Source organism: Lycium barbarum, chromosome 9, assembly GCF_019175385.1.
Source record: "Lycium barbarum isolate Lr01 chromosome 9, ASM1917538v2, whole genome shotgun sequence".
Lineage (NCBI taxonomy): Eukaryota > Viridiplantae > Streptophyta > Magnoliopsida > Solanales > Solanaceae > Lycium > Lycium barbarum.
The window spans coordinates 119097355-119152024 of record NC_083345.1 but is presented as its reverse complement, the minus strand read 5'-3'; the positions used below and the strand labels follow the sequence as shown (position 1 = coordinate 119152024).

Below are 54670 nucleotides of genomic sequence, written 5' to 3'. Positions count from 1 at the left end.
CTTTTCAAAATCCAAATTAATCACGAGGGTATTTCACCTATTTAATCTGTCAAGAAATTTTGCTACTTAAGACTTGTTAGGGAGCACTTGCGGGTATTGGACACCCGGTGAAAAACCAAAAAACCAAAATTAAATCATTTAGTGATAGCAACTTCTGAATGCAACTTTGAAACTGTTCAAGTCACACTACAAGAAAGTATAAAAATCGTAACAAAAATATTTAAATTTGGCAACAACTTAGTTTTCTTGTTAGCAAATAATTTTTTTGTTGCCTAAGAATTTAATTTTGTTGTCATAATATTGATTATTGTTGCAAAAAGTACTTTTGGCAACAAAAAAAAAATTGTTGCACTTTGTTGCAATAACAGCCGTTGGGAAAAGTTCATGCAACAAAATATATTTTTTTGTTGCCAAAAATACTTTTTACAACAATAATCAATCTATGACAACAAAAAAAAAAATTGTTGCCAAATATCGTTTTTCTTGTAGTGTCAGATTTATGTTTCTAAAAATTAAAATAAAACTCTATGTAAAATTAAAACAATATATAGAGAACTTTACAATCCAAATAGCGAATGTAACTTATATATTGTGAGAAGAAATGTGAATTTCATCCCGAACATACTAATAAGTCAATAATGATAAAACGTTTTTCTTGTTTTTCTTGGCAAAAAGGATATATATTTATATAATAACACTACAGTCATTACATGCTGATTTCCTTTGGAACTTAGTCCCAAGGAGATCTTCAACGAAAATATCAATACAAGAAGACGAGGGTATCATAAAACAAAATATTGCCTATATTATCGCTGCAGACACCTGAAGAACTGTTCATAATCCAATGACCAAAAAGCCCGCAACTTCCGGAATGAGGCTAACGCTAGAAACATGACGGCTAGTAGTCAGTAATCATTAGACATGGCAGCTTCATCATCCTCCGATGACATGGCATCTTCATCATCCTCCGCTGACGTGTCATCTTCATCCTCCTCAGATGACGTGTAATCTTCATCATCCTCAGATGACATGTCATCTTCATCATCATCTTCCCCGTAAGCCGTAAATGAAAATTCAAGACCTGCGAGAGAGTCATGAGGGTGCTTCACATCTTTAATCTGTCCAGAAATTCTACTGCTCAAGACTTCGTTGAGGCTAACATATATGCACAGCCGCAGGTCAAGTGATACAAGATGAGGACAACCATCAAGAATAGCTTCGAGGCCTTTATTTGTCATACTGTTTCCAATGAGTTGAAGGTGGTGCAAGGCAGGCAGGTTTTTAGCAATAGCTAGGGCCTCTTCATTTCTTGCATCTTCATTATCAAAGTAATCATATAATGAGTTATTCAATTCAAACGACTTCAACAATGGGCAAGAGCGTCCAAGAGATTCAATGCCTTCTGTTGTGATAATAGTGTGTGTCAGACTCAGCTCTTCTAGCAATGGGAGCTTTTGAACTGCTTCAACCAAGCCGTCACATAGCATACTGTGGCAACATGCAATACTAAGTCTTTTCAATTTTCCTGATCTGGTGAACAAAAGTAGAACTGAATCAATAGATGTGCCTGGTGACTGAAACAATATAACCAAACACAATCAGGCCTAGTACAGAGGACTAGCCAAGGTCTATAGTAGTAGGATAAAACCATTTGCTACTTGAGAAAAGAAAAACAAAAAAAATAGAAGATAAAACAACATGCTATCTGTTCAGACAGATTTAGCGAAAGAGTAAAGAGCTACCATAATAACGGATTCAGAAAGAGAACATAAAGACCCAACATATATACATCTTCCTCTCTTCTTATTGCCCACTGGGAAGATAGGAACTTTCTCACAGAGTAACTACTATCTCACAGAGTAACTACTATCTTCTTTCATTGTTTGCTCAAGTACTTCCCATGAGTTTTGATTCATAATTAAACTAAAATATATAATAGCTTGTGCAATGCTTGGACTCTTGCATTAAGAAACTTAAGAAATTCAAAGTGCTTTACAACTAAAAGACTATTGTACCATGAACAGTATTCACACAAGACTTGGTATAAGAGATGTACAAGACCATGGGCGGCAGGAAAGATACTTCACATATTCCAGGGTATGGTAGAAGGAAGTTAGGACTAAGCAACTGGACATCAAAAGTACCCCGAAATGCATAATCCATGCTCACTTAAGCTTATTTGTGGAGGAATATCAACATTCAAAGAAAAGAACATAGACTTCTTTCTGGTGTATAGGAAATTATATGTTCATGGGACACACACATTAGACTTCCCCACTAGCACATGTTTTTTATTTTAAAGACCAAATCTTCTTTTCTTATTTACTATTCACTTCAACTTTATTTTTGTCTTTTACTCGCTGCCCTTTGCTAACTTTTCCTAATAGTTTTTTTTTCCCCTTTTATCCAGCATAATGTGCCGTCCCGCCTTCCTCCGCCCCTCATCGTTCGCAGCCAGCACCACACGCGGGTCAAAGTCAGCATGCCAAAGGGTCCACAGGAGTGGGACGCCAACTAGCCAGACAAGAGTGGGGGACAAGCCGCCCATCTGTCTGCACAATAATGGGAGGCCAGCTTGCCAGACAAGAGTGGGAGACCAGCCGCACACCTTTCTGCTCGTGGGCCACTCTCCAGCTAAGGCAAGCACTGAATCTGCCAGCCTGTGGTCCATGACAGCAAGCTGTTCAACAAAGGCAGCCACATGCATAGGGCCCACTGGCCAGCTTAGAGATTCTTTTCCAGCTATAAATATTGTAAGCCTTCAGGGCAGTAGGCATTCAATTCACTTTCACCTTACATACTTGTAAAGGACAGATATAGGAGATATATCAAAAACGGGCATTTGCCTCCCAAATCCGTGTGCCTCTTACTTTCAGTTCTTGTGTGTGTTTGCCTTTGTATTATTCACTGTTTCCGCCAGTGACTTAGAGTTTGGGCTGAAGCCTTGAGCGGTAGTTAAGACCTTCATCGCTGCCCCACGCTGCCTTAGATTTTAGGCCCGTGACAAGTGGTATCAGAGCAAGTTTACTATCATGACAAACACCAACGAAGAAACTGTTCACGACGAGCACCACGATGGAGACAAATCTCCCACCAAGAAGACAACCAAACAGAAGAAACAACGGGACCGAAGCCAAGTCCGAGGTCCACCCGCTGTTCCATCTGAAGGGCTGACCTTCCAACTACCTCCTACTACGGGTGAAGCAAGTGAAAGTTCGGTGTCGAACACGCTGGTGGAGAAAATCATCCACACAGAGGCTAGTCTATTCGCCTTAAACCAGCGAGTTGACACCTTACAAGGGAATCTAAATTCTCTTGAGACAATAGCTCTTGACGGACTAGAACAAGTCCAAAACGAGCAGAAAATTGAGAGCATGGAGCACAAGGAGGCGCTGACCGGCCTTGAGCTCAGGCTCATGGAGGCGCTGGCCAGTTTGCAAGCCAAGGTGGAGACATTGGAAACGCAACTGGGAGCGGCCCAACTCATGAACGGTGCTGGTCCAGTCCACATTCGAGAAACCCGCATAGAGGTCCCTAAACCCAAATATTTCAAAGGCGATAGGAACGCTCAAGATGTGGAAGACTTCATTTGGCAAATGGAGGCATACTTTGAGCACGTCAACATTAATGACGAAGCTATTCGGATCCGGACAGCAGCCATGTACTTGAGCGACACCGCCTCAATGTGGTGGCGTAGAAAGAAGGCGGACATGGAGAAAGGATTGTGTTCCATTGAAAATTGGGAGCAGTTCAAAACGGAGTTAAAACGACAGTTTTACCCCCTAAATGTTGTGCACGAGGCCCGTCGAAAGTTGAGGGAGCTCAAGCAAACGACATCCATCCGTGAGTACATGAAGGAGTTCACGAAACTCTCTCTTCAAATTCCAAGCTTGAACAACGACGATTTGTTGTTCTACTTCTTGGATGGCCTTCAAAACTGGGCCAAACAAGAATTGTATAGGCGTCAAGTTGATAGTCTTGACAATGCCATTGTGGTGGCGGAGTCTTTGAATGATTTTCGCACCGACAATACCAAGGCAAAGGATAACCGAGGGAAGCAGGCGGCTACCAAGGTCGATCAAGGCAACGGGGACAAAAATAAATCTGTCCCCAACAAGGGTCGTGATTCCAAAGGAGACAGGGATCGCAACCGGGGTTCCAGTTCCAATTTTCGTAAAAACTACGAAGAAAAGAAGCAGAACTCCACCACAAACGATGGCTGTTATTTGTGTGGACAATCCGGCCATCTCTACAGAAATTGCCCTTCGTTGGGCAAGCTAGGAGCAATACTTGCTGCCAACAAACAAGCATATGCGCAAACCGGGGCTCAGACCGGTGAACAAGGCGAACAGACGGAGGCTGCAGAGCAAGCAAAGCCTAAAATTGCAGGCTTGTTCAATCATATGACCCTTGCTGCCATCACAGCTAAGCCACCTCAAATCCGACCAAGGGAGTCACTGTTCGTAGAGGCGACCTTAAAAGGAAAACCAGTCTGCATCATGGTGGATACAGGTGCGACTCACAACTTCATTACAGAGGACAAGGCAAAGGAGCTAAGCCTTTCCTTTGTTTCCAGTGATTCGCTGCTAAAGACAGTCAACTGCCTCCCCACTGACGTAAATGGATTTGCCCCAAAAGTCCATCTCGTCTTAGGCACTTAGCAAGGATTCACCGATTTCACTGTGGCCCCTATGGATGTATTTGATATAGTATTGGGTCTGGATTTCTGGTACGAGATCAACGCGTTTATTTCGCCGCGCCTCAACCAACTATTGATTAGAGATCCAAGCTGTTCTTGTGACGTGCCGTTGATTCGTGTACATCAAACGGGCGTGCGCTTGTCCGCGATGCAGTTGGTAAAAGGGTTCAAGAAGGGAGAACCAACCTTTCTAGCGACTCTTGTGGCAGTTGCGGACGAAGCCAGTTCTAAAGAGGGGGAAGCATTACCCCCATGTGTGCAGCGAGTCCTTGAGGAGAACAGGGACGTGATGCCCGATGAACTGCCAAAGAGGTTACCCCCACGTAGGGAGGTGGACCACCAAATCGAGTTGGTTCCGGGAGCCAAGCCGCCAGCCATGTCCCCTTATCGCATGGCACCACCAGAGCTTGAAGAGCTAAGGAAGCAACTCAAGGAGTTGCTTGAATCTGGGCACATTCGCCCATCAAAGGCACCATTTGGAGCACCTGTTTTGTTCCAAAAGAAGAAGGAGGGAACGCTGAGGCTTTGCATTGACTATCGTGCCCTTAACAAGGTCACGGAGAAAAACAAGTATCCCATTCCCTTGATTGCAGATTTGTTCGATCGGCTAGGGCAAGCCAAGGTATTCACCAAGATGGACCTGCGAAAAGGATACTATCAAGTGCGGATTGCCGAAGGGGACGAGTCAAAGACGACTTGTGTGACCAGATATGGGGCGTTCGAGTGGTTAGTCATGCCATTCGGCCTAACCAATGCCCCTGCTACATTTTGCACTCTCATGAACAAGCTTTTTCATCCATTCTTGGACCAGTTTGTTGTAATCTACCTTGATGACATCGTAGTATACAGCAACAGCTTGGAAGAGCACCTGGAACATCTCCGCACGGTCTTCCAAGTGTTGAGGGAGAATGACCTTTGCGTCAAGCAGGAGAAATGCACTTTTGCCCAACCACAAGTGCAGTTCCTTGGCCATACAATCAGCCAAGGAGAAATCAGAATGGATAGCGACAAGGTCAGTGCCATTCAAGATTGGGAGGCTCCAACCAAAGTAACTGAACTTCGGTCCTTTCTTGGCCTTGCCAACTACTACAGGCGGTTTATCCTTGGATACTCGGCCATTGCAGCACCACTGACCGACATGCTGAAGAAAGGTCACGAGTGGAAATGGACCTCTTCGTGTCAAGAGGCGTTTGACGGCCTCAAAGAGGCAATTGTGAAGGAGCCTGTCTTGGCTCTACCTGACTTCACCAAGGTGTTTGAAGTCCATACTGATGCCTCAGATTTTGCTATTGGTGGCGTCCTTATGCAAGAAGGCCACCCGATAGCCTTTGAAAGCCGAAAGTTGAACGATGCAGAGCGGAGATATACTGTCCAAGAGAAGGAGATGACGGCCGTAGTCCACTGTCTAAGGACCTGGCGTCATTACTTGCTGGGGGCACATTTCATTGTCAAAACAGATAATGTGGCGACAAGTTATTTCCAGTCTCAGAAAAAGCTGTCACCCAAGCAAGCTCGGTGGCAAGATTTTCTGGCAGAATTCGACTACACCTTGGAATATAAGCCAGGGAAGGCTAATGTCGTGGCCGATGCGCTGAGTCGCAAAGCGGTGCTGGCAGCTATGATTAGCACGGCCAGCAGTGATATTATTGATGCCATCAAGCAAGGGATGCAACATGATCCAGTGGCACAACAACTTCTTGCCTTGGCCAGTCAAGGCAAAACAAAGAAATTCTGGGTAGATGACGGTGTCCTCTACACTACTGGCAGGCGCATTTATGTGCCAAGATGGGGTAATCTCAGGCGTACCCTGATCAAGGAGGGGCATGACACGGCCTGGGCAGGCCATCCAGGACAAAAGAGAACCATGGCGTTGCTAGAGTCATCATACTACTGGCCGCACATGAGAGATGACATTGAAGTCTACGTCCGCACATGTCTGGTGTGCCAACAAGACAAGGTAGAGAACAAGGCACCTGGAGGCCTACTTGAGCCATTGCCCGTAGCTGAGAGACCATGGGACAGCGTCACCATGGACTTCATCACATGCTTGCCCAATTCTGAAGGCTTCGGCACCATTATGGTGGTGGTTGATCGGTTCTCAAAATATGCAACTTTCAGCCCCACCACGGCTAGTTGCAAAGCCAAGGAAGCTGCAAGGTTGTTCTTGAAAGACGTTGTCAAGCATTGGGGTGTGCCGAGGCATATCATTAGTGACCGCGACCCACGATTCACAGGGGCGTTTTGGAAGGAGTTATTCAGTTTGCTGGGGTCTGAATTACATTTCTCAACCAGTTTTCATCCACAAACTGACGGCCAAACGGAAAGAGTCAACGCGCTACTGGAGTTATATTTGCGGCACTTTGTTAGTGCCAATCAGAAAGATTGGGCCAAATTGCTTGACACCGCCCAATTTTCATACAACCTGCAACGGAGCGAGGCAACAGGGAGGAGCCCATTTGAGTTGGCTACTGGGCAGCAGCCCAACACACCGCAGTCACTGCCTGTTCGAGCGGAATTGCGGAACCCAGGGGCGTTTCATATGGCCAAGGCCTGGGAGGAACAAATTGATATGGCTAGGTCATATCTTGACAAGGCTTCTCGGAAAATGAAGAAGTTTGCAGATCGCAAGCGTCGTCCAACAAATTACAGAATTGGCGACAAAGTCATGGTCAAACTCAATCCGAGACAGTTCAAGTCATTAAGGAAACTGAGTCAGTGTTTGATTCGACGATACGAGGGTCCCTTTGAAATCGTTGCCAAGGTGGGCAAGATTTCTTACCGGTTGGACATGCCTCACCATCTGAGAATATACCCCGTCTTCCATGCGAGTCAGCTAAAACCATACTTCGAAGATAAGGAAGACGAGGGTCGAGCTCAAGCCAGCCGTACCAGGATCTTTGAGACTCCCGCTGCTAAGGACAAAGAAATCGAGGCTATCATTGACCATCAATTAGTCCGGGGCAAAGGTTGGGGCAATTCACATGCCCAATTTCTGGTCCATTGGAAGGGACAACCGCCTGAGGAGGCTACATGGGAAGCATATGAGGACTTATGGCAATTCAAGGATAAGGTCCATGAATTCTTACAATTGTGTGGCGCCGCGGTCGTCGCCAAAACAGTTGAGGGAGAATGTGCCGTCCCGCCTTCCTCCGCCCCTCATCGTTCGCAGCCAGCACCACACGCGGGTCAAAGTCAGCATGCCAAAGGGTCCACAGGAGTGGGACGCCAACTAGCCAGACAAGAGTGGGGGACAAGCCGCCCATCTGTCTGCACAATAATGGGAGGCCAGCTTGCCAGACAAGAGTGGGAGACCAGCCGCACACCTTTCTGCTCGTGGGCCACTCTCCAGCTAAGGCAAGCACTGAATCTGCCAGCCTGTGGTCCATGACAGCAAGCTGTTCAACAAAGGCAGCCACATGCATAGGGCCCACTGGCCAGCTTAGGGATTCTTTTCCAGCTATAAATATTGTAAGCCTTCAGGGCAGTAGGCATTCAATTCACTTTCACCTTACATACTTGTAAAGGACAGATATAGGAGATATATCAAAAACGGGCATTTGCCTCCCAAATCCGTGTGCCTCTTACTTTCAGTTCTTGTGTGTGTTTGCCGTTGTATTATTCACTGTTTCCGCCAGTGACTTAGAGTTTGGGCTGAAGCCTTGAGCGGTAGTTAAGACCTTCATCGCTGCCCCACGCTGCCTTAGATTTTAGGCCCGTGACAAGTGGTATCAGAGCAAGTTTACTATCATGACAAACACCAACGAAGAAACTGTTCACGACGAGCACCACGATGGAGACAAATCTCCCACCAAGAAGACAACCAAACAGAAGAAACAACGGGACCGAAGCCAAGTCCGAGGTCCACCCGCTGTTCCATCTGAAGGGCTGACCTTCCAACTACCCCCTACTACGGGTGAAGCAAGTGAAAGTTCGGTGTCGAACACGCTGGTGGAGAAAATCATCCACACAGAGGCTAGTCTATTCGCCTTAAACCAGCGAGTTGACACCTTACAAGGGAATCTAAATTCTCTTGAGACAATAGCTCTTGACGGACTAGAACAAGTCCAAAACGAGCAGAAAATTGAGAGCATGGAGCACAAGGAGGAGCTGACCGGCCTTGAGCTCAGGCTCATGGAGGCGCTGGCCAGTTTGCAAGCCAAGGTGGAGACATTGGAAACGCAACTGGGAGCGGCCCAACTCATGAACGGTGCTGGTCCAGTCCACATTCGAGAAACCCGCATAGAGGTCCCTAAACCCAAATATTTCAAAGGCGATAGGAACGCTCAAGATGTGGAAGACTTCATTTGGCAAATGGAGGCATACTTTGAGCACGTCAACATTAATGACGAAGCTATTCGGATCCGGACAGCAGCCATGTACTTGAGCGACACCGCCTCAATGTGGTGGCGTAGAAAGAAGACGGACATGGAGAAAGGATTGTGTTCCATTGAAAATTGGGAGCAGTTCAAAACGGAGTTAAAACGACAGGTTTACCCCCTAAATGTTGTGCACGAGGCCCGTCGAAAGTTGAGGGAGCTCAAGCAAACGACATCCATCCGTGAGTACGTGAAGGAGTTCACGAAACTCTCTCTTCAAATTCCAAGCTTGAACAACGACGATTTGTTGTTCTACTTCTTGGATGGCCTTCAAAACTGGGCCAAACAAGAATTGTATAGGCGTCAAGTTGATAGTCTTGACAATGCCATTGTGGTGGCGGAGTCTTTGAATGATTTTCGCACCGACAATACCAAGGCAAAGGATAACCGAGGGAAGCAGGCGGCTACCAAGGTCGATCAAGGCAACGGGGACAAAAATAAATCTGTCCCCAACAAGGGTCGTGATTCCAAAGGAGACAGGGATCGCAACCGGGGTTCCAGTTCCAATTTTCGTAAAAACTACGAAGAAAAGAAGCAGAACTCCACCACAAACGATGGCTGTTATTTGTGTGGACAATCCGGCCATCTCTACAGAAATTGCCCTTCGTTGGGCAAGCTAGGAGCAATACTTGCTGCCAACAAACAAGCATATGCGCAAACCGGGGCTCAGACCGGTGAACAAGGCGAACAGACGGAGGCTGCAGAGCAAGCAAAGCCTAAAATTGCAGGCTTGTTCAATCATATGACCCTTGCTGCCATCACAGCTAAGCCACCTCAAATCCGACCAAGGGAGTCACTGTTCGTAGAGGCGACCTTAAAAGGAAAACCAGTCCGCATCATGGTGGATACAGGTGCGACTCACAACTTCATTACAGAGGACAAGGCAAAGGAGCTAAGCCTTTCCTTTGTTTCCAGTGATTCGCTGCTAAAGACAGTCAACTGCCTCCCCACTGACGTAAATGGATTTGCCCCAAAAGTCCATCTCGTCTTAGGCACTTAGCAAGGATTCACCGATTTCACTGTGGCCCCTATGGATGTATTTGATATAGTATTGGGTCTGGATTTCTGGTACGAGATCAACGCGTTTATTTCGCCGCGCCTCAACCAACTATTGATTAGAGATCCAAGCTGTTCTTGTGACGTGCCGTTGATTCGTGTACATCAAACGGGCGTGCGCTTGTCCGCGATGCAGTTGGTAAAAGGGTTCAAGAAGGGAGAACCAACCTTTCTAGCGACTCTTGTGGCAGTTGCGGACGAAGCCAGTTCTAAAGAGGGGGAAGCATTACCCCCATGTGTGCAGCGAGTCCTTGAGGAGAACAGGGACGTGATGCCCGATGAACTGCCAAAGAGGTTACCCCCACGTAGGGAGGTGGACCACCAAATCGAGTTGGTTCCGGGAGCCAAGCCGCCAGCCATGTCCCCTTATCGCATGGCACCACCAGAGCTTGAAGAGCTAAGGAAGCAACTCAAGGAGTTGCTTGAATCTGGGCACATTCGCCCATCAAAGGCACCATTTGGAGCACCTGTTTTGTTCCAAAAGAAGAAGGAGGGAACGCTGAGGCTTTGCATTGACTATCGTGCCCTTAACAAGGTCACGGAGAAAAACAAGTATCCCATTCCCTTGATTGCAGATTTGTTCGATCGGCTAGGGCAAGCCAAGGTATTCACCAAGATGGACCTGCGAAAAGGATACTATCAAGTGCGGATTGCCGAAGGGGACGAGTCAAAGACGACTTGTGTGACCAGATATGGGGCGTTCGAGTGGTTAGTCATGCCATTCGGCCTAACCAATGCCCCTGCTACATTTTGCACTCTCATGAACAAGCTTTTTCATCCATTCTTGGACCAGTTTGTTGTAATCTACCTTGATGACATCGTAGTATACAGCAACAGCTTGGAAGAGCACCTGGAACATCTCCGCACGGTCTTCCAAGTGTTGAGGGAGAATGACCTTTGCGTCAAGCAGGAGAAATGCACTTTTGCCCAACCACAAGTGCAGTTCCTTGGCCATACAATCAGCCAAGGAGAAATCAGAATGGATAGCGACAAGGTCAGTGCCATTCAAGATTGGGAGGCTCCAACCAAAGTAACTGAACTTCGGTCCTTTCTTGGCCTTGCCAACTACTACAGGCGGTTTATCCTTGGATACTCGGCCATTGCAGCACCACTGACCGACATGCTGAAGAAAGGTCACGAGTGGAAATGGACCTCTTCGTGTCAAGAGGCGTTTGACGGCCTCAAAGAGGCAATTGTGAAGGAGCCTGTCTTGGCTCTACCTGACTTCACCAAGGTGTTTGAAGTCCATACTGATGCCTCAGATTTTGCTATTGGTGGCGTCCTTATGCAAGAAGGCCACCCGATAGCCTTTGAAAGCCGAAAGTTGAACGATGCAGAGCGGAGATATACTGTCCAAGAGAAGGAGATGACGGCCGTAGTCCACTGTCTAAGGACCTGGCGTCATTACTTGCTGGGGGCACATTTCATTGTCAAAACAGATAATGTGGCGACAAGTTATTTCCAGTCTCAGAAAAAGCTGTCACCCAAGCAAGCTCGGTGGCAAGATTTTCTGGCAGAATTCGACTACACCTTGGAATATAAGCCAGGGAAGGCTAATGTCGTGGCCGATGCGCTGAGTCGCAAAGCGGTGCTGGCAGCTATGATTAGCACGGCCAGCAGTGATATTATTGATGCCATCAAGCAAGGGATGCAACATGATCCAGTGGCACAACAACTTCTTGCCTTGGCCAGTCAAGGCAAAACAAAGAAATTCTGGGTAGATGACGGTGTCCTCTACACTACTGGCAGGCGCATTTATATGCCAAGATGGGGTAATCTCAGGCGTACCCTGATCAAGGAGGGGCATGACACGGCCTGGGCAGGCCATCCAGGACAAAAGAGAACCATGGCGTTGCTAGAGTCATCATACTACTGGCCGCACATGAGAGATGACATTGAAGTCTACGTCCGCACATGTCTGGTGTGCCAACAAGACAAGGTAGAGAACAAGGCACCTGGAGGCCTACTTGAGCCATTGCCCGTAGCTGAGAGACCATGGGACAGCGTCACCATGGACTTCATCACATGCTTGCCCAATTCTGAAGGCTTCGGCACCATTATGGTGGTGGTTGATCGGTTCTCAAAATATGCAACTTTCAGCCCCACCACGGCTAGTTGCAAAGCCAAGGAAGCTGCAAGGTTGTTCTTGAAAGACGTTGTCAAGCATTGGGGTGTGCCGAGGCATATCATTAGTGACCGCGACCCACGATTCACAGGGGCGTTTTGGAAGGAGTTATTCAGTTTGCTGGGGTCTGAATTACATTTCTCAACCAGTTTTCATCCACAAACTGACGGCCAAACGGAAAGAGTCAACGCGCTACTGGAGTTATATTTGCGGCACTTTGTTAGTGCCAATCAGAAAGATTGGGCCAAATTGCTTGACACCGCCCAATTTTCATACAACCTGCAACGGAGCGAGGCAACAGGGAGGAGCCCATTTGAGTTGGCTACTGGGCAGCAGCCCAACACACCGCAGTCACTGCCTGTTCGAGCGGAATTGCGGAACCCAGGGGCGTTTCATATGGCCAAGGCCTGGGAGGAACAAATTGATATGGCTAGGTCATATCTTGACAAGGCTTCTCGGAAAATGAAGAAGTTTGCAGATCGCAAGCGTCGTCCAACAAATTACAGAATTGGCGACAAAATCATGGTCAAACTCAATCCGAGACAGTTCAAGTCATTAAGGAAACTGAGTCAGAGTTTGATTCGACGATACGAGGGTCCCTTTGAAATCGTTGCCAAGGTGGGCAAGATTTCTTACCGGTTGGACATGCCTCACCATCTGAGAATATACCCCGTCTTCCATGCGAGTCAGCTAAAACCATACTTCGAAGATAAGGAAGACGAGGGTCGAGCTCAAGCCAGCCGTACCAGGATCTTTGAGACTCCCGCTGCTAAGGACAAAGCAATCGAGGCTATCATTGACCATCAATTAGTCCGGGGCAAAGGTTGGGGCAATTCACATGCCCAATTTCTGGTCCATTGGAAGGAACAACCGCCTGAGGAGGCTACATGGGAAGCATATGAGGACTTATGGCAATTCAAGGATAAGGTCCATGAATTCTTACAATTGTGTGGCGCCGCGGTCGTCGCCAAAACAGTTGAGGGAGAATGTGCCGTCCCGCCTTCCTCCGCCCCTCATCGTTCGCAGCCAGCACCACACGCGGGTCAAAGTCAGCATGCCAAAGGGTCCACAGGAGTGGGACGCCAACTAGCCAGACAAGAGTGGGGGACAAGCCGCCCATCTGTCTGCACAATAATGGGAGGCCAGCTTGCCAGACAAGAGTGGGAGACCAGCCGCACACCTTTCTGCTCGTGGGCCACTCTCCAGCTAAGGCAAGCACTGAATCTGCCAGCCTGTGGTTCATGACAGCAAGCTGTTCAACAAAGGCAGCCACATGCATAGGGCCCACTGGCCAGCTTAGGGATTCTTTTCCAGCTATAAATATTGTAAGCCTTCAGGGCAGTAGGCATTCAATTCACTTTCACCTTACATACTTGTAAAGGACAGATATAGGAGATATATCAAAAACGGGCATTTGCCTCCCAAATCCGTGTGCCTCTTACTTTCAGTTCTTGTGTGTGTTTGCCTTTGTATTATTCACTGTTTCCGCCAGTGACTTAGAGTTTGGGCTGAAGCCTTGAGCGGTAGTTAAAACCTTCATCGCTGCCCCACGCTGCCTTAGATTTTAGGCCCGTGACAATAATATTTATTGTAATATTTCTCATTGGTTTTTTTTTTCATTATCATGCTCAAATATGATTGTCTTTTTTCTTACAAGAAATTTTGCACTTATATTTTGTGATTGGTAGTTCAGGGACCACCCACGACCTTAAAATCCTGGGTCCACCCTGATCCTAGTTTTGAATCTCAACTTGGACAAAACTCACACAAGAAGGAAGTCCAGAATTTAAACATATGACTATGTGTCTTAAAGTTCTGGCAGGTGGCCATAAGACTACGTGTCTTAAAGTTCTGGCAGGTGGCTATTGATATCAACTAGTTGACCTTGGCTGCGATCAACAAAATGAAGGCACATTTTCTCTAAGTCGGAACTTATATCAGATAGGTCCTCATCATTTGATATGTTAATGACTCGCCACATTGAGGTTCGTTGCATATTCGCTTCCACGTAGTGCACACTTTCTGTGCTGTCTCCGGTATCTCTATAGCCCCGAGCTTGTGTAGTATATTCGCCTATATACTTTCCAGCAACTCTAATCATGGAGGCTTTTTCACCATTGATGCCCTTACTTTTCCCTTCCTATTCATTGTTTTCTACGGTTTGAGCTGCTTAATGGGGTAGGCGATAAAGTGGCACGACACGATGTGTACACCTCACCGAGGTGTTAGCACCACATCAGATTGAGTGTCCACTTTAGACAACCTTAACGGTGGAAAGATATATTTGAACCATTTAAATTAACATTAGGGGTATTTTTGGACCGATGAATAACGAAGGGTAAATTTGATCATTTTCGTATAATACAGGGACAAATTTGACCCTTTTCCCTTATATTTTTCTATTAGTGAATTTGTCGCGCTTCGCGCGATCATAAAAGTAAATAAATGAATTTGTAGTACGTATTAATATATTTTTTTCAGTTAGGTCCAACGCTCCATATATTACCAATTTCACAAAAAAATAATTTGAAGGACAAACAGAATTAAGAAAAGACACGTATACTTAATAACTTTACATATACAACCACTTAGTAACACTACATTTTTCAATAAAAGTAATAAGTATTAATAATAATTGAAAATAAAACATACGATATGATAGAACGTTTTTTTCATTATACTCAGAAAATTATAAAAAAATTCCTTCTGTAAATTAATTAATCTTTAAATCATCATATAAATTTCTATGAATAGGGACTTTTAGCATTTCAAGTTTAGATATATTTCAGTCATGTCTTTGATTTTCTGTAAATGGAAAGAAGAGAAAATGCTTTTCACCAAACTTCATTTTTCTTATATTATAAATAGGTTGTTAACTTGAACTTATTTTTTGTTTAAATTTGATATTTTAACTACTTAATGGGAATAACAAAGGGAGGGATAGCATGACACCAATTTCAGCTACTAATTTTCAAACATGTAATCAAGTTGAGATTACATGGTTGAATCCTCATAATAATATCATAATAAGAAAACCTCAAGTGCAACTGGCCTCTAATCCAACTACTCAAGGGAATATTTAGTCTCCTTCATATCTTTATATGTTATCGCACAGGAAATACTTCCCTTAGTTAAGCACTATATATTATCTACATGATCAACGAAAAGCAGTCAAATAGTTTTTCATGGTGTATCAACAAATTGTCAAAGTAATTAGTGAATTGGATACTTGCATCCCAAAAAGCCGCGTATTTCTTCGATCCAAAAATTATCAATTTTGTGGATTCAAAGGCCCCTCATATATAGGTGACCTTAGAGATATTTGAGCCAAAATAAAAAGGAAATATCTCCCTAAATTATCAACAATCATATCATCCTTAATCTTCACAAATGAAAGATCTAGAGGGGGAGGGGGAGGGGGGGGGGGGGGGGGGGGGGGGGAATGACTAATCCATTAGAATTCTTTAAGCAAAATATGCAATTGGACAGATTTCTGAAAGGCAATAGATTTTAAGCCTTTTAACTTTCATTACACTCATTGCTTCTTTAAGGCATGAATGATAAAAGGACAGAGTTAGACAGTAGTTCAATCTTTTAAGACTAAAGAAGGGTGTTCTGATGGTCAGGCACACTTGAATGAAGCAAGCAGGTATCAATTGTGATTACTTGGGTAGATTTTCATACTTTTATCACTAAATAGGAGGTGTATCAACCTAACATGATAGCCTTTGATTCAGTACTTTTAATAGGTCACGGATCCAGGAGAAAAAGTTGCAATAAATTCAATTGTGACGTGTTTAAGCTAGAAACATGATATGTAGGTGATAGGATGCTTGGATAAATTCAGCCAGGAATCAAGCAGGAATGTAAACTGAAACGTCAGACCAATACTTATACAGATTGTTTCATTAATTGGGTAGTGTTATCTTAAGACCCCGTGATGTCTAGGTGACGAACAGACTTAGGAATCAGTAAGCCTAAAAGAAGAACTAAATTATACTTATATGTAGGAAAATATAGTATTCATGCAATGTTTTGTCTATTTAAGCGTAAAACTAATCCTCAACCTCAGGGAAACAGGTTCTAAACCAAGTAATGCTCCTTAAGTCATGATCTTATAATATACAAGCATATTACAAATTCTCACAGGCATAACACGCGAAGTGCTGGCACGTACTCGTAGCACACAAAGAGACTTGGAAAACATGACGGATCGAGGGACTGAGATGGTTGCTTGAAAAACATGAAGGATTGAGGGACTGAGATGGTTGCCTCCAACGTTCAGTGCAATATAGATAGAAACTATCTCAATTCTAGATACACAGAGAGGATATGAAATTGCAAGAGACAAAATGCTAACCTTGCTTGCGACGTATTGAGTTAATAAAGAAAATCAGAAGAGTTGAGTGTGAGTTAAGAACTTCAATGGTATGCCACAAACAGTTGTTAACAGAGTGAAATCGGGTCACCAGAAGCAGGGTAGACCCTGAAAGAGCGTTAAAGATCCCAAATTCACTTGTTTTATTCTGAATAAGAACTGTCTTCATGGCATAGTTAAGTTCCATCATCTTTACATTGAGACATTGAACTTTGAACATCATACAATCACCAAATCCATGGAAAATTGACAAACTTTGAATAGACGGTTGGCTTTACGTACGGTCCTTCAATTTCTTGGCCTTCACAAGAGCTATATCATTCAATGGCTGCGTTTTGCATTCAAATACATTCCCTTGTCCGTTCCAATCTTTATTGGCCTGCCACTTCACCTTCGAAGACCCTATTGCTAAGAAAAGTGAACCCGAGATTTATCTTTGGAAATTCAGAGTCTTTAAACTTGATATTGTATTTGTCGACACCAAATTCTCTTTTCTAGAAACATGGGGAAGCAACTGCCAAGATGTATGTTTGATTGAAGGGTTTGGAAGACAACAAATTGTTGCTGCTGAGTTATTGCAATATGGTTTAGACTAAGAAAGGGAACGAAACTGAAAAGAAGGGAAGCGATAGAAACGGAAAAAGGAATGGGCGCCTCGTAGGGAATAGACGAAGGCGTTTCAGAAAAGGCATAAATGATACTCCTAATAATGAGGAGAGGAATTATTATTATTAATAGACAAATTAGGAGAAATTAAGGGAAATAATGCAAAAATCTCAGAAATTAGATAAATAAGAATGATGGCTTGTGAGAGTGACACGTGGCGAGTCAATGCCCTGCTTTATATAGATATATAGATATACTAGCAAAATATGCCCGTGCGATGCACGGGACCCAACATGATTAATTTGGTTATTCAATTTAGTTAGTCTTTATGGTTTGTATATTTTGCAAAGGATACCACGATTCTTCTTAGTGAGTCTCCATATTTTTTTCTTTTCGTCTAATTTTTCCCATTAATTTCTCAATTGTTGTTAAAATTTGTCTTATTTTGGTTATGTCTGCCTCTTTTTATATTTAGTAAGTTGACAATTCAAGTATCCTACATGTCAAGTTTATAATCACAAGATTCAAAGAATATTTTATTATATTATACATATTTTTAATTTAGAACCACAAGATTTGAAAGTCTATCTTTATTTCTTAAACTCCGTGTATAGTCAAACGTAGACACTTAAATTGAGACAGATGAAGTATATATCAAATGAGGGAAATGAAAGGATAATTGAGACACTGCGGACACGTGGGGACATAAAAAGTAAACACACAAGAGCTAGTATTAATGTTAGACTTCTGAAATGTACACATGCTAGTCCTGGATTAGAGTACGATTTCATTTGCTTTTTGTACAACTTATTGTTGTTGTGTTCGTCCACCTTGGGCGTTTATATATAAGAAGAAGAAAAATATAGAATAGAAAAATAGACATATATTTTTAGTAATGTGGCCAAGTAATATGGGACGAAGGGAGTGCTTCATTTATTAATTCTTAAATAACGTGAAAAGTCAAAAGTGAACAAGTAAAAGTGCATGGAGGAAATAAATATGTGTTAGAGAATTAAAATTGAAGTACATACATGTATACATGAGAAGAGAATAAATATTTAGCAAGAACGTGAAAAGTCAAAAGTGAACAAGTAAAAGTGCACGGAGGAAATAAATATGTGTCAGAGAATTAAAATTGAAGTACATACATGTATACATGAGAAGAGAATAAATATTTAGCAAGAACGTGAAAAGTCAAAAGTGAACAACTAAAAGTGCACGGAGGAAATAAATATGTTCGGAGAATTAAAATTGAAGTGCATACGTGTATACATGAAAAGAGAATAAATATTCAGTACTATGACATATATCTATGTGGGATTTATTAATTCTTAAAGAACGTGAAAAGTCAAAAGTGAACAACTAAAAGTGCACGGAGGAAATAAATGTGTCGGAGAATTAAAATTGAAGTGCATACGTGTATATATGAGAAGAGAATAAATATTCAGTATCATGACATATATCCACGTGGGATTTATTAATTCTTAAAGGACGTGAAAAGTCGAAAGTGAATAAGTAAAAGTGTACGGAGGAAATAAATTTGTCTAGGAGAATTAAAATTGAACTGCATACGTCTATATATGAGAAGAGAATAAATATTCAGCAAGAACGTGAAAAGTCAAAAGTGAACAAGTAAAAGTGCACAGAGGAAATAAATGTGTCGGAGAATTAAAACTGAAGTGCATGCGTGTATATATGAGAAGAGAATACATATTCAGTACTATAACATATGTCCACGTGAGATAAAGAAGTAGTTGATTAAAATGTACAATTTATATAACTTGTGGTACAAATATTCATTGCTGTGTTAAAGTGTACAATTTGTAAAACTTATGGTACAACTTTTCAATGTCGTGTTAGTCCTCTTAAAACACTAATATCTAGTAGAAAAGAACGTGAAAAGTCAAAAGTGAACAAGCAAAAGTGTATGGAGGAAATAAATTTGTGTAGGAGAATTAAGATTGAACTGCATACGTCTATACATGAGAAGAGATTAAATATTCAGCAAGAACGTGAAAAGTCAAAAGTGAACAAGTAAAAGTGCACAGAGGAAATAAATGTGTCGGAAAATTAAAATTGAAGTGCATACGTGTATACACAAAAAGAGAATACATATTCAGTACTATGACATATGTCTATGTGGGATAAAAAAGTAATTGATTAAAGTGAACAATTTATGTAACTTTTGGTACAAGTATTCATTGTTGTGTTAAAGTGTACAATTTGTAATGCTTATGGTACAACTTTTGTATACATGAGAAGATAATACATATTCAGTACTCTCACATATATCTACGTGGGATAAAGAAGTAATTGATTAAAGTGTACAATTTATGTAACTTTTGGTACAAGTATTCATTGTTGTGTTAAATTGTACAATTTGTAATGCTTATGGTACAATTTTTTTATACATGAGAAGAAGATACATATTCAATACTATGATATATGTCCACGTGAGATAAAGAAGTAATTGATTAAAGTATACAATTTATGTACCCTTTGGTACAAGTATTCATTACCGTGGTAAAGTGTACAATTTGTAATGCTTATGGTACAACTTTTTAATGATGTGTTAGTCCTTATATGACACTTATAGATAATAGAAATATAGGGACCAAACATACTATTATTATTATTATTAATTGAAGATTACATATGTTGAGTCTCATATCAAAAGGACTAAAATTAGAATTTACCCATAAATGAGAGACCAAAAGTACTATTTTCTTTGTTCCGAAAAAATTGTCCTCTTTTGACTTGACATAAAGTTTAAGAAAAAAAATGAAGATTTTTTAAATATGTGATTCAAAATAAGTCTTAGATATTTATGTGTTATAAATCATCTCATAAAGCCAAATTATTTTTAAATATAAAAAGGGGACGATTTTTTTGAGACACATTAAAAAGAAAAGAAGGATAATTTTTTCGGAATAGAGGGATTATTATCCCAAAAAAACAAAAAACTGAAAAGGTTATAAAAAAGGGAAGAAAAACAAACAAACAGATAAATATGCATAGTACAAATTACCTTTGTGCTATGTACTGAAGTGACTGACCATTGGCAAAGTACAACAAATTGATATCAACTAATTCACCTTGACTACGATCAACGCAATGAAGGCACATTTTCTGTATGTAGTAACCAATATAAGATAGGTGCTCATAATTTGACATGTTAATGACTCGCCACATTAAAGGTTCCTTGCATATTCGCCTCCACGTAGTGCAAAGTGCAAACCATCTGTGCATAAAGCAGTATTTCTATAGCACTAAGCCTGTATAATATATTCCCCCATATACCTTCTGGTAGTTCTAACCATGGTGGTTTTTTCACCATTGATGCCTTCTTCTTTCTTCCTTTTCCTTTTCCTTTTCTGTTCATTGTTTTTCTTCTAGGGTTTGAGTTGCTTAATTGGGAAAGTGAAGAAGATGAAGGAGGAGGAAATTAGAGAAGCTACATGTAGGCTTTTTTTATAGTGGTGGAATTGGAAAAAATAGAGTCTAATGTTTGAAACGGATAAGGGTCAAAATATAGCATGCAGGCGTGTTTATGATTTGGTTAAAAACTTATTCAAAACGAAATATGAACCAAACTGATTTAATAAATTGATATTTATTTTTTTAGGTTTGGTTTAGTTTAGTTTTAAATTTTTAAAAATCGATAATATTTAGTTTGATTTTAATTTTATTAAAATAAAATCAAAGAAAAAATCAATCGAACTGATAAATTATATACATATTTTTTATGATTATATATATAAATAATATACTATTAAGTTTGATCGAAATTACCATTAAATTAAGAAAATAAAAAAATTTTTGCCATGAGGCTTTTTTTTTTCCCCCGGAGAATCTTTTTAGAAGGTGTTTTGATTGAATTATTTTAAGTGTTTATAAGTTTTTAAGCTTATTTTAAGTGTTTATTAGTTTTTAAGTTGTTTTCTACTTATTGTAGTATTTGAGAAAGATAAAAAGTGTTTTTAAATACTTACTTTTAGATAAAAAAAAAAAAGTACAAGAATAAGCTAAAAACCAAAAGTTGATATTCCCAACTTATAGCTTTTAGCTTATAAACTACTTTTAAAAAACCAATCCAAACACTCTCTTAATTTATTTGAAAATCAATGTTTGGCTATGAAAATTCCACCAATTATATTTGAAATTTGAAAAACACATAAAATCTTATTTTTAATTTTTTTTTTACTTTCGATTTATTCAAATAACCAAATATTCTTTGCAAAAACTATAACCAAACCCCATCTTCAACTCAACTTCAAAAATTTCAAATAAAGTTATATATTTGTTTTCTATGGCCAAACGCCTACTTAAGCATGTTTTCTGGTAACCAACTTTTAAATAGGATTTTTGTTAACATTTGAGGTATATAAAACACCTAATTTAAATTATTTAGTGATTTTCTAAATGCAACTTTGAAATTGTTTAAATCAAATTTACGTTTCTAAAAATTGATTTAAAATTGTGTAAATTTATAAAAACATACAGGGAATTTAACATAGCGTATGTAAATACTATATATTGTGAGAAGAAATGTGAATTTCACCCCCAACATTCCAATAAGTCAATAAGTAAACACTTTTTTTTTTTCTTGTTTTTCTTGGCAAAAAGGAAAAATATTAATAACACCACATAGTCATTACATACTGATTTCTTTAGGAACATAGTCCCAAGGAGATCTTTAACAAAAATATTGATACAAGAGGAGGAATTCATAATACAAAACATTTCCCTATATTATCGTTGCGGACACCTGAAGAATTGTTCATAATCCAATGACCCAAAAAGCCCGCAACTTCAGAAATGAGGCTAATGCTAGAAACAGGACAACTAGTAGTCAGTAATCATCAAACACGTCATCTTCATCATCCTCTTCCCCGCAAGCCTTAAATGAAAAGTCAAGACCTGAGAGAGAATCATGAGGGTGCTTCACATCTTTAATCTGCGCAGAAATTCTACTACTCAAGACTTCGTTGAGGCTAACATATTTGCACAACCGCAAGTCAAGTGATACAAGATGAGGGCAACCATCAAGAATAGCCTCGAGGCCTTTATTTGTCATACTGTTTCCAATGAGTTGAAGGTGGTGCAAGGTAGGCAGGTTTTTAGCAATAGCTAGAGCCTCTTCATTTCTTACATTTTCATTTTCAAAGTAATCACCTGATCCCATATACAAAGAGTTATTCAATTTAAACGACTTCAACCGTGGGCAAGAGAGTCCAAGAGCTTCGATGCCTTCTGTTGTGATAGTAGTATGTGTCAAACTCAACTCTTCTAACAATGGGAGCTTTTGAACTGCTTCAACCAAGCCTTCACATACCATACCATAGCAACAAGCAATGCTAAGTCTTTTCAGTTTTCCTGATCTGGTAGACAACAGCATACATGAATTAAATGGCAGATTGAACAAAGATTACCAAACACAATTCCAATACAGAATATTAGTGAAAGTCTACCATACGATAAAACAACTATCTACCTTTATCAACCGAAAAAAAAAAAAAAGATTAGACAAGACAATATGCTGCCTCTGCATAGGAAAAAGCAGTTTTTGTTGGCGTCTCTGGTTATATTTCCTATTGGGAGAGTGGAAGAAGGGAAGCAGGGCTTCAGAATTTTAGAGGCGAAACAAACAAAATAGAGTAAGAAACTGTCACATGCGAATTCAGAAGGAGAATTTAGAGGCATAACATACATGGAACTTGAAGAGAAAAATGGTTTTCTTCATTGAGATGAGAAGAGGCTGTAGCTAGCTATTTCATACAGTTTATAACTAAATCTTCTTTCATTTTTCCCACTAAAGGTCCCATGAATTTTGCTCTTAATTTAAATTCATAACAACCACATGACATTATTTATAACTCTTGCCTCTGTCGAAGCATCTTAAAGAATTCATGAACACTTTCCACACAAGACATGTAGTAGCTGGAAACCAAAAGCTTCCAGGGTATGGTAGAAGGAAGATAGGACTAGGCAACTGGAAACCAAAAGCTGCCGGGAATGCATAAGCACATTCAGATAGTTACTTGTGGAGGAATATCAACATTCAAAGAGAAGAGCGTAAACTTCTTTCTAGTGACTAGGAAATTTAAAGTTCATGGGATAAACATTGGAATATGTCAACTACACATGTATCAGCTGAATAGCTCCTAAAAAGTGGATACAGGCTCTGTTAAACTTCTCTGTAAATAAGATCAACATTCGAGAAATTTATGATGAGCCCTTTCTCTTGTATTCAATGAAAAATGACCCTCTGATCTCTACCATTTTATGAAAGTTATCATGATTCGGTCTTTTAATTGGTACCACTGCCTCCTACCCGGTTATGAATCTATAGTTGAGCAAAACTCAGACAAAATGAAGCACCCAAAACTCAAACATATGGCCATTTGTCTTAGAAAGTTTGGCAGGTGGCTATTATGTACCATTTTAACCTTGTGTTCAGTCAAACAAGTACAAAGTAGGACGAATGGAGTAAATTATTAGAAAGTTCTTCCAACTGTTTTCCTTTCCAATTTAACTTTTATACACAGTTTAGCATATAAAACTATACTAATCCTGTAAAAATTCATCATAAAGTCACTGTATATAAATTAACTTCCCCTCCATGTAAATACACGCCAACGGCCAATCTACCACCAACCAGGGCAACCACCTCCTTTTACCTGTTATGAATCTATAGTTGAGCAAAACTCATACTAAAAGGAAGCATCCAAAACTTAAACATAAGCCTATTTGTCTTAAAAAGTCTTATCAGGTGGTTTTTATTTAAACATGTAGAAAGTAGGACGAATGGAATAAATTACTAGGAAGTTCTTCCAACTGTTCTCGTACCCTCTTGGCCTCTCCAGACCCTACTTGTGAGATTACACTAGGTATGTTGTTGTTGTACACCGATAATGTAAAGAATTTTTGCATTATTTGTGCAAGTTAGGGTATAGAACTGCACTAATCGTGTAAAAATTCATCATAAACTAGGTATGTTGTTGTTGTTGTACACCGATAGTGTAAAGAAGTTTTGCATTATTTGTGCAAGTTAGGGTATAGAACTGTACTAATCGTGTAAAAATTCATCATAAAGTCACTATATATAAGTCAAATTCCTTTCCATGTAAATACACCCCAATCCACCACCAACCAGGCCAATCACACTAAACTCTTCCAAATTCCAAAGGAAAGAAAAATTTAAAAGTTCTAAAAATGACAACCAAACAACAACAACAACAAAAAAAAAAAAAAAAAAAAAAAAAAAGGAAAAGAAGAAAAAAAAAAACAATACAACCCAGTCCACCACCAACCAGGGCAACCTCGCTAAACTCTTCCAAATTCAAAAAAAAAGGTCAATAGCACTTTTGGCCTATGTTGCTCGGACTTTTCAATAATGTTAGCGGGTGTGTGTCGGATCGTCCTGTATTTTTGGAGGATCTGACACGGGTGTGGTAGCATTTGTGGAGAGTCCGAGCAACATAGCTTTTGGCCCCTTAGTTATTGATAAGTTATGATTTAAGTTCTTATGATATCTGACTAAGCACATTTAACCTTCAATAACTTGAAATGTCCACTTTTGATCCATGTACTTGTGAATAATCACAAATTTCCTTAAATATTAACCGCTTCACTATTTAATTTAACATGTGTATGTTAAATTTGTATTTTTTTTTTTTTTAGAAATTGGTACTGTGTTAAATCTGTATTTTTACTCTATATTTGAGGGTAATGTACTTCTAAAGTAGTCCAAATATAACATATTTCCTTCAAAAAGGAGGTCCACACATTATAATTAATTGAAGGTTAAATGTGTTGAGTCTCATATCACAAGGATTAAAATTAGAATTTACCCATAAATGAGAGACCAAAAGCACTACCTCTGTTTGTTTTAATTTGTTTGTCTGGTTTTGACCTGGCACGGAGTTTAAGAAACTAAAGAAGACTTTTGAATTTTGTGATATTGAACTAATGAAATGTCGAATGTACCAAAATGCCCTTTAATCTTGTGGTATTAGACATGTCATGTCGAAAGTTGAAATTAAAGAGCTGTCAAAAAAGGAAAGAGGCGTTCTTTTTTGAAAGGGACTAAAAGGAAACTAAGAACAAACAAATTGAATAGGGAGGCAGTATTATCCCGGGGAAAACAAAAAAACTGAAAAGGTTTAAAAAAACCAAAGACGAAAAACAAACAATTAAACATTCACAATGGAAGCCTACAATTTGGAGCAAAAACATTTCCTTGCTGTATATACTCAAGCAGCGGACCAGTAGCAATGAACTCCAAATTAATATCGACTAATTCACCTTGGCTGCGATCAACCACATATCGGCACATTTCCTCTAAATCGTAATCCATATCAGATAGGTTTTACCTTTTACTTTCCCTTCCTATTCATTGTTTTCTAGGGTTTGAGTTGCTTAATGGGGTAAATGGGTTGGGGCGATGAAGTGGCATGCCACGTGGTGTTTGCCTCTCCAAGTTGTTAGTGCCACGTTAAATTAAGTGTGCACCTTAGACAACCTTAACGAAGAAAGGGTATATTTAAACTATTTAAGTAACTTTAAGGGTATTTTTGGATCGATAGTATAACAAATGGTAAACTTGAAACTTTTCGCATAGTATAGGGGAAAATCTGACCCATTTCAATGTGTTTGAGTCTCGTATCAGAAGGACTAAAATTAGAATTTAGCAAAAAATGAGAGACCAAAAGTACTATTATCAAAACAAGAACCCAGCTCTCTCTAGACATGCTCTGGGCGCACGTTTAGCTAACGTGCACCAGGTGAGTAAAACGATGGCGAGAGGGAAACGGAAAACTCAAGCAAAAACCCAGATGCCGGGGCAAGAACAAGGCCGAGGTCGTGGAAGACCAAGGAAAGTACCGATTGCTACCTTTGGTAGCTCGGTGGGAGCTCGAATCGAACTGGAGACGACGAATCGAGAAGGGGAAAACCTAGATCTAGTCAGCGGGGACATAAATCCAACTGATGGGGGTAGCACGGTAGTATCTGGGGTGGCCAAAAGGCTAAATCTCACACCTCCTACCCCTAACGAGGGACAGACAAGTAACGAAGTTGCAAGAGCAATGAAGGCCAAGGACCCAGTGGCGCCCAATAATGCAGTTGCTGCTGTAACAAGGGACTCTAGCAGTTCGTCGGGTACAGAACAGCTGTGTCCTATGAAGCCTGCAACTAAGAATGTGAAGGAAACACGACCAGGGTCTAAATGGGTGAACATATTTTGCAATAACAGAGCTGCAAAATCGGGGATGGCACTTAATTATATTCCCCCCCCCCCCCCCCCCCCCCCCCCAAGGTGATTGAGGGCCAGCTGGTGGCTCAATTAGAAAAGGAAGAAGTTGAGCCGGAAACCCAGAAATGGAAGTGTGCTGTGATAGCATATTTCCTTCGTGAAACCCCGGGCTACAATGCGAGGATATATTTCAGCAAATTGGAAAGGTATACTTAAACCTGATGTATACCTTCATGCCGAAGGCTATTATGTTATTAAATTTCAAACAGTAGGGGATATGCAGGAGGTGTGTTATGCTGGTCCATACTCTATTAACAATCGACCGATCATATTGAAGCAATGGACACCAAATTTTGATTTTAGTGTCGAATTTCCATCAGAAATACCACTATGGGTGTTGTTCCCTAAGTTGCCTATGAACTACTAGGGTGATGCTTCCCTTAGCAGGATTGCCAGTCTTGTCGGAACACCCATTTATGCTGATGAATGCACATGTAAGCAGACTAGGATTTCTTATGCTAGAATCCTAATAGAGGTAAATGTGACTAAACCACTCCCTGAAGCTGTGGTCATAGTGGATTGCGATGGGACCAAATACACCCAAGATGTTGAATACGACTGGAGACCAGAGTTCTGTGAACAATGCTTGGTTGTGGGCCACAAATGTGTTGAGCAGCCTGAGAGGGTGAATGTACAACAACAAGGACCACAGGTGAAACGAACTAGAAGGAGGAGACATAATAAGGTTGTCACTCAAGAATGGCAATACAAAGGGCCTGTACAGGGGTGTCACATTACAGGGGCAGACCAGGATGCTGTTGAGCTACCAGTAAATACTCAGCCAGCACAAAGAACACAGCAGAAGGAACCAGCTGCCCTTGAGACAACTAAAACTCCCCCCAGCAGCAAAACCAGAGACAAAGCCCAACGACAAGAAACAAGGCAGGTGAACAGCCTGTTCCTGAGCTGAACTTGGAGCATTTCCCTGTGCTGAATAAGGCACCTACTCCTATCGGGAACTCTTTCTCTATGTTGGCTAGTGGAAGCAATGAGACTCATACACGACGTCCTGATAATGCAAGGCCAACCGAATGTCCAATATGACTTGGCTTTGTTGGAATGTTAGAGGGATAAATAAAAGGTACAAACAAAAGGAGCTGAAATACTATATTAATAGTAAGAAGCTCAAATTTGTTTGCCTGGTAGAAACTAGAGTTAAAATACATAGAGTAGCTAGTGTCTTAAATAATGTAGCTCCTAGATGGGGCAGCCTACACAACTATATTCATGCTGATAATGGTAGAGTTTGGATGTTGTGGGACCAAAACTGTTACGAGGTGCAGTTGATGGAAGAAGGGGCTCAATACATTCATGCTCATATGAAAGGTAGACTCGATGGGTTTGAAGCATATGTTACTGCGATATATGGTTTCAACAGTGGATCAAAGGAAGGCTCTATGGCAAAGTCTAATCAGAATAGGCCAAGGGGTTACAAAATCGTGGTTGATATGGGGCGATTTCAATGCGGTATTATCTCCCCTTGATAGACTCATGGGCAACCCTGTCACTTCTGTTGAAACACAGGACTTCTCGGACTGTATCCAGGATCTACACCTGAATGAATTAGCATGGAAGGGTGAATTCTATACTTGGTCAAACAAGCAAACTGGTGCGGACAGATTTGGAGCAGGATTGACAGAGCTTTTGGGAATGCGGATTGGCTGATGCAATAGGGCCATGTCCAGACTGAATATGATGTGCCACATATTTCTGATCATTCCCCTATGATGCTACAGCTATACACAGCTCCTCAAAGTGGCAAAACTCACTTTAGATTCTTTAATATTTAGGTTGAGCATGCCAAGTTCCCTCAAATACTAAAGGAGGTATGGAAGCATCCGGTGGGACAAGCAGGTATGAAAAAGGTCTGGCAGAGGCTTAAAGCACTAAAACCACTGCTCAAAGATCTTAACATAAAGGAGTTCAAGGTGGTCAGGCATAACATAGACCAGGCTCGACTGACCTTGAAGATTATCCAGGCACAGCTGAATACTCAATGTACTGATGGGTTGATAGCTCAGGAAAAACAACTCCTTCTTAATCTAGAAAAATGGTCCTTGATCGAGGAAAGCATTATGAAGCAGAAATCCAGGGCTTCTTGGATCAAACTTGGTGATTGTACACCAAATATTTCTCAGCCGCGATGAAAGAGCGATGCCAGAGGAAATTGATTGGTGATATTCTCTCCTTAAATGGTCAGAGAATCCATGACCCTACAGATATTGAAGTGGAAATCACTACTTTCTATAGGAGCTTGATGGGGTCATCTCAGGCGTGCCTACCAGCTGTAGATAAACGAATTATGAAGCTGGGGCCTGTCCTAAAACGACAACAGCAACTGGACATATGCGCAGAAATCAAAGATCAGGAAATTTGGGAGGGGCTTAAATCTATTGATGATGAAAAATCCCATGGCATAGATGGTTATTCTGCCTGTCTTTTCAAGAAAGCTTGGGTTGCTATCAAAGATGATATATGTGCAGCAGTCAAGGATTTCTTTAGCTCTGGGTCAATGTACAAAGCCATAAACTGTACTACCATCACTTTGGTGCCTAAAATCCCGAGCCCTGAGACTGTCAAGACTTTCGGCCTATTGCTTGTTGTACCATCTTATACAATATCATTGCTAAGATATTGGCATCAAGGATGCAGAAGATCATGCCTTTCCTAATTTGTGAGGCTCGATCGGGTTTTATACCAGGCAAGAGGATTTCTGACAACATCTTACTGGCACATGAATTAGTGAAAGCCTATTCTAGGAAACATATCTCTGCTAGATGCATGATCAAGATCGATTTACAAAAAGCATATGATTCAGTTGAGTGGGCATACCTAGAACAAATTCTGGAGAAGTTGGGATTTCCTGCAAAGTTCAGAGGTTGGTTAATGCAATGTGTAACTACTGTCAACTATACTGTCCTGGTAAATGGGTCACCTACTGAACCATTTGATGCAGCAAAGAGGTTGAGACAAGGTGATCCGATCTCCCCTTTCTTGTTTGCCATTGTCATGGAATACTTAAGTAGAAGCTTGAATAACTTGAAAACAGACAGGTCCTTTAAATACCATCTGAGATGCTCAAAACTAGGGATCACTCACCTTAGTTTTGCGGACGATCTATTGCCTCTTTCCAAAGGGGACCTAGCTTCGGTGACTGCTCTACATAAGTCATTCTTGCTGTTTTCTCGGGCTTCAGGACTGCAAGCTAATTTAAGCAAGAGCTCAGTTTATTTCGGTGGGGTTGCACAAAGTGAGAGGGATAGAATACTACAACACCTGGGATATTCGTGTGGAGATCTACCTTTCAAGTATCTTGGTATACCGTTATCTACAAAGAAACTTACTCTAATTCAATGGCAACCACTGATTGAGAAAATTGTAAAAAGAGTATCCTCTTGGACTGCTAAGAAGCTCTCCTATGCAGGGAGGGTTCAACTAGTACAAAGCGTGTTATTTGGCATACAATCATATTGGGCACAACTCTTCATCTTGCCTACTAAGGTGATCAAAGCCATTGAAGCATATTGTAAGAGCTATGTTTGGTCCGGGGTCAATACAATTACTAAAAAAGCGCTTGTTGCATGGGATAGAGTCTGCTGTCCTAAGGCTTCGGGGTGTCTCAACCTCATAAATCTTCAGGTGTGGAACCAAGCGGCTACAGCTAAACTATGTTGGGACCTAGCGAGTAAACAAGACAGACTCTGGATAAAATGGATTCATGCATTTTACATCAAAGATTAGAACCTGGCCACTCTTCCCATACCTGGCCAAGCATGTTGGATGGTGAGACAACTTATTGGAGCTTGGAAAATACTTGAACAAGTGAACACTAGGACACAGCATGGCAAGAGCATGATCAGAAGCATCTACCTACAGCTACTGAATAGCCATGAGAGAGTGAATTGGAAATGCTTAATATTCCATAATGCTGCCCGACCCAAATCTATTTTTATCCTGTGGCTCTGTCTTCATGGAAGATTGTTGACAACTGATAGACTTATCAGCTGGGGACTGAACTTTGATCCATTGTGTGTGATGAGGACAGGGAGCACCTGTTTGTCAAATGTTCGTATGTGCAGAAACTCTGGAGCAGAGTACTGAATTGGGTACAGCAGCCGCTGCTCATTTCATAAACATGGCTGCAACATCTGGAATGGATGATCAAACGTGGGAAAGGGAAATCACAGCAAGCTGGAATCTTTCACATGGTATGTGCTGAGATTACAAAGTCGATATGGGCCGAAAGAAATACGAGGATCTTTGAACAGCGAAGCCGTGAAGTAGAAAGTGTTGCCCGCGAAATAGCCTACACCTGTAATGTGCGTGCCACCCCTGGCCTCCAATCCCTTATGCAGAGCTACAAATTTTGAGGGAGTAATAGTCCCAGCAATAGGCTTTTGTTTTTCTTGTGTAGACAATAGTATACTAGATAGTTAACTGTGTTTGGCTATGCTATGGAGCTGTAAATGACACACTTGGTGAGTAATAAAAACTGTTAGTTACCAAAAAAAAAAAAAAAAAAAAAGGTTACTAGAAGGAAGAAAAACAAACAAATAAATATTCACGGTAGAAATTACCTTTGTGCTATGTTCTCAAGCAACGGACCAGTAGCAAAGTACTCCAAATTAATATCAACTAATTCACCTTGACTACGATCAATAGCATATCGACACATTTCCTCTAAATCATAATCCATATCAGATAAGTCCCCATCATTAGTCATGTTAATTATTCGCCACATTGAAGGTTCCTTGCATATTCGCCTCCATGTAGTGCACACTTTCTGTGCAGTCTCAAGTATTTCTATAGCCCCAAGCTTGTGTAATATATTTGCCCATACATTTTCCTCAAGTTCTAACCATGGAGGCTTTTTCACCATTGATGCCTTTTTTGTTTTCCCTTTTAGTTTTCCTTTTCTGTTCATTGTTTTTTCTTCTAGGTTTTGAGTTACTTAGCGAGGAATTTGGGAAAGTGAAGGAGGAGATTAGTGGAAGCTATGTAGGCAGTGGCGGACAAGAAAAGGACCCGTCGCCCGTTTGGAGGCAATTGTTTATTGTAGGGGCGCCTGGGGAGGCTAATATTTGAATTTGTTTTTTTTTAAAATGACAAAAATCATTTTCCCCACCACCTTTATCTGGAATGTCAAAATTACATCCAACTATATAAAATACACTTTTTTTTTCTACTATAACTATAAGCAATGAAATTTTTTAAAAGCCTATTTTATTCTCTAAACTCTGAGCTTGCTTTTGCCTCTTTTACTTTTTTTTTTTTTTTCAAAAGATCCTGAATCCAACAACCCCCCCCCCCCCCCCTCCCCGCGTTTAATCTACGGTCACTACTAAAAAAATACTATTTTTTCACTGATTTTCCATTGAAAAATCTTCACTGGCTATATCCCACGGAATGTCGGCGGGAAAAATATAAATAGTTAAGTTTTCACACGAAAAATTTATGAAATTTCCCATTGTTTTAATTTATACCTGTTTTTCACCATGCATTTTCTCAATGAAATTGTTCAGTGGGAATGAAGTGGAAAGTCATGTTTTACAGCATAAATTTCCTACTGAATGTTGACGGAAAAAACCTTTTTTCCTGATAGTGGTTATGAACTTAAATTAGGACATCTTATTTCTAAAATAAAGTAAGTGAAAGGAGAAATATTACGCCACATAGCCCAATTACAATATTATACAACATTATTTCTGGGGGGGGGGGGGGGGGGGGAGAAAGCATTATACATAATGAGTCAATCATTTGAATAAAAGTACATAATAGTGTATAAAAGTTGTTTATACATAAATATAGGCTAAACTGGGCAACAAACTCAAAATATGAGTTACATGGCGTAAATATTTTCTTCCATTAGACATAGATGTAATTTTCCCAAGTGGAACTAGTAAGCAATGACATCTATGTTTATCTATATCTATTTTAAAGGTGAAAAGTTTCAAATTAAAGTATTGAAAGATAAAACTAATCCTGTAAAGTTGAGTGACTAAAATAATCTTTAATAAATAAATTATACCATCATATATGCTCAAGCAGAGGAAATTCATTTAGCAACAAATATGAAGGCAAAGTTACTAGCTATCAGGAAAGCAGGGAACAATGGTTCATGTATTTCTTGATAGAAATAGACTCAAAGGTGGTACAACAAATCATTCAAAAGCATTAGAAACCATCATGGGATTTAATTGAAAGATAGAAGCAATTCAAAGGGACATGGAAACTTGTTATGCGCAGCTCAATCACATATTCAAAGAAGGTAACCAATTGGCAGATTGTTTGGCTAATTTTGTACTAGATAATTGTTACACCTCGGAAAAGTCCTTGTACATGTACAATGAATAGATCAATGAAGGGTATGAGTGTGCGATGTTATACTAAGTAGGGAATGACGATTCATGAATTTTGGGAAATGAGAAAGTTGCGGAATTTCATTCAGCCCAGTGGTCGTAAAGTGCTTTACGGCCCGTAAAGTGATTTACGGACCGTAAGGTGCCATCGTCCTTCAACGTTCCAAAACTTCAACTTTCTGTCCAATGTTGATATGGTTAAATACGACTTGGTATACGGCCCGTAAACTGGTTTACGGACCGTAAACCTCGATCGTAAACTGCCATGATCATCAGCCAACCTTTTTGTTTTTGACATGCTTAAATACGACCACACTATACGGCCCGTAAACTGTGGTTTACGACCACTGTTCACCCCGACGATTGTTCATTAAAAATCAGATTATGTGATTATTAAAAGGGACCCAAGCCTCATTATATTTTATTTCTCATCCATACAAGTCAAGAATCCTCTAGAACTCTCCAAACACTTCATCCATAGGAATTCAAGAGAATCAAAGGAAAACTAAGATCATCAACACCAAATCTATGAAACAAGTGTATAAAACCTAGTTGGAAGTCATCTTCTTCAAGGAATTCCAAAAGAGGTGAAGAAGGGTTTTGGTGCAAAAGGAAGGATTCCACTCTGAGCTTGTTCCATCACCATCCAAGGTAAGTTTTATGACTTTGGCATGTTGTTTAAGGTATTGGAAAACTAAGACACTCGAATTGTAGAAAACCATGGGAAATGGGTCTTGAATGAGTGAATAGTGTCACCATTGAATGATAGTTGAATGAAATCATGGAAGTTGATATGTTATAGTTATGAATACGTTCTAAAGGACGTATAGACCATAGAATAGGTGTGAAGTAAGCAAAACTATGATAATGAGCTAAAACCATTAAATGTGGAAAAATTGGAGAAAAATGGTGAATTTTGCTTAAAGTATATGAATGAGGATTGTTGCTTGCAATATCATGAGTGTTGTTGTAAATGTTTGGGAGTTGAAATAGAACGGGGAAAAGGTAGTAGAAACAAAGGAAATGCCGCCTAATTTTCCCTAGAAATAACGATGTGTTTTCATGATATTGACTAACGCTAGTCCAAATTCTCTCGTGAAGGTAACGACGTGACATCGAAGGAAAACAAGTGAACGATAGCCTAGCTAGATGACACAGGTATGTGAGGCTAGACCTTTTATTTCTATGGCATGAATCCCATGACATGATTTTCCCATTCTCCCATATCCCGAAAAGCCAAGAGCTTAAGATCATGAATAGCTATATGAGTCAAGAAATATGATATGATGTTGTTCCTTGTATACGCTCACCTTATACATTAGTCCCTTCAAGGTGAGACAGAATGTTCATATATGTTTATAATGGAATCGAGGATTCACGACCTTACGTCACCTCGATGGAGTACAGCTGATCTAGAGTCTTTATGCATGTACAATAACAAGTATATTTTGATAAACATATTATTATAAATATTTTTATGATAAGCATGTCATGATTGCATCACACCGCGCCTAGTTGGTCGGGCAGTCACCGCTAAGGCGGGAAGCTATACGGATACACCATAACCTTTTTGGCATGGGCAGACACCATTAGTGGGCGGCATGAGATGGTACCCCGGACGCGGGAGGCCTGGACGTGGGTTTATATTATTTATTATCACACCGTTCCGACATAGCATGCATCACTTCTCTCATGATTATCATTCAGATTCAGATGTTCATATTGATGCTCTCATTATATTATCGTTGTCCTTCTTCATTGTTTATGCCTCTCATACTCAGTACAATATTCGTACTAACGTCCTTTTCTTTGGACGCTGTATTCATGCCCACAGGTAGACAGGGAGGCGAGCTCGATCCAGATTCTTAGTAGCCGTCAGCTGATTGAGAGCACTCCATTGTTCGGAGGTGCTTATGATCCCCCTTTTGGTATATGTATGTATATTTTGGGCACGACGGAGTCTTGTTCCGTCTATATGTTTTGTATGTCAGTAGAGGCTCGTAGATACGCAGTGTGGGTTAGATGGTCTCACAAGATGTTATCGTATGTATATGTATTACTTTGATGGCCGAGAGGCAAATGTATATAAGCATTTATGTTTCTATATAAAAATATGATTTTCCTACAATTCGAGTATAAAATTGGTAAAGGAGGATTAATTGAGTAAGGTGAGTAATGGAGCGAGCGGTGCTAGGTGGTTAGCCCCGGGTACCCGTCGCGGCCCCTAGCTGGGTCGTGACAATAATAATGGGAGATTTCAAGCAACACAATTAAATGAATTACCAACAGCAGCAAGGAAGATTTTTAACATGGATAAATCTCAGATTCCATACTTAAGAATAACGACGAGAAGAATATAGGCGCTATGAATATAACAACACAGAGCTACAACATCAATTTGAATGAAAGGAAATTAGGGCAAAAATTGGGGGAAAGTATACAGACCAAGATTTTCAATGAAATAAGTGAAGGAGATGAAGAATACTTACCCAACTCAAGGTGGAAAAGTGATAGATCTGACCATTTCTACTCCGACACACATGGCTGCTTCGATTATTGATTTCATCGAATAGTCATCATCTTCAGTGCAGCTGATAAGTTGGTATTTTACTAACTTATCTCTTTTTTAATCTTAGAATTTTTGCTATGTTTGATTGATAAAAGAGTGCATTTAATGTCGTTTACTTCTATTTTACAGGTTTATGTGATTTAGAAGTGATCGGAAAAGAAACCAAGTGAAAACAAGTAAAAAGAGGCCAATTGAAGAAAACGGAAAAAGTGGCAAAATGTGCAAAAACGAGTCAGATCTGCAAATCTGAAAATATGGGGTTGTTTTGGTCATATTTTAATGTGGGAATATTGGGAGCTATAAGAGCATGACTTGGGAGAAATTATTTTCATCTTTGGCCATTTTACAAGTCTTGGAGAGCTAGGGTTCTAACACCAACACTTGGGGATTTAAGCTTTGAAGATTGGGTTGAACTTTCTTAAACTTTTCTCCATTTCTTTGATTCCTTGCTTTGTAATGAATATCTAAGTGTGTAGTATTTATTTTCTTCACTTGAATCTTGTTTATGGAAATATTCTATGATTAAAGTGTTGGATGAAACTCTTGTTTTCCTTATGTATTGAATGTTTTTTATTGCTAATGAAGTGAGTTAATGTTGTTTTATTTAATCTTGTTCTTTAATGTTTTTAAGGGAATAAATAACCCTAAGACCCACCCATCTACTTCGATTTGAGCTTGGCAGAGGAAGATTAAGGTTGAGAAAGATTAATTAACAAGAATTTGGGGCTTTGAACCTCATCTAATAACTTGAGCTAGAGATAGGAAAGTTACTTGAGATTATATTGATTGTTCCTATTTTGTACATTCTAAGACTTGAGAAAGCTTAGTAATGACATTTATAAATTTGATCGAGAGACTGTTGATGAGATTTTAGAAATCATTATCTAATTAGCTTAAACTCACTCTTAGTTGTAAAATCGTGAAATACGTTGGATCGTTACTTGAGCGTAATTTCCTTTGTATCTATACTTGTGGCCATTGATCATTTAACCCGCTTTCTAGTTAGTTTTATCTTTGTTAGTTGTTAAACCAAAAATCAAATATTGAAAAAGTGTTTGGCTTAGTTTAGTTGGTAATAATTCCTTACTTGTTTAAATCGCATTTATATTGTTCCCTGTGGATTAGACCCTGACTCATAATTGGGTAAATTATATTGCGACGACCGTGTACACTTTCTCTTTGAGGAGTGAATCTGGACGTTATCAATTTTGGCATCGTTGCCGGGGAAAATTTGCCTTGTTGTTACCAGAGAAAAACAAAATAAGCTTGGCTATAGAATATTGATAGGGGCTGTGTACTCATCTGACGCAAAATGGCTTGTAGCTCACGCTTATGCTCTGGCTTAATGGCATCATCTTTTCAGGGGAATCCGTCTACACTCTTTTTACTCTATAATTGCATTAGGGGCAATGCAACATTTTTAGTTCGGGGTGGCTCATATATTTGTGAATATATATGGTTGTTGAGTGACAATATATAGTGGTTGATGGATTTTGTGGATTTGGTAGATTGACTCTTCGTTTTGATATTTTTTTTTATTGTGTTTGTGATGGTTTATATTAGTATGATTTGTTTTTGTTTACTAGCTTTTTAATTTTGTGTTAGTTCATTTTTTTATTTTCTTTTTTAGCAGCAATATCCTCGGCTTTTCTTTGTGTCGCGGTTCTTTTCTCGAGGATGCTAATTTTCTTTTGAACTGGGTGTTTTTAGGTAGATTTTTCGTGATGTTGGGTGGTGCCTTTTTTGCCCTTGGACCATGTGCCTTGCTTGGTATCAACATGATCTAAACTTTGGCATATGAATTCTTGATCTTTGGAAAAGAAAAATGATTTAAGTAAGAATTCTTGCTGTGGCTTTTAGACTCAATTTTTGGCTCTTACTTTCACTAATTAGTCTCTTTATGCTATGAGTGACTTTTTGAGTTCATTTGTTTCAATTGGGTTTTGGATATATATTATACTTGGGTTTTCATGTGCCATGTGTGGTGAAGTTTTTGTGGGTTATTTTGCATTATTTGTGATCTATAACTTGCCCGGAATGAGTTTCAAGGTGAAATCCTAGACAACACTTGGTTTGAAAAATGAAGTTAGGCCTTCCTTGGACCGTATTTATTCCTTAAATTTCCTGCCCTTGCATAGTTTCACTAGTCAACCCCTTTTGAGCCTTTAACCTTTTCTTTGACAACCATGTTACAAGCTTTAACTTTTTGTTCTTTATGGACCTATCTTTTGATATCTTACCTCCTTAAGTGTTTTGAAAGTGCAAACATCAGCTAAAAGCCTAAGTTTGGGGGTGATGGTTGGGAAAAATTGTGATGTGGGAGTTACTTTAAAGGTGAAAAGATTTTTTAAAAAAATAGTATTAGAATAGAAAAGAAAAAAAAGATGGAAACTTCTTTGTTATTTTGAAAAAGAAAAAGGAAGGAATAATAAAGAGTTGTGAATAAAGAGAAGACTGGTTGGTGAAATGAAAAATGAAGAAAAGAGTGAAAAAGTTCGAAAGGAAGTGTGCTTTGATTGTTGCAAATTGTAGTGCCTAGGGAGGTTTTGAGTCATTCTTACCCAAATTGTGTCATACCTTAACCGAAAGCCTACATTACAACCCTTTAAGTCCTAATTGATTTTGAACCAAGTGTGCTTATATTAGTGGAGAAATACATGATGGGCCAGCTTATGGTACTACTTGTGCATTTGAACATCTTTGTGAGAGAAGAGAGTTAATTCTTTCCATTTGATATCCCATTTGTGTTTTAAATTGCATTTTGTGAGTTGAGATTCTCTCTTAATTGTGAGGGCACACGAGAACTTGAGTTGTGAATTTGTTTTATATTTCAATTGAGAGGAATGAACAAAAGAATGTTATTTTGTGATAAAGAGGCAAATTTTGAAGTTTTAGTGTCATGACTTGATTGCTACTTTGATTAGTTTGGTATTTGCACACTTGAAAAAAAATATGTTTTTGAGAAGTTGGTGATTCATATGTTTTGGATCAATTGTTGGTACTAATCAAAGTCATGTTTTTGCACTTAAAGTGGACCTTTTTGACTTGATATAATATTGGTGCACTATTGAGTTGAGTCCTTTGAAGGGAATTGTAAGTTTTGATTTGCTCGAGGACAAGCAAAGGTTTAAGTTTTGGGGGTTTGATAAACTGGTATTTTACCAACTTATCTCTTTTTTAATCTTAGATTTTGCTATGTTTGATTAATAAATTAGTGCATTTAATATCGATTACTTCTAAGTTACAAGTTTATGTGATTTAGAAGTGTATGTGATTTAGAAGTGATCGGAAAAGAAACCAAGTGAAAACAAGTCAAAAGAGGCCAAATTGAAGAAAATGGAAAAAGTGGCTAAATGTGCAAAAATGGGTCAGATCTGCAAATCTGAAAATATGGGCTGTTTTGGTCATATTTTAATGTGGAAATATTGGGAGCTATAAGACCATGACTTGGGAGAAATTATTTTCATCTTTGACCATTTTACAAGTCTTGGAGAGCTAGGGTTCTAACACCCACACTTGGGGATTGAAGATTTGAAGATTGGGTTGAAAACTTTCTTAAACTTTTCTCCATTTCTTTGATTCCTTGCTTTGCAATGAATATCTAAGTGTATAGTATCTATTTTCTTCACTTGAATCTTGTTTATTGAAATATTCTATGATTAAAGTGTTGAATGAAACTCTTGTTTTACTTATGTATTGAATGATTTTTATTGCTAGTGAAGTGAGTTAATGGTGTTTTAATTAATCTTGTTCTTTAATGTTTCTTAAGGGATTAGCTAATACTAAGACCCACCCATTTACTTGGATTTGAGCTCGGGAGAGGAAGATTGATGTTGAGAAAGATTAATTAACAAGAATGTGGGGCTTTAAAACTTATCTAATAATTTGAGCTAGAGATGGGAAAGTTACTTGAGATTATATTGATTGTTCACATTTTCTACATTCTAAGGCTTGAGAAAGCTTAGTAATGACATTTATCAATTTGGTTGAGAGACTTTTGATGAGATATTAGAAATCATTCTCTAATAAGTGTAAACTCACTCTTAGTTGTAAAATCGTAAAATACATTAGATCGTTACTTGAGCGTAGTTTCCTTTGTATCCATACTTGTGGACGTTGATCATTTTACCCGCATTCTAGTTAGTTTTATCTTTGTTAGTTGTTAAACCAAAAATCAAATATTGAAAAAGTGTTTGGCTTAGCTTAGTTGGTGATAATTCCTTACTTGTTTAAATCGCCTTTATATTGTTCCCTGTGGATTAGACCCCGGCTCATAGTTGGGTAAATTATATTGCGACGGCCGTGTAAACTTTCTCTTTGAGGAGTAAATTTAGACGTTATCAGCAGCTCAAAGATATGGTGAGGACGAGGAACATGAAAGCTTGAAGCAGAGAGTCCAAAGATTGGAGAGATCGAATTTCATGGGAGAAGCTTGGATGAAGATTCGAGACTACTCTCCTCTATTTTCTTTTTGTTGTAGATATAGCCATTTGTTCTTTTGTTTTGTTTTTGAACTTATGTACTTCCTTTTTCTGATTACTAGTTTTGGACACGTGTTTTGCCCGTGCGTTTCATACTAAATATACTTTTAGAAACGGTATAGATAATATTAAAATACAGTACTAATAAATTGGAAGGGAAAAATTATAAACTCAAAGTGATAAAAAATTGGTTAATTCAAATAACTTTATTATTGTATACTAAGTGATTAGATATAATATGAAAAGTTAAATAACTAAATTTAGTTAGATAGGTAGGATGTGTAATGAGCTAACTTTTTAGGTTATTAGGAAACATACTATTTGAAAATATGAAAACATTCTATTAGAAAGCGCAAAAAAAATTAGAAGTTTTGCGGTAGTCATTCAAAATATAATTTCCCCCCCTATAATCTTTTACCTTTTGAATAAAATTCTTATATTTATCCTTCTAAAATTTTAAGTTTTTCAAAAAGAATAATAATCTAATTATTTCCGCGTAATTTTTTGAACGCTTTAATATTCAAGTTCTCGAAGAAAAATTATTGACAATTATTTTCTTATTCTTGCCCAAATTAAAGAGGCTGCAGAAGTGCATAGTTGTCGTTTACTTCAGTATTCAACTTGTTCTCATTTTTATGATCAATCCAAAAATGAAAAATGAAAAGAGCACTTTTTGCACTTAAACGTGTCACTGGTCAAAAAAGCTCGAAGGATCAATGGGAGTTTAAAGTACAAATGTGAAAAAGGGTAAGTGATTTTATTTTCTATTTCCTCAGATGTCTAAACTTGAGTATAGTAAAAGCTGTTACTTGGTATTTTTGTTGGTGGAAGGTAGCATCAGCTGGTACTAAGTGAATTAGTTAAGGTGCGTGCAAGTTGGCTCAGACATCAATCTTCTTCCTGTTTTTCATGATCTGACTGGGAAGCTCACAAAATTCACTTTTTAACCCACAATATAACCTTAGGTGGTCTTGGTATAGCTTGTGTGCGCTAGGACTATCACTTACCACCTCCTGCCAACACAAGTATCGGACAATTTCCCGACCAAGGCTTAGTCAAATAAAAAAAATCACCTAACTTTTTTCCCAATGTTGAAATACCATCTTGTGATTTTTACCTACTTAAGTGACCACTAAATCATAGCTTGACCGTACACCTCCTCACAATACTTTTCACCAAATTTTAAAGAACCTAGTAAGCTGGGGAAAAAAAAGAATATCAAAGAGGAACTGTCTGCCCAAATCTCCAAATTCTGAAAAGGAAAAACAAATAAATGAGTAAAATAAAATAATAAAATCAAGAATTTGTTCCACAACTGTGAACTCAAATGCATAATGTAAAAAAAAAAACATGTAAAAATTGTGAAGAGAGATATTGACCACTCCCGATTAAAGTGTACTTTCTCTGTTCACTTTTACTTGTCACGTTTTGACTTTTTATGCTGTTTAAGAAACAATGATTAAGATAGATATTTTACCATAATACCCCTATTAAATGGTGTATAATTGTATTGGAGTTGAAAAATGATTTGAAATGAATAATAAATGCTAAGGGTAAAACAGGAAAAAAAATTGTCTTACGTTGATATGTGAAAATTGACAAGTAAAAATGAAAATCTATAAAGGAAATAGTGGACAAGTAAAAGTGAACGGAGGGAGTAAGTAGTAACCGTAAACTTATGGTCAATAACATAATTTGTAAAAAAGAGTTATATAACAAAATAAAAATGGACATATTACATTTCCATAAAAAAAAATTACAATACCATTAAAAGAACATAGAAAATATCGACGTTGGAGCAAAGCAGAGTAGAAGTGTGAAAACTTTCACTTTGAATTTTATCGATCACACTTTTATAGTGCCAAAAAAAAAAAAAGGTGAAAAGGCTGTGCAAAGGGTTAATACTGCATTATGTTGGAAGATGAAAGAAATAAACAATTAAAAGACAATAACTACATTAATAACTAAGACGGTGAAGAACGTAAAAAGACAAGTGAAATGGTTGTTGGCATCATGCCATGGAAGTTCTAAAAAACAAAACGTAAAAACTATATCTAATAACTAAGGAATTTATATAGATGGAACAATTCTAAAATAATAATCATCTAATGGAACCTTTTTTTTGTCCTGTACATAAAATGAATGTAATCAATTTTATCTTTATCAAGTATTTAGTATAATGTAAATTTACATTTTTATACAAACATGTTAAATGAATATTATTAAATTAACGGGTAGAATGGCCGTTCAATAAATTGTCGTCAACTTTTAATTTTGGGATTTCCCACTTATATAATAATATATGATATGATTAGAATATTATAGATATGATAAGTGATGAATGCATGAGATTGTAACCTAAAGAATCGGAAAGACTTATAACAGAAATTTAATACTCCCTCCGTTTCAATTTATGTGAACCCATTTGACTGGACACGGAGTTTAAGAAAGAAGAGAAGACTTTTAAACTTATGGTCCTAATGAGTCACATATATTTTGTGTGGTTATAAATCATTGCATAAAGGTAAAGTGTTTCCAAATATAGAAAGAGGTCATTCTTTTTTTGCATGGACTAATAAGGAAATAGGTTTACATAAATTGAAACAGGGGGAGTATAACAAAGGATTTAAAGGATGAGAGGAAATTGAATAGGAGAATGAAAGAAGAGAAAGAAATGGTGAAAAGATGAGAAAACGGATGGAATGTATTGGGCTATTTGTTGTGTGAATTGTATTAGGGCATTAAGTAGTTTCACTATTAGTATGTAATATTTAATTAATTATATGTTTTATTTCATTTTAATTTATTAATTATATGGTTTATTACACTTAAATTTATAGTAAGGACAAAACAGTAATCTAACTTTAAAGATAGAAGCTTTCCACTTTTAGTATAATATGATAATTATTAATAAAAACCCCACCACTAAGTACACTTAGTGGTAATTAAATTAAAAAATAATTATTATTCCTTCATTAAAAGGAGTTGCATTAGCTCAATAAAGACTAAATTCATTTGGCTAATCTAGTGAAGGCAAGCTCATGTAGTAACTGCAATTTATAACTGATTGTCTATCCAATATGACTTCGCATGAGTAAGCTGATCTATACTGCCTTTTCCAAACCTGGATAATGGAGGAATCATGTGCATGGTAGGCTGACAACTAGCGTAAAACTTGTTAATTCATGATGAATAAGACGATTCTTAACAAGTGTTGACAGGAGATAGCGAGATCAAGGAAAGATGTTAAGAGGCTATTTGGATCAATCATTCAACTCGAACCAAGAGATAATATTTTGGACCTTCATACGTTTGTGCATGGTATAAAATCTGTTGGAATTCTTACGAAAATACTTGATCACGAACACTTGTAGGGAATTCTTTGTAGCTTGAGGTGTGTCAATTAAGACACTGTCCTTAAGGATATTTCACCTAGTATGGGTGTATCCCCCAGGATTCAATAAGCTCTTCTAGTAAAAAACTAGAAGCCAAAATCTATCAAAGATTTCAACAAAAGTAGAAAACCCAGCATAAAAGATTATATGAGAAAAACCATCTTATGAGATGGATTAATATTGCTCCAACGGTCACAAATATTGATGACAATAAAGAGGAGGAATAAAGACAATAAAAGGTAGTAAAAGAGTGTTCAATCTGTCTATAGAAACGTTAATAAATAATAGTATTATGTCATTAACCACCCATTCAAGAATAATAAGTTGAAGGGAAACCAATGTAGTATTAGGATTAGAAATAATGCCCAATAAAGGCTAGTCAATGACCAAGTTAAATTGCCATAAAACTTTTGCAACAATCATGTTTTTCCCATTAAGAAAGCCATTAAGGAAAATTAACTGTGGTATCAAATCTTTTGTTTCAAATACCAACGTTAGTAACACATAATGAAGATACCATCTTTTTGAGATAATAGATAATCTTTCAACAAAATCAACCTTTTTTACTGGAAACAAGACCAGGAGAGAAACAGCACAACAAATTCTCACAGGGGCGCCAACACTTGGTGTCTTCCTCTGAATCTTCATCAACCTTTTCCACAATTTCCTTTGCTGCTTCTCCATTATCTTCATCAGAATCTCTTTGTACAATGGCCATTCCAAGTAGATATTCGGTATCTGTAAAGTGAATAAGGGTTCGAGATTATCAGAATTTGAAACTCAGTATAACGCATACTCACATACTTAAAACACATGTACATTTAACTGAAAAATACACAATGTACTTTAAAACACATGTAATTCAATGCTATGTTACAGTCGAGGAAAACCGTCAAAAAATGAATAAGTAAAATGGATTAAGACATTTCTATTTTAATGAAAAGGTGCAAGTACTAAAAAATTTCACATCAAAAGAAAAAATATTTCGACCAAAGTATTTGATTGTTTTTGGAGATTAATGTTGTTGTACAAAAAACTTGGCCCTTGTAACCGTTAAGCTAAGTTTGCATTCCCTCCCAATTCTTTCTGATCTGATAAGTGGACGAAGCCTCTAAATATGCAGGTAAGTTGATGAACTATATATCTAGTGAATTTTACTCTTGCCTTATTGCATTCAATGATATAGTATTAGTTTTTTTTTCCTGATACATTCAATTAGTTATGTACCCAATATCGCATCGCAATCAACAGGTCTCATCTACTGATATAACAAGTATCAATACCAAAAATGATAGGATCAGGAAAATTGCTCAGGCATTACCCATATTTATTTGCTGGAAAATATGAAAAATACAGATGTAGATATGGGGACAACACTCCCAAAAGTTCAAGAATCAGACGTGAAATCCAGTCTCACCTAAAGACTTTCATGAGAAGGAATGACATGAATACAGATTGGAAGTTGTATTGCCAACAATTATATCATATTGAAGACTCTATGCCAAGAATTAACAACAGAGCAGCCATTTGGAGAAAATCTTCAGGAGACTGCCTAAAAGTACACACTGATGGAAGTAGTATCAGAGGAAAAGGAACTGCAGAGATATTGGAGGTATTATTAGAAATAGAAATAGAGACCTGATTATGGCTTTTGCTAAAGGTCTTCACTTCTGCACTAACAATTAGTCTAAGACCCATGCAACTTTCTAGAGTTAATTCCTTGGATGGTCATTCAAGTTTAGGAAATTTCCTACAAAAGTCACTTTTGTTTATTTAGGATAATAAAGTCATTCATGTATCACCACTTTCCCTTAAAAGTACATAAACATCTCAAAAGTCTCCTTCTCTCCTAGTGGACATGCCATGTCACTGAAACCCTATTTTTTTTCTTTTGATAATAGACATATTTAACTGATCAAACTCATTTAATCAAATTCATATTTTATACCTAATTAAATATGACTTGGTTAAAAAGCGGCAAAAGAATCAAACCATACTTTCTATTAAGCTACTTTTTCAAATCTAAATTTTCTTTAAATCTAGTTCAAATATATTATCTTTCAATTTAAATTAAAATGCAAGTAATTTAATTTTTCTATTCAAATTCAAGTTTTTTTAAATAGCATATTTTTTCCACATTAAACAACAAATTCTTTCCAGATTAAAATAGAATTACACAGATAACACAAAGATTACATTCATATCGGTTTAACTTTTAAAAAATCTAATAAAATTTTATATTTTAAAAAATAAAGCCAGTGCAAATTTTTCCTCTTTATTTTTAGTTATTTATTTTTATGTATGTAGTGTATAATTTTTGGCATCTCCCTTCCATACCATCGAGATCTTTTTATTTCTCAGAATTTTCATTACTATAATACTTGTTTTAAAATATTATATTACTATTCTTATTTTTTATTTTGAAATATTATATTATTAGTCTTATATGAAATATAATATATTCTTAATTTATTTCATATTATGATATAGGTATTCCGACTTGTCATATTAATGTCTAGCAATATACAAACTAATTCATCTTTTAATTCTGATTCATTTAGATTGCATGCTAGTTTGTTCCTTTGCCCTTTTTAAACCGGTTCATATTAGATTGGATATAAAATATGAATTTGATTAAATGTGTTTGATGAGTTAAACAAGTCTATTATTGTAAAAATATGGGGCTCTAATGACATGGCATGCCAATTAGGAGAGAAGGAGACTTTGACGTGTTTAGGTACTTTTAGAGGAAAGTAGTAATACTTGAATGACTTTATTGTCATAACTGAAACAAAAATGACTTTTGTAGAAAATTCCCTAAACTTGAATGACCATCCAGGGAATTAACTCCAACTTTCTATGTCCTGAGATGTGTTAAAAGTATATTTAGAGATATTTTATAATAATTACTTTCCTTCTACTTTATGATCTAGTAGAATATTTACATTTTTTTGTCTAGAAATATTCTAAAATATTTACTTATCTTCCAAGTCCAGGTTCTACATTAATTGCAGAAAATTTATTATCCTTTTAGTTTATTATTTATAAGAAAATAACATATTCTCCTCATTGTATTCTCTTTAATTGCTTAAAATAGTGATATACTCTTCTATTTGAATCAAAGCACGAATCAATAAAAAGAGTTATCATTCATTCTCTCTTCAATTTTTTCTGTAGTTTCTATGATTCCATAACAAGATGGAATTTGACCAAGAACTTCATTTATATGGTTCTGAAAATGGACTCACCGTTAGTGGTGAATAGATAGAAGATACCATCAAGGCAATGAGAAAAATTATGCATAGCCAGAAGATAAGTGTCCAACGCTGCTACAAAGAAAGAAATACCACTGCTGATACATTAGCTAAATATGGAGCTGGGCAGCTGGATCTTTTCAATGCAACAGCATTCACTCAAGTTAAAGGATTTACCTCCTGAAGCTAGAGGTGCATTTAGAATGTAGAAGAATGACTTTCCTAATTTTAGAATGAGACAAATGAGACATCTTCCTGATGATCATAATCCTTAAAGCCTTAACCAGATCTTTTGTCATATATAGTCTAACAAACTTTGTATAGGAGGATGTTCAGTAGCGTAAACTGGATTTTTTGTAAGCGGTGTCACAGTTTAAATTGAAAATAAATAAATAAAACACTATAACGTCATATTGAAGGAAGAACACAATATAAATAAACAAAACTCCCGTATATTACTAGAACTCTTCTCGATGATTTTTCATTTTTTGAAATGTATTCGAAATAACCTCGTTATAATACTAAATAATTCTTTTTAGACAAGGCACCAAACGCCCACTGAAAATCTCATCATTCATTTGATTCCGCAAGTCGATCTTTAATCATCAATTTCATCGACCAGAAGAAAAAATTACTATGAACCAACTGGTCCTCCTGAAAGAGATACTTCCTTGTTGCAACTTCTTACACAAACTAGTATGAACCAACTGGTACAAAGGTTTTGTTAGCTTCTTAGAGGTCGACGGTTCGAAACTGGCCAAAGTACCTTTGTATATTGAAGCGACAAATTTTAAGACAACAAAATGAATCTGTTGAGTTTCGAAACTCAAGACCTTTAGACAAAGGCGGATCCAGATTGTATGCTTAAAAAAAGGAAGAGAAATGGGAGAAGATAAATAAAAACTTGTTCATTTTTTTAAGTATATTACCATATTCATGTGAGAAAGAAAAAAGGAAGAAAAAGAAGTGTAGCAGCAGGGCTCGAACCTGAAGTGGAAAATCAGGCGTCTAACCATTGGCACCATAGCCTTCATTGTTATTCCGGTGGCACTATGATGTTTTATAATATATCTTACACATATATACATACATATACATAGTATCAACCGAGGCATGGGGGTGGCGTGGCACTCCCACACTACTACATAGATCCGCCCCTGCCTTTAGAAGAAACTAAGGCGCCAGACCAAGTGAGTTGCACAGCTATTTCTTGTTGGAAAACTTACGAAAAATACTTCATCACGAACACGTGTAGGGACTTTTCTTTTTCACGAACACTTGTAGGGACTTCCCTTCATCACAAACACTTGTAGGAACTTTTTCTAAGCTTGAAGAAAATACTTGATCACCAACAATTGTAGAGAATTCTTCATAGCTTGAGGCATGCCAATGACGCTGTCCTTAAGGATATTTCACCCGGTATGGGTGTATCCCCCAGGATTCAACATGCTCTTCTAGTACAAAATTAGGAGCCAGAATCTAACAAAGATTTCACAAAGTAGAAAACTCAGCAAAAGAAAATGAGAAGAAGAAGGAATATGGTTCTTTTTACCACCGTCCATGTGTGGAAGAAGACTTCCCAATATGTATAGTAGTAGTCCAACGAGAAAAATATATCCAACAGACAAAATCATTTTAATGCCAATAAGGAGTAAAGGCAAAAGACAATTAAGAATATTAAAGGCAATTAATAGTGGATACTATTCTGTTGCATTTGGTCAAATTAAACGTTCAAAGAATTGAATGAGAAATAATGGTGGTCTATTGAAGGAGTGAAAATAATTGCCTTGCACAATAATTCTTTTTGAGATATTAGATAATATTTTCTCAACAATCCCCCACATATCTCAAAAAGAATATTAAGAAATAGAATAAAATAAGAAATTTTGCTGAGTTTTCACATATGAGTACAATGCGTCGAATCTGATGTCACGTAGACTATGAACCAGACCTAGATAAAATAAGATTAAACTTACAGAATAATTGGTAAAGTTTGAAACTTCTATGAACCAAGAACTCTTTTGTAAGCCCAGGTTCTTATTCTATCACATTATACTCGCACAATCTTTGTCGTTATCGCGGTTTTGCGCTAAGAGGCCATGTGCGTGTCCTGGTATTCATGAGTGCTCTAGAAATCCGTCACAATTTCATAGAAGCGGCACCACTCCACACTCATATAGGTCCACCCATCAAGTGTACTTTGCAGAGCAATACACCACCTATAAAGGATATGGTAATGGATTAAGAGTTTATAACTCAGCCTCACTTTGCCTTGCAGAACTGCACTATATTTACACACCATAGGAAGGGACCTATTTTTTATAGTGCGCACTTGATCAACTAATGACTTGTTATTACTCATATTACCTAATTCATGGGATCTCCAATCACATAGGTTGGGTTACCATCATTGTTGATCTTCTCAAATTGACTTAAAAATCCATTCCCCTCGATGTTTCTTATAATCTGTGAATTGATCAAGTTCACCTTCTGACTTCACATAATTAATGAAAATAATTTCATCTCACAGCAGCTGCTTTATCACACTATGTCTCAAACGAATGTATTTTATTGCCATTGAAAACTTTATTTTCCATTACAGCTAATGCTGCTTGGCAATCCCAATTTTTAAATACATTAGTTTTATTCCAATCCGACTCATCACTAAGATTCTTAAACACTTAGTCTCATTACCGGCCAAATCCAAAACAACAAAATTTGCTTAGCTGATTCTCATGTTGGCATTCCTACCAGAGGTAAAAATATAACCACCTTTAATCATTATCTCATCTTAATCTGAGATACACTTAGCAACACTGTATCCTTATAACACAATGGAAAGTTCACTATACCATGATAAGGGCATCTCTCAAATACTTATTTATCGATCAACTTAATATGTTTGACACAATTTTTTGAAAGTTACAACTGTCAGCATTATCACCTCATAAAGCAATTTACTCCATTCAAACGTCAGATCCCATTTACCAAAGAAAACTGTTTGAAACTACAATATTTTCTCATAATTAGCTATTAAGGTTGTTGAAGAGGATTGAATACACACATTTTTCAAACTGACACTACAGCTAATGCCCCCACACTTTCAAATATTTTAAGATAAATATAATATATATGGATGAAGAGCACATCTTTGAATTGCAGGCTAATTTTATAGCTTATAACACTGCCTCTGATTGCCAGTAACGGCAATATAGCAATTGACATTAATGATTTTAATGGATCAAATGATTAACATTTTGTAACTGTTATATGAAAGTCATTAAGGCTATTAGAAAAATCATATCAACACAAAAGCCTTCAAAGACCTTGTCAGTAATAGTATCAGGTACATATTTTTCACCTCTTTGAATTCAAAGATACATCATTATGGTTAGAAAATAAATCGAATTTCAAAAACATTCAAATGATCGGTTATATAAGAAACATATTCAAACATATGATTAATATAGCAAAGATCCATTAATATAATATTTAAAATAATAACTTTGGAGATTTTTTTTTTTCACATAAGAAAACCTTAAAACTCGCATTTTCAACTAACATGCTCAAATCTAAATAAATCATATGATCAGTCAAGTACACAAAATATTAAAATTTTCATCTTGAAAAATATTAGAGACAGATACATCATGGTTACAATACTCATTGCTTATAAAAACATTGTTTTTGGTTAACACAAGATTTATTAGATTCAAATGAAACTTTCACCCCCACTTTTCCTAATAATCTCACAGAAATCAAATTAGTTCAACTATTAAGAAGATGCACCACCTCAGTTACTGCTAATTTTTTATTTTTATTTAAAAAAAAAAAAAGATTGTAAGAAGAACTTTTTCATTTCAAGAACTTAAGTTGTTCTAGAATCACCAACATAAATAAATCATTCTTCTTCTTCCACTTGGGTGTAGAACACAAAATTATGTTAGCACAAATATGCTAAGTAACACCAAAGTCTAACACAAAATCTCTCACATTAGTCACAAGATTCGCTTGAGAAGTGACCACAATAATTTATATCATCCGCTTAGTCAATTTTATTTTACTTAGTAGGATTATCATTTTTCCGAATCTTCTTCTACATTGAGGAATATATTGGCTTAATTTGCCACACACAAAATAATTATTATTTCCATTAAAGATTGGTCTCAAATAAATTGCTCATAGTTATATGAAGAAAGACCAATTATTATTCAACATTCACCCAAATGACCAAGAGCTATGCAAATATATATATTTGTTTTTATCATAAGGTTCTTCAACCAAAAATACAATATATCATAATATAATTTGTTACCACAAAGATCTCACATTTGTAAGGTCTAAAATATAATACACACGTAGTTACTTTTAACTTCCTCAACCATATAGGTAACCATTATTTTTCATATGTCACTGTCCGTCAAAATTGAGTAATAAAAAATTACTTAAATACATGTACCCCAAATACACATCAAGTGGTATAAGCAAAAACTAATTCATGCCAGTACGTAATGACAAAATCATGTTAACATACATATGTAAAACTTTTATATATAGACACTAAAATATATCAAGAAGTTTGAGCACATACCTTTATTCTTGATATTATGTTATACAAAAACATAAGCAGTAGTAGAAATGTTATACCGTTCGTAATTGGTATCCTTCGTAAGAACAAAGTCTGAGATATCCTTAAGATTGTTGGAAAACTTATGAAAAATATTTCATCACGAACACGTGTAGGGACTTTTCTTTTTCACGAACACTTGTAGGGACTTCCCTTCATCACAAACACTTGTAGGAACTTTTTCTAAGCTTGAAGAAAATACTTGATCACCAACAATTGTAGAGAATTCTTCGTAGCTTGAGGCATGCCAATGACACTGTCCTTAAGGATATTTCACCCGGTATGGGTGTATGCCCCAGGATTCAACAAGCTCTTCTAGTACAAAATTAGGAGCCAGAATCTAACAAAGATTTCACAAAGTAGAAAACTCAGCAAAAGAAAATGAGAAGAAGAAGGAATATGGTTCTTTTTACCACCGTCCATGTGTGGAAGAAGACTTCCCAATATGTATAGTAGTAGTCCAACGAGAAAAATATATCCAACAGACAAAATCATTTTAATGCCAATAAGGAGTAAAGGCAAAAGACAATTAAGAATATTAAAGGCAATTAATAGTGGATACTATTCTGTTGCATTTGGTCAAATTAAACGTTCAAAGAATTGAATGAGAAATAATGGTGGTCTATTGAAGGAGTGAAAATAATTGCCTTGCACAAAATAATTCTTTTTGAGATATTAGATAATATTTTCTCAACATTTCTATCAAGTAGTGTCATTTTATTGAGTTCAGCTTCATCTTTCTTTTTTGGCTTCCGATTATTCATACATATTTAGTTAAATTTTCCGACGAAGCAGTGTCACGTGACACCCCTCGGCCTAAGGTAAATCTGCCCCTAAGGATGTTGTGCTAACTTATGTCCATCCTAACTTACACTACGTATACTTTTTTGTCATCATTTTAGAAAGGAGAAGTTAGGCTTTAATAAATGTATAGGACTACTGGGAGAGGCTAGGCACTATGTCCAGTGGCGGCGGATCCAGAATTTTCATTAAGGAGATTTGAAAAATAAAAATACAGTGTTGGGCATTTGAACTTGGAACCTCAACGTGAATTTTGAACCCTCTTAACCATTGAGTCAACCTATAGTCTTGTGTTTAGAGGATTCAAAATCTATATATCTACATAAAAAAAAAAAATTACCTTATATATACAAAGTAAATTTTTGCCGAGGGGATTCGGGTGAACACTCTCACTCCTAGTGGCTGCTAGATAGGGAAGTTGGTTATTTTTTTTTATTTAAATTCTAAAGTTTCCATGTTCAATTATATGCTGGAATTTTAATCCTTTCTTGCTGACTTTACTCTTCAATTTAGTTTTAAGAGCTTTTTATGTTTTAACAGTGGTGTCAAAGTCGTAATTGATCTTATAAGACCAAAAAGTTTTAACTTACAACATAAAGCACCCAGCAGCCTACCTTTAAATTCACCTTTCACTTTCACCAGTGAAAATTTTCAAATATGGTCTGTGAAGATGCAAGCTTGTTTGGAAGCCTTTGACCTTTGGAAAACTGTGACAGAAGATAGACCAGTATCTGTTCTACTAGCAAATCCTACTTTTGCTCAAATCAAATCCACCAGTGAAGAGAAGGCAAAGAAATCTAAGGCCAAGTCGCGTATGAAGAATCTTGTGGCAGATTCTGTGTTCTATAGAGTCATGGCTTGTAATACAACAAAGGAGGCTTGACATAGACTAAAAGAAGAATATCAAGGTAGTGATAGAACACGTCAACTGCTAGTGTTGAACTTGAAAAGAGAATTTGAGTCTCTGAATATGCAGGACACAATTAAATATATACTTTCTGCAGCATTTTCTTAAGCTCTTTACTCTTCCCTACAATAAACAATTAGGGTTAAGATTGTGGTTTAGATGGTTGCTTCGATATACCGTGACAACCACCATCAGCCAGTAATTCCAGTCGCGGTTCGCTTCAGACTTTCGCTTTTGCTACGCGAAGAACACATTAGTTCTCGGTTTATGATTTACGCGCTATCTAATTAGTTAATTTAGATTAATATGTTACGTGTAAATCGTCACATCTAAAAAAAACACGTGTCAGATACAAACTTCCTTCCATCAAAGTTTAGCTTGTGCTTCCTCAACTAGAAATGCTAGTCGTAAATCATATTGAGCAACTCAAAATTCAGAAATCTTCACAAATAAGACGTATTTTTTTCTTTCTAAAAAGCAAAATAAATTCTACCAAAAAAACTAGTAGTTTGGTAAGTATTTTGCACACATATATCGCGCCAATTAATTTTTCCTAAATTTTTACCAAAAACTTCTATTAGCATATATTCTAAAACTATTTGTTTGAGTTATAAAATAGAATTGAAGAACGAAAAGTTCCTACTCCCTTCGTCTCAATCTAAGTGTTTTACTTTCCTTTTTAGTCTGTCAAAAATAGAGTCCCTTTCTATATTTTTAATAAGTTAACAATTCAAATTCCTACATGGAAGTTTAAAACCACTAGATTCAAAGGACTTTTTAGTACCATTTGATACATCATTATTTTTGGACTAGAAGATTCAAAAGTCTCTTTTTATTCCTTAAGCTTTGTGCCTATTCAAACTAAGACAATTAAATTTGGCGGAGGGAGTATTTATGCTTGACTGACAGTTCAGAGAAACTCTTTTAACAACATAGGAAAAGTCTATTATGCAATCGATTTAATAATTTTTTTACCACGTGGCAATTGTTTTGTGTATTTTTGACTGACAGTTCAAATAAACTCTACTGGCAGAACATGAAAAGTCTAGTACGTGATCTTTGATTGCTTTTGACAAGTATTAGTGAACTTTCCATGTACATCGACAAGTATCAATGAGCAAACTTTCTCCATTAAACTTTTTCTTTTAAACAATTGATTTCACATTTATAATCTTATCCTCTTCACCTATTCTTGCGTAACTATTTTATATGTTTCTGACTGATAGCAAGTTCAAAAAAACTCTATCGGTCTAACCAAAAAATGTTTATAATGCAATCAATCTAGGAGCTTTTATGTAGCACATGGTCATTATCACCATAATGAATGTTGGAGGCAAATGAAAAACACGATGTTTAATTATATCTCATGACAAGTATCAGTGAGCTTCCCATGCATGTCGTGTGACATTCGAGTCCACCCATAAGTGGTGCTTAATGCCCATTAGGGTAATTAAAGTTAACCCTAATATTTCCTATATAAGTACACTTATGGTGTGCAATTAAATATACTTTCTGCAGTCTACTCTTCGCTAGAATAAACAATTAGGGTTTAGACTGTGGTTTAGGTGGTTGCTTCGATATACCGTAACAACCACCATTGTCCAGTAATTACAGCCGCATTTCGCTTCAGATATCTCTTTCACTACACGAAGAACACATAAGTTCTCGTTTTATGGCTTACGCGGTATCTAATTATTTTAGACTAATATGTTACATGTAAA

At 37.6% G+C, this 54670-nt stretch overlaps 2 protein-coding genes across 2 annotated transcripts; both read right to left on the bottom strand.

Annotated features, from left to right (window-relative positions):
• Positions 1–620: 620 nt before the first annotated feature.
• On the bottom strand, positions 621–20744 carry LOC132609642 (putative F-box/LRR-repeat protein 23). The gene is made up of 2 exons (XM_060323713.1): positions 20269–20744; positions 621–1530 (listed from the first exon to the last, which is right to left on the bottom strand). The coding sequence occupies exons 1-2, from the start codon at positions 20487–20489 to the stop codon at positions 906–908; spliced, it is 846 nt and encodes a 281-aa protein (XP_060179696.1). The 5' UTR covers positions 20490–20744; the 3' UTR covers positions 621–905.
• A 1128-nt stretch (positions 20745–21872) lies between these two features.
• Positions 21873–31607, bottom strand: LOC132609641 (putative F-box/LRR-repeat protein 23). Its single transcript, XM_060323712.1, has 2 exons — positions 31134–31607; positions 21873–22621 (listed from the first exon to the last, which is right to left on the bottom strand). The coding sequence occupies exons 1-2, from the start codon at positions 31478–31480 to the stop codon at positions 22093–22095; spliced, it is 876 nt and encodes a 291-aa protein (XP_060179695.1). The 5' UTR covers positions 31481–31607; the 3' UTR covers positions 21873–22092.
• Positions 31608–54670: the final 23063 nt, after the last annotated feature.

Coding starts and splice junctions, on each gene's coding strand:
- LOC132609642 (XM_060323713.1), bottom strand. CDS start 20,489: ATGCACAGATGGTTTGCACTTTGCACTACGTGGAGGCGAATATGCAAG. Junction 1,531..20,268: donor CTTCAGTACATAGCACAAAG/GTAATTTGTACT, acceptor TTTGTTCACCAG/ATCAGGAAAATTGAAAAGAC.
- LOC132609641 (XM_060323712.1), bottom strand. CDS start 31,480: ATGAACAGAAAAGGAAAACTAAAAGGGAAAACAAAAAAGGCATCAATG. Junction 22,622..31,133: donor CTTGAGAACATAGCACAAAG/GTAATTTCTACC, acceptor GTTGTCTACCAG/ATCAGGAAAACTGAAAAGAC.